This window comes from Vicugna pacos, chromosome 1 (assembly GCF_048564905.1).
Source record: "Vicugna pacos chromosome 1, VicPac4, whole genome shotgun sequence".
NCBI classification, from domain to species: domain Eukaryota; kingdom Metazoa; phylum Chordata; class Mammalia; order Artiodactyla; family Camelidae; genus Vicugna; species Vicugna pacos.
Window position 1 is genome coordinate 106,546,528 of NC_132987.1, and position 72,089 is coordinate 106,618,616.

The window sequence follows — 72,089 nt, forward strand, 5'->3', positions numbered from 1 at the left end:
CAAGCCTAAAGTTTTCTGTCCGAGTGGATATCCTGATTCAGTTTTCAGTAGTAACATAGCATTAACTCACAGAAGAGTAAGATTAAGTGATTACTTTGAAAAAAGAAAATAATGGCACTAATTTGATTTCATTTACACAAGGAAGTCAAAGAAAAATATTTGTCTTATTTTACCTTAACAAAAGGAAAAGGATGCAACAGAGAGGAAAAACAAAACAAAACCACAACGAAACAAAAGGAAAACATAAAGCTACCATCTATATGTTATCCTTCCTATTGGGTAAACCAAGGTAAAAAACCTATAGCAGAAACAGCAATACTGCTTTGAAATGTTATGCTTTTCTCTGTCTTTCTTTCAGACTATCCACATGTGTCCTCATGTATTTGAACAATTGCTTTTGAAACAGTTTGATATATTCAAAACAGAATACAGAACTTGGAAAATAGTTTATATGTCACCTTTTTATTGAAGTGTAGTCAGCTTACAGTATTGTGTTAATTTCTGGTGTGCAACATAGTGATTCAGATATATATATATATATATTCCTTTTCATATTTTTCTTCATTATAGGCTATTACAAGGTATTGGTTGTAGTCCCCTGTGCTATACTGTAGGACCTTGTTGTTTATCTATTTTATAATATAGTAGTTAGTATCTGCAAATCCTGAACTCCCAATTTATCCCTCCCCTTCTTTCCCCCCGATAACCATAAGTTTGTTTTCTGTCTGTGACTCTGTTTCTGTTTTGTACGTAGGTTCATTTGTGTTATTTTTTTAGATTCCACATATAAGTGCAATCATATGTTATCTTTATCTTTCTGGCTTACTTCACTTAGTATGCGTATGTCACTCTTGATTCCGCTAAGCCAAATCAGCTATAGGAAAAATAAGGGCTTAATTTTAATCAAGAGCAGCTTGGCTTGAGTTTTACAGCCCTCTCCCCTGCAACCACAGGGTTACAAGTAAATACAGTACACACATCCCCTGGCAATCTCTATTCCGGGCATTATTTTCCTGTCTATTAACTGCCCACATTCCCTCACCACCACATCCTACTAAGCTAAGGAGAAGACACTTCATTCTCAATTTGGCTTTCCCTAAATATCAAGACATTTGGTACAGAGATCAGCTAATTGATTCCTTCAGCTACTTCCTGACAGCAGTTAGCAGATCCTTGGCTCTCCTGCCTCTTCCTCCATTTCTGAAAATAGGCAATACATCCTCTCTAGCCCTGGCAATATCCAAAGGCTCCAAACACTTCTATCTTCAGAAATTCCACACTAGTGAATAGTGTGAACTCTTTATGTCCCAGATAGATGAAGGCTTTCTCCCAGCTTGAGACCTGTCAGTTGACCATGAATGTGTTACCTTCAATGAACCACAAAGTTTAACTTCCAGAGAATGGACCTTTGGTTTAGTTTCAATAGCTCCTTTGGACTAGAAACATATTTGAAATTCCTCATTATCAAAGAGACTCTTCCTTCTCCATGAAAGAAATGGAGAAGTAACATTTCTAGTAAGTGCTTTGCCCATATTGTTTAAACAGCCTCAGACTCCACGTATTATTTTCCCCATTTAATACTGGAAGAAACTGTGACTTCGAAAGGTTAAATGATCTATCTCAGATCCCATAGTTTAGTGATGAGACCAGGGATGAAGCTATTTCACAGTAGCTTTGGGGTCTTCGTGCACCAAATCTTTCTTCGTGGCTTGAAACAATATGATTTTTTTTGGTTTTGTTTTGAATTGTTTTCTTTTTGCTCTTCTTCCCCATAAACAAGCACTTCAGTTATTTGTTTATATGTCAGAACAGCACATATGTCTGCTTCTTAACTTGTGAGTAAAAATCTTTTGAAACTAAGAATAATTTGAAGTCTTTTTTGTGGGATTTGTGTCTTTTTTGTCTACTCCAAAAGTAAATAGGATCTATGATTGTCTTATTTAGTATTAAACATTTTTCAAAGAAGACAAGCACATTAAACTCTATTATGACACTTATTATCTATAACACAGGTGATAGTGGACTCCTTTTTATTTCATGACCAAAGTTGCATTTTTTTTCAGTTTTTTCAAGGATTTCATTAGTATCAAAGATTGCTGTCAAAATAGACTTAATTGGATAAGCAGTTTAGCTCCATGTTTAAAATTAACTACATGTATGTAAGTAACAACAGTAGGTTGTTTAAGTAAAAATAAAATTCTCAGTTGACAAGGTGATTTAATTCCAGCCAAAAATAAAGGAATTCCTTATTTTATGTAAACCATGCATCTTTTATTTTTTTGAAAAAAAATATAGTTAAAATTTTATTGAGTGAAAAGCTGAAAACATTTTCTGTAAAACTGGGGACAAGAATGCCCATCCTTGACACTTTTATTCAACATAGTATTGGAAGTACTAGCCACAGTATTAGATAAGAAAAATAAATAAAAGGAGTTCAAAATGAAACAAGTAAAATTGTCACTGTTTGCAGATGACATGATATTATACATAGAAAATCCTAAAGACATCATGAAGAAACTGTTAGAGCTCATCAATTAATTTGGTAAAGTTGCAGGATACAAAATTAATATCCAGAAATCTATTGCACTTCTATACACTAAATCAAACTATCAGAAAGAGAAATTAGGGAAACAGTCCTATTTACCATCATATCAAAAAGAACAGAATACCTAGGAGTAAACCTAGCTAAGGAGGTCAAATATTTACATTCTTGGAAAGCTATAAGACACTAATGAAGGCAAATGAAGATAGCACAAGCAGACAGAAAGACATACCATGTTAATGGATTGGAAGAATCAATATGTTAAAATGATCATACTGTTAAAGGCAATCTACAGATTCAATGCAATCTCTATCAAAATGCCAATGATATTTTTCACAGACTCCAAAAAAAATTTTTTTTTAATTTGTATGTAAACACAGAAGACCCTGAATAGCCAAAACAATCTTGAGAAAGAACAAAGTAGGGAGTAACACACTCACTGACTTCAGACTATACTACAAAGCTACAGTAATCAAAACATCATGTTATTGGCCAGAAACAAACACATGGATCAATGGAACATAATAGAGAACCCAGAAATAAGCCCAAGTGCTTATGGTCAATTAATTTACCACAAAGTAGGCAAGAATATACAATATAAAAAAGACATAAGACAAAAGACCTTCAATAAGTGGTGCTGGGGAAACTAGACAGCTACATGTAAAATAATAAGATTAGAACACTTCTGCATCCCATATGCAAAAATAAACTCGAAATGGATTAAAGAACTAAATGTAAGGTTGAAAACTATAAAACTTCTAGAAGAAAGTGTAGACGGGGCACACTTTTTTGTAATTTGTAGCAATAATTTTTTGGATCCGTCTTCTAAGAGAAAGGAAACAAAAGCAAAAATAAAATTCAAACATACAAATAGCTCATACAACTTAATATCAAAAATATAAACAACTTGATTAAAAAATGAGCAGAAAACTTGAATAAACATGTACAGATGGCTGACAGGCACATGAAAAGATCTTCACCATCTCTAATCATCAGAGATATGCAAATCAAACCACAATGAGATATCACCTGTTAAAATGAACAATCTAACTTTACATTTCAAAGAACTATAAAAAGAAGAAGAAACTAAGCCCAAATTTAGCAGAAGGAAGGAAATAATGACTATTAGAAGAGAAATAAATAATATAAAGAATAAAAAAAAAATCAGTGAAACTGAGTTGGTTTTTGAAAAGATAAACAAAATTGGCAAACCTTTAGCAGACTAAGAAAAAAAGATGAAGTGCAAATAAATAAAATCAGAAATGTAAAATATCACAGAAATAAAAAGGATTTTAAGAGACAACAATGAACAATTACATGCTAACAAACTGGAATATCTTGAAGAAATGAATAAATTCCTAGAAGCAAACAACCTACCAAGACTGACTCAAAAAGAAATAATTTAAAGGAACATTTTTTAAAAATCCAAAAAATAATTGAGAGGATAATATTTCATAAAATTCTTGAATAAAGTAATTTGAGAATATTTATTTTAATGAGTTGATCCAGTCCAGACTAGCTCTTTCCTATTTTGACATTTGGTTGCATGCAATAGTCTAATTCAATATAAGGAACTTACAGTTGTGATAACATCTCCTCTCTCATTCCTTATATTGTCTATTTTTTCCTTGAAAGAAACAACACATATAAAAGTTATTCAGTCATTTAAATAATAAACATTTCTGAATAAGAATGAAAACAATAAAACTACTTTAGGCTACAAAGAATTGTTTCTGAAAGTATAGCAGTGAATAGTAAATTATACATTATTAAAATCATGGTGAAAATCATGGTATAGGTATTGAAGTAGAATCCCATTTTTTTTCTCTTCATTCTGAGAATTTGTTTCCTTGGCAATCTGGTAAGGGTGGAATGTGGATTATGTTATTAGGCATAATTGTTTGTGATAAACATGACTCCTGATTTGCATCTTGCAGCTGGGCTTGCGACAAAACGTAATTATTCGATGGGCAAGACATAGTTTGGGTTTCTCACGATTTGGTAAGACTTGTAACTGATTTATTCCTGGTGGAGATGCTGGAAACTCCTCTTATAAAGGCTTACCAAAGGTATAAGATGTCTAAACATAGACACTTCCTCTACCTGTTCCATGTGAGTTTTAGTCCCTTGCACATAACCTCTTTCAGGTAGAACAAAGTAATACCTTCTCTACAACTATCTGGACTGTTTCTATGGAAAATGCCTTATACGTTCCTGCTGGCATATTATGACTCATCCTAAATCCTGAGTATTCTGGTACAGAGTGTTCCTGTGGTAGGTTTCTGAGTCTACATAGTATCAGAGAATCCCATTTATAATTAAATATATTCTTGGTTTATTTACTAAATAAAGTAAAACACAAATATTTGATATGGATTTTAGAAGAGAAAGCCATACCTCTTTTGCCAATGAAATAAAGCTAAAGAAAATCCAAGAGGTTCTAATAAAAATTATTTAATAGAATTAATGAGAGAATTACATAAAATTGCTGGCTATTACATAAATATATTAAAACAACATCATGTCCATATTCTAGCAACAGGAAAAGAATAGAGGAAAATATCCCTTTTCCATTAAGAAAAAAAAACAATTTTAAAATATTTAGGGATTTTTTTTAATGATTTATGATTTATGCATGTAACTTTAAAATCACATTGGAAAAAATAAAACCATTCATTATTTGTCAAATATATATTGAACATCTACTCTAAGAAGGATATTATTCTAGGTTTATGAGATCCAACATTTTTAAAAGAAAAGGAAGATAAGAAATATTCTTGCCTTTGGGGAGCTTATATTTGGACTTGGGCCAAGTCATTCAAGAACTCAAAAATTAAGTTAAAATGGAAAAAAATTGATAAGTGCTATGGAAAAAACAAATTATAGTAAATTAAAGAGAATTGTAAGAACGGCTGTATTTGTATTCTATTGACAAATAACAAATTATCTTAAATGTAGTGGCTAAAATAACATGAATGTATTGACATATAGAGCATGGCTTACCGGAGTTCTCTCATCTAAGTCTCGCAAGGCAACATCCAGAGTGCCAGTTGGACTGCAGTGTCCTTTGAAACTTGGGTTTCTCTTCCAAGCTTATTGATTCTTGGCTTAATTCAGTTTTCTGCACTTTTTAAGACTGAGGGCTCTTGATCCCAGAAGCACCTGTTACTCTCTACCAAATAAATAGCTGGATCAGCAACATGGAAGTTTTCTTCTTCAGTCTCAGCAGAAGATCATTTCTGCTATAAAATCTGTCTCTTCAAAGAAAGATTAGACCTGTTTAAAGAGCTCACATGATTAGATTGGTTCTGTACAAATAATCTCCCCTTTGATTAATCTGATGTTAACTGGATAGAGAATTTAATTACATCTGCAAATTACCTTCACCTTTGCTATTTAATCTATCTTAATCACATCATATTAAAAAGTCTGGCCCACATTCAAGGTGAAGAGATAATGTAGGCAGTGTCCACCAAGGAGTGGGAATTCTAGGAAACATCTTAGAATTCTGCCTATTACAGTTTCTACTTTCTAGTGCTTTTCAAAACTCAATAGCACGATCAGGCTTAGATGTGTGCAAAACATTAGAGTAGCTGAGGAAGCTAACCAAATATTTATCTTGGTGATCATTATTCAAGCATGACAGAATAGTCACGTGTGCCTGCTCTGATTTTCTGGAGCAGAGTGTGTATGAAGGAGTGTGCCAGGAGATGAATTCAGAAATGAAATGGAATTTTGGAGGCTCATTTACTCTAAGGAAACTGGGAGACTTTTTACTCAAGATTGCAAGGACTGTCAGGAGAATAAAGAAGAATATGTTATATGATGACTTGAAAATGTCAAAAACATTCTTGCTGTTCATGCAGGTCATAAAATGTATGCAGAGAACCAACGGTATGGATGTCCCTTTTCCTCTAATACCAGTCAACAGAAGTACAGGGTCCAAGAAAGTGGAGAGGTGGGTGTAGTCAGGCTGGAGGTTATGCCAAGGGGATAATGAAGTAGGATAATGGCAGAGTAGATAGAGGTAGAACAGAAATTAAGTACATTAGAGTGATTGAAGTGATTAGCCCTGGATTTTAAGCTGGATGAACAAATTATGAAAAATGAGATGCAGAAATGAGTGGCAGTAATAGAGTGATCTGATGTGTAAAATTGGAATAAAACAAATAATCAAAAAATATAAGCATATGACATGTTTAGGGATGTAAAAATTTAATATGATAGTACTAATTCTCTGAAATTAATACCTATCTCAGATATAAAAATAATGAAATTTATTTAGAATCACACGAGTATTTTTATTTGCAGAAATGACCTGAAATTTTTTATAGGAAGAGAGATACCTACACCATGTTTAAAAAGAAGGCTACTGATAGGATAATGTTTATATCTAGAACCACTATAAAGACGCTACAATCAAGTCAAAATTTTACTGCAATAGAAATAAGTAATTAGATCAGTGACAGAATAAATTAGTTAGAAATAAAATTTATATGATAGAATGGCATTTCTATAATAATGTTTACATACAATGCCATTTTATACATTGTAAAGATGTTAGTAAGCAACACAATAGAGAAATGGGCAAAGGGTGTGAAAAGACTGTTCAAATATGGAGCAAATTTATGTGTCTAAAATGTTGACTGTATATGAAGATGTTCAGTCTCCTTAGTAGTCATGGAAATGCAAATAAAATCACAGCTAGCTACCAATGTCCTTGACAGGTAGGTTAATTTTTGAATGAGAACATCTATCAGTAGCATTTATTGCTAGTATAGATGCAGATTCCAAAAATATTATTTAAAAATAATCTGTGTGAAAACCCTTATATTATTAAAATAAATATGTATTTACCTTATAGCCCCACTCCTAGGAATATATTCCACATAAAATAAAGCTTCAGTACTTGAAACTATGCATGCACAGATATTTATTGCAGTATTGTTCATAGTCTCAAAGATAAGTAAGCAAAGTCAATGTCCAGTACAAAATGAATAGAAAAATAAACTGGGATAATTAGATGATGGAATGGTATAAAGTCTTTAAAAAAAATTCAAAATATCCACTTGGACTGGAGAGTTTTTATGTTGAGCAAACTCTGAAAAACAAACGAAATAATAAAATAAAATATTTTTGACACATTTTCTAGACCTGCACTGTCCAATACTGTAGCCTACAAAAAACATATGGTGCTTTAAATTTGAATTTTAAATTTTTGAAATTAAAATTTTGAATTTCTGATAATTTTGAAATTAAAATTTTAAATTTAAATGTTTTATTTGAATTTTTAGTTAAAATTAGGTAAGATAAAAAATTCAGCTTCTCAGTTGCTAAAGATGCTAAGCACTTTTCAAGTGGTGGATAGCCACATGTCTAGTGTTATCGTATTGGACACTACAGAAGTTCTATAATCGCACAAAGTCTGTAGGAAAGAGCTGTTGAAATACTGTTTTAGGTTCCAGAGAAAGACTGGAAAACAAAGCTGATAAAATCTCTGACCATATTTAACTTGTATTCTAGACAATGTTGAGAAAAATGTTTAAATGCAATCTAATTTTTGAAAAATAAACATTGAAAATATCCTTAGGTATGAATATGTGTTCATATGTATACCTTTAGATATGCTTACAAATAACTACATACTCATGGAAAAACATCACTTTTAACTTGAATTACATGAGTAGGTGAGGGATTGTTGAGAAAACAAAGTAGAAAGTGGAAATTAACACATAATCAAAAAGAAGAAAAGAAAAAAAGTACATATTTAAAAGTAACATCTTATCCCCAGTTCTTGTCTCCAGAAGTAACCTCTATTAACAATTTCTTTTATAATCTTCAGAAAATTATATTCATATATAAGGAAATATGTAATCTTTATTTTAAATAATTAGGATTATATTATAAAAGAATACATTTACATAACCAAATTTCTGCATTTGTATAATGTTTTATGTAAAATAAAGTGATTTAAAAAGTAAGAAAAAGAACAATGAGATGAGTTCCACTTTAGTATTTTCGTGACAATTTTTGCATGGGAAAGATATAGAAGTTCATTTTTCCTAGACAGATATGAACTGCAAAACAAAAAGCTTAGCTTTGTTATGAATAATACATTTCCCAGAAATTATGGGCATTATGACTTCATTAATATGTGGACTATCTTTTCCACATAGCTGTGAAAAAAATTCAGTTTTCATATCATGATGATGTAGAAATTATAAGCATGAAAAATTTCAATGAAAAGAATTCATAATTCATGATTTTTTAATACTGAATGGATTTTTCTGTCATATGTGTTAACAAAGTAACCATGCAAAGTGGGAAAGCATGGGGCAGGGAAATATTTATTTCCTATGGATAGAAAAAAATGTGATGTCACATATTTCTGCTCAAGAAAAAATAGATAAAATAAAGCCTTAGCAAAAAGAACATAGGAGTAAACTCGAGAGATCTAATTCAGGCTACCTCCTCTGAGAAGGGTCATACCTTCACCAACTCATTCTGAAAACAGCATCTCCCTCTTTTATTGAAGATACTGCATTTTCTTAGGAGATTACAAAAAACTGAGGGGTTTTTTCCCCTAACTAATCCAAATGCTTTCTTTCTAAAGCTTATTTTCTCTAGAGAGTAATCATCTTTCATCTAAGTGTAAGTCTGACTTCTGGTACTGAATATAAAGTGGTAGCGTGGCTCAGAGGAAGCCTCCCTTTGAGAAAAAATATGAAATCTGGTTAACATAAAAATACCAGCTTTTGAAAAGATCAAAGAGCAGCAATCAAGGCAGCTATGATGGACATGGTGTGAGGGATGGGGCGTGAGGCTGAAGAGAAGTGAAAGGACTTACTGACGGATACATGCCTGACATTGTTGGCCAGTTTCCTGCTTCAAGAATTTGCCAGTCTATAAGCTCCAGGAGACACAGATGTTTATCAGATGGTAGTAGCTCAGCTCCTTTGGCATCTCCCCCAAACAGAGAGACGGACTTTGATGTTCACAGCAATTCAAAGCAGTCAAGAATGAAGGGACCAGGATTTCGAAGAAAAGGAACTGCAGAGAAGTGAACCCCAGACTGACACCATTTTTCCCTTTATGCAGATGCTTAAAAGCAAATATCTGGAAAACTAAGAAGAAAGCAACAGATAAGAGACTAAAAATCTAAAAAGTTTTCTGCAGGGTTAAGGTGTTGAGAAAAGGAAAAATGAAGTTCGAATCCTGCCAAGAAAGTTAAGGAGCCTGTTAATCATTTCCAAATGAGACCCTCCCACTGTTATTTTCAAGGGATTGCAGCAAACCAAGTTTAGAGTAGTTCTTAATCAAAACTGATGTGTAGCCTGGAAACATGCCAGATCCTAAAGAATCAAGATGATTTCCTCCTACTCTGTTTACTACACACGTATCTATATCTTTATATCTCTATTAATTTACCTATCTATCTGTGTATCTATGTATCTATCTATCTACCTACCTATTTACCTATCTCTATGTCTCCTTTCTAGTATAAGTGATACACTCCTAGGAAGATTGATTGATAAGCTCTAGACCTGTGGTTTCACCATTGAAGTCTTTTAGAAATTTAAGGATAAAATGGGAGCAATATTTCTAACAAAAGGAAATTATTATTATTGTTGTTATTTAGTAATGATTCATAACTTGAAAGCTATTTTGGAATATTTTAGTGCCTGGGAACAGCCTGATGAAAAACATTTTGTTATGTAATTATTTAATCGATTTTTATTTTGATTATTTCAACATTTTTAAGGGTATAAGTTCCAGAAAATAGCTTGTTGCTTTTGGTATATCTAAGGAAGAAATATTCTTTTAAAATACTTATGTTTAATAATTTGATCGTGGTATAGTTTTGGATCAGTACGTGTTTAATTTGATTTTCAGTGTATTCACTAACTTTAAGTTTTAAAATTATAAATTGATTTCCTATAGTCCTTCATAACTTAAAGGAAAAAAGAGAATTTATGTAAATTATTTGATGAGTCTATGCTTGAGGTATACTATAGAATTGAGAGCTTTGGACAAATGTATATCCATTTGTGCAAATAAATGTTTACTAACTAATTAAGATGTTGAACTTGATGTTATTTTTCTATTCTAAACAGTAATCTTTTAGCTGTATAAAACAAGGGTTTGTCAACTATAATTCAAACATCTATTTTCAGTGGTTTAAAGAAATCTCAGTAGAAAGAAAGCGAGAAAATCAGTCAAATTTTAACAACATATGAGAACATTCTGTTCTTACAGTTTCAATTATATATATTATTTAACTTGAACTTAGGAGACTACTAAATTGGGTAAGTAGTAAATTCTTTTTTCCAATAGATTTCAAAACACAGCAGGTTTATGTGGGGAAGTAAGTGGTACCATTAATCTTTCATCATGAAGTTTACATGATTCATGTTCCATGATTAGTAATCAGACACTCAATTCTAGGCCCATTTACAAAGAAAAAAAGCCAAAAGTTGAATGCTGACTGCTGAGCTACTAAACAGACAAACATCATTTTTTTTCTGTTCTATGTAGAAAAATTTCCTTTTCAATAACAAGACACGGATGTTTATAATCATCACTGAATTTGGGTTGGGGAATCACTCTAGATTTTTGTTTGTTTCTCAGCAAAAATAAATAAATAAATAAATTGAAAGCACCTACTAACATGTTCCACATAACTGAAGCATAATTAGAACAACATACTATGGTTAAAAAAAAAGCATATAAATAAGAATTCCAGAGTAAGTGATTTAGTAGGCATCATGAAAGCATGTGTATTTATACATGTTGTGCAGGTATGTATGTAGCACACAAAGAAGCATGTATAACTGCCCTCATGCATATGTATAAACAGTAATGTACATATGTGGATATATCTATCTGTGTATTTATAATTTATTTATTCACACACACAGCCGCAATTATTGGTTAACTTATCCTGCCTAAATGTCATCTTTTATTTCTCTACTAGCACTAATAGAATGATAGTGCAAATAACAAGTGCAAACAAATCACATCAACAAATTTAATTTTTTTAGTAGTCATATTAAAAGACAAACAGTAAAAGATGAAATTGAAAATTAAGCAAATTCATATTTTTATTTGATGCACTATATCCAAATATTATTCTAATGTGTCATCACTGGAAAAGTTACTAGGACATATTTTACATTCTTTTTTCTTTCATACTAAGTCTTGTGAATCAGCATGTATTTTATACCTATAACATATCAATTAGCAATATTTCAAATATTCATTAGCCATATGTAGCCAGCGGATACTATATTAGATATCACAGTTTTGGAGTGATTTAAGGAAACCACTGTAAATTCCTCTTCAAACAGAACAGACTTTACCTTCAACAAATGGCATATATTATAGGAAAGTATAAAGGAAAATCTATGTATAACCTCTCAGCTGTCTTTATCTAATAAACATTTTGACTTAAACATTTTTAAATACAATATAATGCAATGTATACAGATATAGATATCTCAAGCCAGTGTTTAGGCAAATGAAGGAAGTCTTTTATGTGGAATGAATACATCACTCATGCATTCCAAAATTAGACTGAAAATATTTCAGGTGCTTATTTTGCTTAAAAGACTGACACAGAGCAGGTTGAAATTAATTCAGTTTAAAAAAAAAAAAGAAATGAAAAGAAACAAAGTGAAAAAAAAAAAAAAAGAAAGTGACAGAAAACCCAAGAGGTTTGAAAGCACTGCATGACCGAATCCAGAATCCCTAAATGTTGGAGCAAGGAGACTTTAAAGAGAGGCTTGAGCTGGAGAGACTGAATACCAGGACCTATTAAAGCAACAAAATTTGCAGTTGAAAGCTGTTTATTCCTGAAAGTGAGCGGGGACATCTCATGGCCAAAGGAAAGCAGAACTGAATGAGCCTCTGGCACGTCTTGGGATTAGAGATACAGTTTTTACATTATTTCTTCAAGGTCTAAGATGAAAACATGGGGAGGAAAATACAAGTTTGGTCCAGAGATCCAGAAGGAAGTAGAAGGTAGCAAATTTCTTTTGAAAGGCCAACATTCTAACACTGGGAGTTTGTTTTGATGCATCCTGAGTTTGAATTGTTTTGATTAATGAAAATCTTTGTAAGGCTACAAAATTAGAAGCCAGCTGAAGGAAAAGTTTTTTTTTATCACAAAATTGCCTCCTTTGCTTACCTGCTCACAATGCTTGAAGTACTGCTGAAGCATATTCAGGGTTTTGATGCTTCTGTTTATATTAATACTTTATCATTGGTCAAAGTGAACATTTTTAAAAAGTAATTTTATGAGTTTATTTAGTTCTGGAGAAGTGGCAGAAAAACCAACCCAAAGTAAGGAAGCCAGTGTTTCTTCTTCCACTGATCTGTCCAGAAGCCCTCATTCAGAGCACCCCTTCTCAGTGACAGCCTCTGGCAGGATCCATCCTGAATATAAATTCATTTTATAAGCTGCCCTCTCATAATAAGTGCATTTTAAAATAACAAAAAGAGTAAAGCCAGATTAATTTTTAATAAAATTGAAAACTTTTTTTGAAATCTTGAGAAAGAGGAATATTGAGGTTTCTCCTACCACTCTTCTATTTTTTTTTCAAATAGATGATCCATGGATCATTCACGTGTCATCTTACTTTATTTTTTCATAGTTCTGTATGTTATACACTGATTTTCTTTTTATTTTACAGAGAAAAAAAATTACTATAAAGCAAAATTCTCCAAAACTATGCTGAGGATAACTAGCAAAGTGAGGGCTTAAACCTAGGACTTCTGTCTCTGAATATTTTGTTTTCTATGCTTTAAAATGCTGGGGGTTATGTGTGAACTTGACAGAGACATCCTACATGCAGGTCCACAAATGATCAACCGTTCGCCATGTCAAAGTCACTTAGCTAAGATCAGAGTGCAATTCTACAAAAATGAAGAGGCAGTTTAACTCTTTTCATGCAAAGATAGCTCACCACTATAGGATTTTTTAATTTTGTTTGTTTGGCTTTATTCATAGCACATTCCTTTTCACTTGGTTAAACTGCTCAGCCATTCTTCTTAAATACCTTATATTAGAAACCCCTCATGGAGAAATCCTTTCTAAAAACTGCTTATCCCATATGCAGTGCCGTCCTTGTTAAGATATCTTCCTGTAATTTCACTCTTTAAATAATGATAACAATACATAAATCTTACCATGTTTTTTCTGTATAGACAAGCATATTACTTGTTTTTCCAGATACACACATTTGGTAATACATACATTCCAAACGTGATTTATTGTTACTACTTTCAACTACTTTTATTACTAAAGAACATAGAGGTATAATACATAACCTATGTTAAATAATCTAAGTTAACACATCTAGTAATTATTCTAGTATATTTTTCAGTACTTTCCTTGGAGAATGTCTATAGGTCTTTCTGTTAGAATAAAATTAAAATATTTTGACAAGCGATCAAACTTGAATATATTTTCAGTACATGTAGAGAATAAATGACCCAAAAGCATAAATCAAAGGAATAACATAATATATGAGATTTTCTGCAGGTGAAGAAGGCTCTTTGGGAGGAGAAACTTAAAATTAGATATTTAGTGAGCTGAGAGTGGAGGGAAGTGTGGAAATCAGTTAAAAGTCAAGAGCATACTATTTACTCTCTAGCAAACCATACTAATAAAAAAACTGTGTACTATTTACTTCCATAAAATATCTAAAAGAAATAGATTTCCCATCATGTTACAGTGTCTCACACATATCTAGGTAAGTATCTAGATACTCCAAAGATGATATATGATAAATAGCTTGTTCTAACTTATGGCAAAGAAAATTTCCTTACAGATTAATCTCACCACAAATTTTAAAGTCTGAAAGCAGAAATCTTAAATCCTCTTATACCTGATTTTCGTCTTCATAAGGAGCAGATTGATTGGGTCTCTATCAACTCCAGCAATTTTCTTTCCTACTTTATTAATAGGTTGCTGCCTTAGATCAATAGAAGAAGAAGTAATAAATGGAGTAGCTTAAACAGGTCCGGGTAGCCTGTCGCTGCTTATTCTCTTCAGTTCTTAACTTATGTTCTCTTCTAGAACTGAATGCATGGCTTTATAAATTTCAGGGAGCCTCAGTTATAAATTTCACTAATAATGGCCAACCTACATACAGCTTGTTACTAATTCTTTTTGCATATGTTTTCTAATTTAAATTAAACACTCTTGAGATTTTGGTTATTGATTCTTAATTGATTATAGATTCATCAAGGGCCTGCTATGTGATAATCCTTATGCTTGATGCTGGGGAAATAAAGGTCAGCAACAACATAAAAGCCAAACTCTTAATACTTAACAGAGCTTAGAACTGGTAGCAGAAACAGGTATTTAATAAACAATCAAATAAATTTAAAAAAATCACCCAGGCAAGCGTTCTGAAGGGAAATTAATAATTATATGAAAGGTTATGGTAAGGGATCTGACCTAATCAGGTAGGTCTTAGAAGGGGCCTGGGAGGTTTGATGGACTGGAGATCTAAGTCTGATGGAAAGGAGAGAATGGGGCAGGAAGAGTGCTTCAAGCACAGTTTGAGTAGCTGTAGCACCTGGCCTGGTGCATGGAGTGACGTCAACAAGATTAGTGTGGTTGATACTGATAGAGTTGGAAGGAACATGGTAGGAAATGAATGTGGAGATGTAGGGAATGTCTTTATTGGCTATGCTAACAGTAATTTGAAATTAGCTCAGATAGCTAAATGTGAACGTGGGAAATATTACCGTGGATTCAGTGTTTGAAATACTTGTGTATATTGTGTACATGGGTATCAGGTGGAGAAAGGAGGTGTGGGAATACCAGTCATTAAATGCTGCATCACGTAAGTCTTAGATGAAGTGACCTGGGCTAACAAACAACTGAGGAGAGAGGAGAGACTTAAGATACAGTGAAGGATTTGCATTTCTCTGATATTTAGTGATATTGAGCATTTTTTTTTATGTGCCTATTGGCCATTTGTGTATCTTCATTGGAAAATTGCTTGCTTAGGTCTTCTGTGTGTTTTTGGATTGGGTTATTTGTTTGTTTGTTTGTTTGTTTTGTTATTAAGTTATATGAGCTATTTATATATTCTGAAAATTAAGACTTTGTCAGTTTCATCTTCTGCAAATATTTTCTCCCATTGGGTAGGTTGTCTTTTTTGTCTTGCTTGTGGTTTCCTTCACTGTGCAAAAGCTTGTAAGTTTAACTAGGTCCCATTTGTTTATTTTTGCTCTTGTTTCTATTGCCTGGGTAGACTGCCCTATAGACTACGCCTCTATGGACCGCCCTAGGGGAACATTGTTAAGATTTATGTCAGAAAATGTTACATTGAGCATATAATGAGGCTCACTGTTCACTGAAAGTCAGATCCTCCACCATCCTGGGCTGAGTTGGTTCTGACCAGTTTATGTCCTATTGATGTGTCATTCTTTTTATGGTTGTGTCCTGCCCCCTTCCCTCCTCTCTCATTATAAATAAGCTAATAAATTATTTCATTTAATTAATCATTAATTTATTCTTTAGTAGTTATTAAATCCCTGCATTATGCTAAATGCAAAGAACTAATTAGACATAATACCTGGCATTGAAAAGATAGTTATTGATAAAATACAAAGGAAAACATTTAATGTAAAAAGAATGGAAAGCTGAGATAAATTGGGGGTAAGCATGGTAGATTGCAAAAGAATGAGCGCATATTCTTTCCATCTCTGATGGTAGATTTTCTTTTGTAATGGGAAATGGCCCCATGCCCTGGGGTCACATCTCTTACCTTCTGAGATGGCCTGTATTCTGTCTCTAGAATGTGTATTTGGCTCACTCTTGAATTTTATCCTGCATGAGAATAAGAACCTATTCTCTGGGAACAACCATAATAAATGGGAATTTGGAAGACTTGGCAAAAAGCAAAATATAAAATATTTTATGTATTAATCTTTATGGGAATCCATAATGCTGTGTACAATTCTTATAAGGCTTCTAGGCTTTTGTCTTTCAGTTATATGATTTTTCTTTTATTTTCATTGTAATAAATGGTTCACTTTGGCTATACTTAAATTTTTGCTCTTTTGTACGTGAATGAAAAATGTTGACTGCCATATCAGTGACCAAAGGATGTTACATCCATCAAGCCACTCCAGTCACCCCCAACTATGAGCCCTGAGGGAACCCAAGGTGGAGACAAATGGGCTGCCTCCTGCCAAGTCCTCAGGCTCTACAGCAGCCCCCAAAGGTATATTCTGAGAGAACGCAGGATGGGAAGGAACAGGATGCTGGCCCTGGATAGCTAAGGTGCACATCAAAGGAATGATTTTGATGGGCCCAGACTTTTACACCTTTTCTTACATAGAAAAGTGCTAAGTTCATTAACCTGAGATATCTGGTTTTCTTCAACTAACAGTAATCTTTTGATGTTCTGACTACCTGGTCTTTCTTGCAAAAACTCTTATATATCCTTGCTCTTCCCTTACCTCTTTGGAGCAATTCCTCAGAGCTATCTGAGAGGCTGTCTCCAGGCTTGAAGTTCTCAGAAAATTTGTCAAATAAAACATAATTCTCAACCTCTGGGTTGTGCATTTGATTTTCAGAGAGAACTATATTTATTAAATTTATTGTTTGTTTATTGACTTACTGATTTTTATTAATATGACTCTTTACTTTCAAAGATATTTGTTGAATTCTTACTATGGGACAAGAAAAATGTGTGATTATTTTCAAAATGGTACTTCCCAGAATTTTTAACAACCAATGTCTTGTTCAGGTTTTATATGAGCAGTTTTGCTTTACTTTAAAAAATCAAATGCCTTGAATTTTATCATTGTTTGATATCACCTCCGTCATCAATAACAAAACTAAAATTGATGAATTATTTCAAATTTGAATAATGAATACTTAATAAACAAACTGTAGAGAATACAGTTCACAGATAAGAATTATTAAGATTTATATTAAAATTAAACTAAGCCACTTAAGGTTTATTTGATAAAGAAACATGGCCATATGAATATTAATAATTTTTAAACCTGGAGTACTTAAAAAGTTTATTTTTAGTGATTTGAGGAAAACATCTGATTTTGTTTATTGTTTTACATTCAGCACCCATTTCAATGACTGATAAATTATAAACAAACAAAAAAATCCAGTTAGAGCCATAAAGTATTAAGTGACCGTGGCTGGTATTGTCAACAGAATAGGTATGTTGCCGAGTCCAAACTCGCTCTGCTCGCTGCATCACAGGCCAATAAATCGGGAGACGAGGTGTTGGGGCAAGGAATAGTGACTTTATTTGGAAAGCCGGCAGACCGAGAGGATGGCAGACTAATGTCTTGGAGAACCATCCTGCTCTAGTCAGAATACAGGCTCCTTTTATACAAAGAAAGATTAAAAAAAAAAAAAACAAGGGAGGGGATGTGGTTGGTTGTTGCAAACTTCTTGCTTCAGGCATTCTTTGTTCTTACAGCCCTCCACCTGGGCCAGGTCATGGTGTCCCTGTAAACTTCCAACAAAACAAAGGTTATTCTCTATTACAGGTATATCCCTCAGAAATTCATCCCTTAACTGTTTACCCCTTTCACTCACACTAAACTATTAAAAAACTAATTCTTTATCAAATGTCTGTTAGTCATGAGGAACTTTGCCTAACCGTCTTTTACGTGGAAGAAAAAACAAATTGCATACTGCTAGAATATTAAAATGAATGAATTTTCTTTTAATTTACTACCTCTCTTATAGTCCCTTTTATGATCATGGCTTATATATTTTTCTTATACTTTTTGAAAAGCATTAGAGGAGCACTCACTTCAGAGAGCTGTAATTTTAGCATCTCTTTGAGAGAGTAAAACATTGTATGCTAATAGCTACCTGTAGTCCCCCATTTCTTTGGATTCGCCACATATTTCTTATAAAGAAAATCCCTAAGGAGAGCAGTTACTTCTTAGCACTTTGTTTCTACAGACAATAAGAACATAATTCTTTTACTCTACCTTACTAATGCACAAGGACTTTAAATAAATAAAAACATCCTAAGCTTAAAGGAAAATATGAGGAAAAGAAGGAGGAAAAAGAAATCTAATTTACTTTCCTTTTATCACTCTGTTTTCTCTCTTCATTTATTTTCTACAACAAATCTATTCCTCAACAATTGATAATAACACTTGAATTAACTGTCTCTCTCCAATCAAGGTGAGAAAATAATAGAATGCTCAGTTGTTTTTTATTTTCCGTTCCTAGAATCATCAACATTCTCTTCCTGAGAGAAGCAAGCAAGTCATTAATTAGTACAAACAGTGGTTACCCTGAAAATCAACAAGCTTCAAATGCGCAATCAAAGCCAGTCATCTACTGAGGCTACACCTATAATCAGGACAGAGCCATTGTGCATAGCAAGAAAGGAGTAAGTACAGCAGAAATTTGTCAGCCCGCAATAATCTAAGATTGCAGAGAAAAAACTCTTTTTTTAATCAAACCAACCCAGTCAGAGCAGCAAAATCAAAGCTACTGTATTATTTCAGTGATAAACAATCTGTAGAGTAATGTAGGGAAAGAGAGCTCAACCATTTCCCAAGATTCCCGTGTCCTGTGGATCCAGCCCAGGGTGTTTCAAAACAGCAGGAAGCATATTTGAGAAACGGTTCATCCCTTCGCTTTGCAGCACTAACCAATATAAAGCAGTACTCAAAACTATGTGTTTCTGTTCTGAAGCTTATTGCCTCCTATATTTTCCTTCTACAATTTGATTTTACCTGCATGGTAGATTTGTTTTATATTGAAACAGATCTGAAAAATTATAGAGGACTAAAAGCATCAAGTTTATGAACTGTCTTGGATGGATTTGCCCTTGCTTCTTTTGAATAATAATAACAAGAGAACAGAAGATTCAGCTCAATAAAATAAAGCCTGCTAAGTTATATGAACCCTCTCACCATTCGTATATCACCTGTATTTTATAAGCACAATATGACATCTGATTTTTTTTATTTATATAACAATCTTTTAAAATAATTTTGAAGTGTTATCTGTGACAAGCAACATGATAGTCAATACTAGTTTAAGTTGGGAAAAAGCCATATGACCCATATATTCTTAAAATTATAATAGTAAAACTTGTGTGGAATATGGGATAAAATGACAAAGAGGTTGGTTGTCTTTAGACCAAAAAAAAAAAAAAGTAGTTAAAATATAGAAATCTGCGCTAAATATTTTAGTATCTCTTGAACAAATTACAAGGGTTTTCGGAAATGGGCAGAAATTTTTGTTTCCTTTACCTTCTGTCCTGTTTCTATTTTATAGCATGACCATCCACACTGACGTTGTAGCTGGTGTCCACCTTATGCTCCTTGTTGTTGAGAAACCCAATGGCTTCAGTCTCTCTTACATTCTCAGGAGATGTTCCTGGGAACATGGAGTAAACTTTGCAATGACTCTGACTCCTCCAGCATTTTACTCCATAATTACCAAAATGCTCTATGTCTTCAGTCTCTTCTCTGACCTTTAACTTTTTTTTTTTCAATCAGACTCTCCCCCAAGGATACTGATTTCCCTGCAGTCCTGTTACAAGTGGCTAATTTTTTTTTTTTTTCCCACAGCCCTCTTCCCACGGGGCCTGGAGCTAGAAGCATCATCACTCCTCATTACCTCTTTTCAAATCATTCCCCTCCTGCCTCCCTACACTCAGCTTTAAATCTCATGTTATTAGACTACGTTACAATGATACTTCATTGCCACAGTCATTTACTGACACTGGATTGTTTTCCTTAATTTATGGCAACTTCAGACCTCCAATTTATACTCTTACCATTATAACTGGTTTTAATGATGATCATTACAAAATGCACCTATAAAATATTTCCAAGTACTCTGGAGTCTCTTGATTTTTCTCCAAGAATTAATTTAATCTCAAAATTATGTCAGCTGTTCGCACCTCTGGTCATTCATTAGTTTTGTTGTCAGTGACAGTACGTATTTATATTAAAATTACCAATTCTACAATTCTTCTATGCTCCTAATTATGGGAATTCACTGTTCATCAATTTTATATTCATCTAGAACACTGATTCCAGTAATTCTGCAACTCTATTTGGACCTCCAGTTTCTTGTCTTTGTCCCTCACCCTCTAAATACTTTTACTCCATTCCCTGGACCTCCTTTCTTTGCCTTGTTTTATTTTATTAGCTTGGGCAAAAAAACCACTTAGTATTTCTTTTGAACCTGCACACATGCCAGCAAAGCTGAAGGAGAAACCACAACCATGCTAATTCTGTTTAAAACAATTTAAAATGTGATATATAGTGGGTGACAAATTTCATTTTCTCAGTGGGACAAATTTTTATTAAAAATTACTTCAAATATTCAGGCCCCTTATGTACACACACACACAAGATTTCAAATTATACTTGTGTTAATTCATGACTAGGTTTGCAGAACCCTGAAAATGGCGCAGCTTCTGTGGTACAGCATGAAGAGTAAGCCACCCATAGACTTCTGGATCAGGGGCACTTTCCAGGGCTCCATTTCCATCAGAAAGGATTCTTAATACCTTTCTATTTTCCATTGTAATCTGCTTAAATGCCTCAATTTAATTCTGAATATAATTTTTTTAAAATTTCTTAACATGTACTTAATTCTCTAAGTAGTCTTTCTCAATCACCCCTCTCTCAGTTAAATCCTCCACCTTTTTACCCTCAATTTACTTCATTTCCCCCAATTTATGAATTTTATATATATATACACACACACACATATACATACACACACACACACACACACACACACATATAAATTTATTATGTATGTGTGTGTGGCGTGGGGGTGTGTGTGTGTGTGTTAGATGTGTGGACATAATTCCACATTGCCTAGATTTTGAATTACTTAACCAAACTGGTACTTGGTCTTTGCATCCCTGTGCCTTGTAACTATTTAAATCAACGCTTCAATATATTGAATAAAAAATTATAAGGCTAGACCCCCAAAATTTCATTTCCACTTTTGTGGTTTTACTTTTGCTCATTTGCATGGAAATATCACTGTTGCCTAGTCTATCAAGTTTATTCTCTATGACACTTTTCCTGTCAATTCTAATCCGTTCTGATTTCTTTTCTTTCTGAAATATTGCAATACTTAATCTACATGAAAACTTAGCATAAATAATAGAAAACAGACAATATTATCTGTCAGAGGATATTATCCTTTTTTCAACATGGATGCTGGCGACTGATAAGAGCTCTCCCTACATCCTTTCAAGATGTTTCCTCATCCCAATATATGTTTAAAAATGGAGAAAAATGACCATGCAACAAATTGTGTAGGCTATCCTAATTGGGTATGAATTCACAACCTCGGTTCAAAACTTCCTCTTACTCTTAAGAACAGATTGGTTAGAAGAAAATATTTTGTTGCAGTATTATTTCAGAAGCACCCAATCTTTTTCAAGTCCAGTGTAGTTTACTTCATTATTTCCTCAACACTTGGATGCTATTTAATCTTGTATCTCTTCCACCCTCACAAAGGCATAAAAAAAAGACAGGATGTATTTCATTGCTTAGGACAATTATCTAATTTTCTTTACTCCTATCTTGACTTTTAAACCTTTAAAAATAGGATTTCTGTAATTTTGGAGGGGTGTCTATTGCTTTTAATCCCATAAGAACCTATTTTATTTATTTTTCTGTGTTTATTCCAAAATTATAGTCTTCCTTCCACACTCATAGGATATTTATTTGTTTTGCCTTTTGATAAGAGAAGCAACACTCCAATCAGATGTTATTTTTAACAAGAAAGCCTAGAATTTCTCACTATAACAAGACCCTAAATAACAAAGTATAATGGCTATTTCAAAATAATTTTCCAGTAATTTATAGTTGAAAAACTCAGCCTTTCTCTTCCCACAGATTTCTCCTCTGTCTCCAGATTTTGTCTAATATCTAAAGCACAGTGGGAAAAAACAGCCCTCTGATCATTTCAGAGGCCATAATCACTTGCAGAAGAACTGATCCCTGAACTCAGGCCTTAGCAGGTAAAGAGAAAAGGCAATCTGTTCATTTTTAAAGGCAAAAATATAATCATAATTTTTATGTGCTTTTCCCCCTTTACTGCAATTTCGCATGTAATATGCTAGTAATATCAGTGGGACGGGTACACTTTATGGAGTGGAAGATCTTATTTTATTTTTTTATTTTCCCATAATGTTCCTTCTGTTACTAACCTCTGATGTTATTAAATCCCACTGTGATATTTTTCTTGCAATAGAGCCTCTGAAAAGTACAATTCTTCAGAAATTTCATTAAGGCAGCCCGTGAACTGCCTCCTGACTTACTCCTGCGTGAGCGGTGTTACTCTCCGCCTCTCTCCTGGCGTTCACCCGCTGTAATGTCTGAGGAAAGAAATCAGATCGGCAATTTTCTGGGCAGTGAGAAGGGGATTTCTATTTTCCAAGAGCCTAAAATCCTAAGTATTATTTACACAGTTTGAATTAATATAGGTTACCAGCAGATAAGATTTCAAAGGTTTTTATGACTGTGGGGAGTAATGGACAATTTTTTAGACTTAAAAAAAAAAAGACCTGTCATGACTGCTGTGTTCCACAATGGAACTGAGAAATAAACGATGTCTTTGCTTTATCTACCCACTTTTGGGGAAAAAAGGATTTGATGTGTTGTTTTTGAAAGACCATCTTTACAAAATAAACGTATGAGTCACTGCTGATTTTACTTTATAAAAGAAATACACCTCCAGGGTTAAAATATTATGTTTCCCTTCTTCTTAGCTACTCCCCAATTTTTCTGTTCTCTGAAGTCAAAAGTCTAAGTCCAAGGATATCCAACGAGTCTGCTTAATTGCTTACTTCAAAATGAACTTTTTAATTTTTTTCCCTCACGTGTCCTTTTGGTTATTGTTTGTTTTCTAAGGTTATGGTTTGTGACTATTCCAACATCCAGTTTCCCTTTGACCATTCTACTAGCCTAATTAGTTGGCACTCGACCCTGCTCACAGACCCCTTGTTCTCCACTGCTAACTGGATAATGGGATCTGTGAGATCCCCCCTTATGGGTGGCTTGTGTCTGTCTTCTCTCGGTGGCTTCGCATGGTTTTCCCTGGGTACCTCCAGATTTTCTCTTCTTATGAGGACATCAGTCATATTGGATTGGAGCCCACCCTAATGACCTCATTTTAACTTAATCACCTCTTTAAAATCCTGTGTCTGAATACAGTCACAATCTGTGGTACTAGGACTAGGGCTAGGACTTTATCATACGAATTTTAGGAGGATACAATGCTTTCCGTAAGTGTCCAACACCGTCCTGCTTTGGCTTTTCTACAGAAATGTTTATCTGCTATTGTATTCATGACACACCCTCCAGGTTCCTAATATTCCAGTTTTCCCATATCTGATTTCCCCATTTATGCTATCATTACCACCTCTTAGTAAATAAATTGTAAAAAATTGGTGCACTGGGGAAGGGACAGGTAAGGTTTACCTAATAACGTATAGCTTAGAACTTTTCAAATGATTCAACTTTATATCTTTATGATTTTATCATTAACAAAAATCTACAGTGAACATGTTATACATATTATGAAATATTATATTTTTCACATTTAAACACTGAAGAGTATGTAAATTGCCCCATTATATGACATTTTATGATTAATTTATTTGATTGAAAGCAAAAATTTGTCGTCAGACAGGACCTATAGTATGAGAAATTTTATGAGCTATGCAGATTCCAACAAGAGATAGAATAAATCAATTGTTTAATCAGCTTCTAATAAACTCAGAAAGAATACTAAATATGACTTCCTTTAATATAAGCAATTTGACAATAGGACAATGCCATTAAAATGAAAAAAGGTATAAAACAACAGCACAGAGCTAATGAAGGCCCAGTGTGATACAAACTGCCAGTTTAGAAGGCACTGAGAACAGTCAAAATATGAAATCAGAGCAGAGGTAAGAAAAGCAAAACCACATTGTTTATTAGCTTCTTATTGACACTAACAAATTGCCAGCAACTTGCCTTACATAAGGCAAATTTATTTTCTTTAGTTCTGGGGGTGAGAAGTCCGAAAAAAGTATAAATAGACCAGATCTGGTCCTCACTGGAGGCTCCAGGGGAGAACCCATCCCTTGCTGGCTTTTAGAGGCAGCTGGCATCCCTTAGTTTGTGGCCACATCACTCCCATTCCTGCTGCTTGCTTCTCATTGCCTTCTTCCTCTTCTCTGGTCCCGTATTTCTCTGCTTCTCTCTTATAAGAACACTTGTAATTATATTTAGGGCCCATGGGATAATCCAGGATAATCTCCTCCTCTCGAAATCCTTAACTTTATTCCATCAGCAAATCTCCTTCTGCCACATAAGGCAACATTCACAGGCTCCAGGACTGGGAGTGGGAAATCTTTGGGGACCATTATTACTACAACCTACAATGCCCTTCAATTTCTTGAGTGTGACTTCTGGAATACTTAACATGTATCAACCTGCAGTACCTAAAACAGCATTTTGGGAGCAGTGTTAGCGTGTCAAATTAAGGACTGTAACTAAGTTTATGTAGAAAGCTCTGGACTTTCTGAAGAATACAAAGAAGGGTTGCAAGTATGGCTATTTCTCACCCAGATTAGTTCTTTTTCACACTTTAATTGTCTAATGTCTATATAGAGAGCCATAGGCCTTGCTGGTTATTCATGAACATATTTAAAAGTCTTATAGATCCCAAAACATAAATAGCTTCCATTGAATTTGCAAATCTTTTTGAGATTAAATTTGCTTCTGTATAATTAGTCCTATCTTGTGGGTGATCTTATTAGGTATGTATCTGGGCAGTATACTATCTTGTCATGTGCTTAGATACGCCAATTTAAAACAATTTTCTGGTTCTTTTAGATATATTCACCTCGTTACTATAGCTAGATTGAAAACTCCTTAAGGAAATTGGGCCACTTCAAATGTGTTCTGTGGGTGCAGTACCCTCTAGTCATTCTTAAAGATGTCCTTGAGGATCAACCCCTGCCCCTGCAGAGCTGAGAGAGCTTTCTCCTCTATTTGAATTTAATTTGTGTTTCAGTGACACACAGAATTCACCTACCCCCTTTTTATGATGCCAACTTAGGGGTTCAGACCATTGAAGGATATTTTAAATCAGCATTCCCCAACTTTTTCCCTAAGGACACTCACTCACATATAACAAACATTTTTTATCATCCAAGACAACATAAGGACAGTATAATAATATGCTTATGAAATAAAATATATTTAATGCGTAATTTTGTTTTGTTTTCATTTTAACATGTCCATCCAAGTATGAATTTAGTATAAACCTATAATTCATATCAGCCAAGTCTGTTCTGACTAGTCAGTTGCCTGCACTAGACCCATATGTATGATGAGCACCATTCCTAGTGTTCATTTAATTTTGGGAGGTCATTAAAAGTTCCTCCTTTTGTTTTCCCTAAAAAGTTGGTAATATTAGGATTTTGGGTGTTTTATGTAGTTTTGTAATACAGCCATACTCATCGCAATAAACATTTGACAACTTTAGGTTAATGTTAGTCTCTCTAAATATTAGTCTATCTATTTATTTGCTTATTCTATATTTATGCAATTATTATTACTTATTAAAATTTTATAGCTCAGAAAATCCAAAAACCAGCTGACAGATGAGTTGATTCTTTGTAGACAGATCCTCCTCAACAAAAGTTTAAACTGAGGTTTTCATTCACTAGATAAAGCAGTTAATTTTATTTTATCAATGAAGGACTTCTGAAAGGATGATTTTACCAGAGACCAAAATATTATTAATATATTGTTTTTTAATTGTATGTTGCTTTAGGTAGTAAATGAGACAAAAAACATTTTATCTCAATTCCTTTGTAAAATCTATAATGTACAGAATTTGAAGAAGGAAATAAGCCAAGGAACAAGATTAAAATAAACTCATAAAACTGAAAGAAGCTCGAGATAAAACCTGAAATACTCTGCACACGTTTATAAACACATTGCTTTAAAAGGTGATGGCAAATGTGTTAAATGTGATAGACAGTGAAGGATGATGAACAGTGTGTTAAACTCAGCCTTCAGATACTTACAAGAATAGCTATGCTAGAGGAGTTTAAGATATAGTTTTTGGTGTGTTAAAATATAAACTTTAGAATCCTGAGATCTTACAGTTAGTAAAAATCCCAAAAGCCCTTTAGCCAAATTCTATTACCTGTATAAATAGCTCCACATGTCCCTGACCACTTGTCATCATATTCTGTTTGGAACTTGCAGGATCAGAATGCTGTCTACCTCATCCTGTTGTTACTGTGAGAAGCCTCCAGTGTTCTGGTCTCCCTAAAACGGAACACGGTTCCTCATCTGTTAATTTTACTTCTTGCTCTTGGCCAGTAAGACTGCCTAACCTCTTTTTTCAAAATAAAATAAAAATTTAAATACCTTAAACATCATCAGGTCTCATGTTAGTTCTCTCCACGCAGTGACAATATTCACTTTATCCTGCTTTGAGTCTTGAAGGTTAATCTCTTACCTTCAGACACACAAAGAACGGAGAGAAATATTTTCTTAAATCTCTTTTAATAATTAATCTTAGGGTTTTTGTAATTGAAAAAAATTTATATACAAAAAATGCCCAGATCTTAAATATAGAGTTCGCTAAGTTGTGACTTACGTGCATCATGGAAATGTTACAGAAACGACAGGCCAGTCAAGAAACAAGCACCACACGGAGGGTTGGAGTACTCAGATGTATTACGCCGGCGGGCTCAGAGGGGCTTCTGCTCCGAAGCTCTGAGCACCTCCAAGACGTGCCCATGAGGGTGAAGTACAAGCTTGGGGTATTCGGCCAATAGGCATGGAACAGCTTTAGCAGCATTATCATCACAAAAGTGGAGGCGGGGAGGCAGCAAACCAACATTCCTAAGCCAGGTATGTATCTTTGAAAATCCAGCTGGCTAGCAAAAAACATGAACAGCAAACCAACACTAATTAACCTAGATTTACAAGTTAGTCTAGCAGAACTCAGATCAGTATTCCAATATTTAGATTTGTGAGTTATCTTGCTAGCCCAGCCCAGCCTCTCCTTCACATTCCTAGACTTGTGAGTTATCTTGTTAGCCCAGCCCGGCTTTTCCTTCACATAACCACCAACCCCAAACAAGATGTGGAATATTTGCTTTGCTCTGCAAAGTTCCTTCGTGTATCACTTTCCAGCTGCTTCGTATACCTAAGAGGCAAACTTTCATCTGTTCTCTGTCATCAGGAATTAGATTAAAGAGGTAATAATTTGGCATCTGACAGGAAGAGAGGAAAAACAAAAAAATTTGTGATTGATGAAGATATGTCATTGTGAAAATTCCACAGAAAATATCAAAAGGTGATGTGAACGAAAAACACTGCAAACCCTATCAGCAAACAAAGAATGCTGAAGCCATCAAGTCATCAGTGGCTGCCGCCACCCGCCACTGAAGACAAGCCTGCAGCCCGGCCTCTGTAGCCACTCACAATGGTGCACCCCGAGGGGACTCAGAATAAGAAAGGACAAGATACTGGCCCTAGATAGCTAGGTGCTTGTCAAAGGGATGAATTCAGTGAGCCCAAATGTTTGCTTCCTCCCTACATAGAAAAGCGCTAAATTCTTTAACTTGAGATGCCTGGTTTTGTTTAGTTAACAAGTAATCTTTAATGTTCTGACTACCTGGTCTTTGTTGTTAAACTCCTATATATTCTAGCTCCTCCCCTACCTCTTTGGAGCAGGCCTTCAGAGCGACCTGAGAGGCTGTCATCCTGGGCTGAGTCCTCAGAATTGTCCGCATAGGTTGTGCATTTATTTCAGTCAATAATGGTTTCAGAAATAAAAAGCAAACAAACACCACCTCCTCTGGGTTTTTCTTACGAAGAGTAAGCCACATCGATGGAACAATTAATTTTTCCTAAGATGGATTTGTGATTTTTGATTGCCATGCCATTAAAAAAAAAAGGAGTTCGACAGGAGTGCCTGATTTTGCTTTCCTGTTAGCACTAACCATTGCTTCATGTCAACTTTTTCTTTCTTCACAGCTTTAATCACAAGATGACTGGTGCCTTGGTCACTGTCTTTGTGCAATGCCTTTGTTTATCTGTCACTGTACATATATATTAAGGTATTTACCCTAAATTTAGTGAAGATTTTACCCTGTATGTTGCATTTCCAAAGTGCTTGTGGTATATTTCTAGATGGCTCAGTCAGGAGGCTGAGCTATGATGGTGATAAAAGGGCAAGGGAACAATGTCCCTCCATGATGCTTCCCTCAGTAAAGTGTCTCCTGTGAACTAAAACTCTAGTCGATTTTCATTTCCTGTCTCTCAAATCCTCTAACTGTAGTTCATCTGGACCAACATCATCCTCATTTGAACCTTCTCACTTGAAATATTGCAACTGAGAATGAAAAATACTGCATAAGTAAGCAAACAATGCTGAAACCATCAAGTCATCAGGGGCTGCCACCACCCCCCAGTGAAGACAAGCCTGCGGCCTGGCCTCTGCAGCCACTCACAATGGTGCACCCTGAGGGGGACTCAGAATAAGAAAGGACAGTACTCTGGCCCTAGATAGCTAGTGCTTGTCAAAGGAATGAATTCAATGAGCCCAAATGTTTGCTTCCTCCCATACATAGAAAAGCACTAAATTCTTTAACTTGAGATGCCTGGTTTTCTTTAGATAACAAGTAATCTTTTAATGTTCCAACTACCTGGTCTTTGTTGTAAAGCTCTTGTATATCCTAGCTCCTCCCCTACCTCTTCAGAGCAGTTCCTTGGAGCGATCTCGAGGCTGTCATCCCGGCTTGAGTCCTCCCACCAAATAAAACATAACTCTGAACATTTAAGCTGCCCATTTATTTCATTCGACACAACAGTCTCCCAGCAACCAATGTCCCCAATGGATGATGACTTTTCTCTAATCTAAACATGGCACTTCTGTTTAAAATCCTTTAGTGACATCTTTTTAGTAAAATGATGATCACATTCCTAGCCCCCTGCTTTCTCTGATTGCACAATCTTTATCCTTCTCTTCATCCCAATCCTTTGACCAAATTACAATCCCTCCTATCATAGGGTTTCTGCACATGCTTTTCCTTCTTCCTTTCCCATGCCATCATGTTAATCCTATACTTCTTTCAGATAAGAGCTTAATAAATTAATACTTCCAAGTTTTCTCTAAGTCAAGTATCCTTATTTCAAGACCCATCTGTAGAACCCTCTTTGTTATACCAATGGTTGCAGTTGGTATTTTATTGTCATTTAATCACTTGATGCGTAGCCATCCCCCATCCACCTAAAGAAAGAGACCAAATTGTATGATTCATTTATCCCACTACCTGGCACAAGATCCAGTATGTAGTAGGAAGTTAATCAATGTTTATTGAATTAATTAATAAGCCTGTTCATGATTAAAAATAAAAGCCAGAAATAAGCCAGTGGTTATGGTGGTTTCTGATCAATTGATAAGTTGACCAAGAAAAGGATGACTATATAAACAATGTATAAGATTTGATTGAAACTGGTCAAAAATTTAGTTGAAACAACTAGAGTAAAATGTCTTCCCATTGCTTCACTTAGTAAAGCAGTTTATTGACTATCAATCAGAAATTTACTTTCAATAAAAAAGTTGATCAAAATATTTTAAATGTTTTACTCTTCCAAAGAGTATTGAAATACCAATTATTGGCTAACATATATTATTACCTGAACTTAAATAATATATACAATAACTGAATATCATCAACCACACAAGAGTTTTTAAAGAATAGTATACAATGAGCATAGATAAACATTGAAAGTCAAAATCATACTATGTAGACTAATCGCAGAATATGTGTATTTCTAGGAATAAAATGAGAATACTGATGGGGAATCAAATTATAAACATTGTTTTCCTGTTAAGATAATTTAATCACTTAAATGATGTTTAGAAGAGCCAAAGGAATGAAGCATTCAGCTAATATAAGGTAGACATAAGATGCAACTCTTCCTCCAAGAATACAGAATTCTACAACAGCAAAATATGGATCCAAGGAGTTGCCATAATAAATTTCTAAGTATTGAAGGACCCACAAAAAAAGTAAAAAAGAAGACGAAAAATAAACTGATTAGGAAGACTCTCTAAAACCTAAGTCATGTGATATAGATGCCATTCGATATAGATAAGGAATTCTCATCAAGGAACAGATTTAGTGGCATTTTAAAGATGTTTAACCTCTTAAAATAATGAGCTAAATTTTGTTGTTGCATGGGAGATTTAAACATCTTTATATCATTCGTAGTGTATAGAAGGAATATTAGTGTTGTCTTATTCTGTAGAATACCAAGAAAAGTAGGAATTTCAAAACATAAAAAAAACCCTAAATTCTCTGTGGCAGTGATGACCAGATGACTAGCAGTCTTCGTATTTAAGGACCAATATGAAAATCTCTGTACTCAAAGAGCTTTGCAGTCTCATACAGGAAACTGAACTTGTACACCAAAAAGTACAACAAAGAAATATAGACATTTCATAAGAGGTCTTCGGGCAAAGAACTATAAGAATTCAAGTGAAATTCATGTTCAAGTGCAGAATGTGAACATTTGGTTGAGCATTTCTATACAAACACAGACTTTGTTACTCAGATTTTTGGTGGAATGTCCTTATCATTGGAGATTTCCTCCATTAAAATAGTATCATCAAATGCCCAGGATATTTCTCAGAATTCTCAGGCAGCTCAGTTCTCTTCTGATGAATGATTAATCTCACCTGGGTTTTATCACTTGTAGCTGTTTTCATTAGCTCCTTTCTGTTGAAGAATTCACACATATTCTCAAATGCACATACCCTCGAGGTGGGAAAGTTAGACTCCCAAAGTTGAGTAGCTACTTGAGATAAAAATAAATGAATTATTGGTGTTTTTAATTATTTTGAGTATTTAAAAAGCATTGACAAAATGTGTATAACCATCAAAATGTTGACTGTGTTTATGTGTTTTAACATAAGTGGAAATAACACTCAAGAAACACCCAATGACCCCTCTATGTTTTATGGACATAAAATGATACCAACATTTAAGTCAACTAAACACTTTAATTTGTCTCAATTCTGCTTTTAGAGACTTTTCAAATGACAAAGACCAGACCAAACACTGAACTCTGTTTCTAGCCTTTGACACTCCTGATATATGAGTCATGCCCTGACAAGAAAAAGAAATCTACTCCTGTTCAATTTAAGAGAATGTGAACAGGATCCAGGGGAGCAGCTGGGCAGTTGTTACAGTCAATCACCCTTAGATATAAAGGAGTAAGTGGAGGAGACAATGTCAACAGAGCCTGGTGGGGGTTGGAATTATGAAGAAGGGTCACCAGGTTAGACCTGCAGATGTAGAAAGAAGAAGCTATTCCAGAACCTTAGCTGTCAAACAGAAGGGAAAATGGAAGAAATGCCCTGACTTACTTCTCCTCCTGTCCTCTGATTCCTTGCAAGTATCTTCTTTTAGTGGGACTAGCTGCAAGCCAGAGGCCAAGGGAGCCTGCTGTTGTACTCTGCAAGGGTCAGAATCCTACAGCACAGAGCCAAGATGAAGAACATGAAGAGAATGGAGGTGGGATGGGGAGGGGAGGGACAGATGCAGAATAACCAGCTTCCCGTTCCACAAAAATCCCAACTTACATAATATGTTTACGTACAGTAAATGTTATTCAAGGTTGTCCTCTCATTCCAGAGACTGCATCTCTCTTCCATTCCATTCCTACAACTCACTTTCACTCTTTTTTATTGTGCAAAATATTTTGTTTTCTACCTACTGTTTGCTCTTGATCTCCCTGCCTTTGCTCACTAGCCCAGACTTGTTCATACGTTCTGCTGCGGATCATCCACTCCAGGTCTACTCTTCGGCAATAAACAATCAGCAGTGACTTGGGACTTTGTAACACTTGCTTCTGTTCTACTTTCTTGCTTTTCCTAATTTTCTGTGGTGAAAGGGAATAGCCGTATAGGTATTTTTTTCCCACTGAGATGGATGATGCCATCCCCTACACCTACCCCACCACATGCACAGGTGCAGAAGTTCATATCAATTTTACTTCAAGTAGCATTTCTCTACGCTTGTTCCTTTCATTCTCATTGGTACTGGAAATTAACCAAACTTGAAAGATGAGCTTCTCAGACAGAGAGATGATAAAAACAGAGACAGTTCTGTAAAATAATATAAAAATCTACCAGTATATGGGCTATAATTTTGTACTATTAATTTAAGAATATCAATATTTTAATAAAAAGCATATACTTATTGTATATAATTGCTAATCTGCTGAATGAACAAAGAGTGGTCTCCCTTCCTGATAAGGTTGTTAGGAGTCAAATAAAGAGACTTTATTCCAGCTTAGTGAGGATCAGAGAAAAGCAAACAATATGATGAGAGTTTTTTTTTCAGCCAAAAAGCACCTTACTTAGGGAGTGAAGACAGTAAAAAGCAGGGATAGGTTAACTAACAATTTGATGATTCACACAAAGTGGTAAAGAAAGAGCTAAGGAACAGTCAGTTTGAAATACTCTCTGGTGTCATATCACTGTTTCCTTCTGTGTTAGTTTGGCTAATGTGAACTTCTAGGAAGAAAAAAAAAGCAGACTGATAATTCTCAAACACAATAGAGGTTTATTTCTCACTCACTAGTATAAATTAGATTTTCTGGGTTCATGGGTGAATTACCACCATGATCCAGGAAACTGCTTTTTTTTTTGTTTGTTTTTCCTTCATGTAGTTTTCCATTCCTTTTGGTCTTTTGAAATCTACAGCTTGCTAGTGAAGAATGAGGAAAGTTTTGCAGTGGCAATTCTAATAGTGTCAGTGATTAAACATTCTCCCTTCCATCACTGGGTGGAGCTCAACCACCACTCTGCCGCCAGTACCCATGAGGGGGCCTGTCCATTCCTAAAACACTGTCAGGTGACAATAGCACATAGGATGTTGATTCACATTCCATTGTGCATGTGCACTCGGTCACAAGGCCAAACCTAACTGCAAAGGAGACTGGGAAATACAAGCTAGCTATACTCAAGAAAAAGAAAAAATATTTTTTTCCCTCTAAATACTAGCAATTTCTATTATGTGGGGATTATAAGAATGAATATTTAAATATGTAACTTTCTAAACATGTATTTACCATTTTTGTTTCTCCGGTTTCAGTTTGCTCTGGAGTTAAATCATAAGATAAAAAAGTAAGCTGATTATTTTTACTTGTGATGATTTTAAATGTAGAAGTTTAATCAGGGTAGATTAAATTCAAGTAACTTGTCTTGCCTATAAATTTGGGTAATCCCACAGAGACAAAATTTTCTTCTTTGTTTTATTTTCAGACACACTTATCTATTTATATGTAATAGTGTTAAGAGCTACAATTATACAAAGGAAAAAAAGTAAATGTCTTTCTGCCTCTTAGAAAACTTGTTTTTATATGCTTACTGCTTCTGAAAACTTGAGCATCATTTTAACAGTCCCTCTTTGGAAAGCCATTTAAAGCCAATAAACTATTAATTGAAGTCTGGTTATTTCTACTAACCTCAGACACAGGGCTACACGTTGATAATATATTGGTAAGAAGCACATTTTTTTCTTTGCCCCACACAATGTTTATATTCTAGTATGATAAAACAGTGACTATCAATTGAGTACTTCCTACATTTTCACTTAATCCTCAAAAATAGAATAGGTACTATTACCTCATTTACAGAAACGAGGTCATTTAGATTCGAAGAGAAGTAACTTTCCAGTATCTCATGAGTTAAGAAAATAAAGATGGAACATAAACTCTAAAGTGAGAGCTGGTACCCCTCGAATCTCTTTATATCACATACAGCATGTGATAATTTTCATATGTAACTAACCACTGTGTTAAAAAATGATCTGTTCATGCAGTTTCCGTAGGAAGTAAGTGTACTTTAAGATTTAGTTTTGCATGTTTAATTTTCAATTATATCCTATATTAATTTTCAAATAAATTGTATTTTATGTCATGCATCTCACCTCCATATTCTAATAAAACTGTCTCTTTTCCTTGGAGGTAGCTTTTAAAATTTCTTTTTTGTTCAAAGTGGATACATTATTTACTGGCATTTTTTAAAACAATGAATAAACAGTGCCATCTTCTGTTGATGTTTTATTCAACAATTGGAAAGAAAGAATTGAAAGATTGGTTTAATACAGATCAGCAAAAAAAGAAGCAAATAATCTGAAGATTTTACAATCTTGGCATAATGTCCTACATCTTTGAACACTTCCAAAGAGGCTAATTATTCGAGAGGCCTCTTGGGGTAAAGACATGTTTAAAACAGTTCTGTGTGATTAATTATTCCACAGCTTTTGAATATCCATTCAAACAATGGAGGGAAGGGGAAGGATACAGAGTGAGACAAGTGACAGTGAGAGAATCACGCGGCAAATGTTTGTAGCAATTTCATGTCAGTGCTGTCCTACAAATAAAGGTAAGTAATTTTCTGTTTTTTTTAATACCGTTAGTTAACTTCCACATTTATCCATATCTTTGCAGATATATGTTTGATTGTGGAAAATTCTCCAATGAATTATTCATCAGAAGAAATGGTAGAAAATAGGGATTTAAAAAAAAATAACCTTTTAAGGTTCAGTGTGACCAAATACGTTTTATCTTCATGTGGTTCATAGATGTCAAATTTAAGGCAAGAGATGTAACATATCTTAAGTAACAATTAGTTTTTGATTTATTACTTGGCTAAGAAAACATATTTTTAAACACCTTGATATTTGTAAAAATGTATTTTCAAGTCCAACTTAATTTTCATCCATTACTCCCTTCTCAAAGGAGAAAAATAAACAAAATATTAAAAGAATTCTGTATCTCTAACTGTTGCCAGTTTGTGACCCAGGGCCATGCCTTGAACACATCTGCAGCTTTAGAAAATAACATTGATGTCAACTTGACAGATGGAGTGATCTCTGATGGAAAAAAACTAATTGCACAGTCAGGAAGTTATGAATACCTATCCCAATAATGCTACCGTCAATGGCATGGAAGTAATGGATGCAAGTGAGGAAGAATCTCTGTGCTTTTAGATAAACTAATTATGATATTAATTACAATTGCAACCTTAATTCTCCCTTGGGGTACTCCACGACATATTCAAAAGTTCCAGGGATTAGGACGTGGATGCTATTGCAAGGGGCTCTATTTTTCTGCCTACCACAGGCAAGTTATAACGCCATCAATGAAGGGTAGCAGAAAAGAGAGCCAAGATTTCAAATGTACTGATTCTAAGGCCTTGGCTCCATATCTAGATAGAAATATTTAGGAAGCAATAAGAAATTTAGATAAATTCATTGTTAGAGTTTTCTCCAAACTCTTCCCCATGTATAAGTATTGCTGCAATGACATAAATGCCCAGCTTTTAAGGACCGGCCTTCTTTACTCTCTGGTCTATGTGCATTAGATTTTTATCATTGCATAAAAATTTACCATAAAATTAGCACCTTAGAACAATAGCTATTTATTTATTTATTTATTTAGGGAAATTTTTTAAACACTTTTTTATTGAGTTATAGTCATTTTACAATGTTGTATCAAATTCCAATGTAGAGCACAATTTTTCAGTTATACATGAACATACATATATTCATTGTCAGTTTTTTTTCGCTGTGAGCTACCACAAGATCTTTTATATATTCCCCTGTGCTATACAGTATAATCTTGTTTATCTATTCTGCATATGCCTGTCAGTATCTACAAATTTTAATAGCCATTTATTAGTTTATGGCAGGTCAGAAGTCTAGCACTGTGAGGATTTGCTTTCTGCTCAAGATGTCATGAGATTGAAATCAAAGAGTCAGCTAAACTGAGTTCTCATTTATAGGCTACATGGAAAAAAAAAAAAAAGGACATTCCAAAGTCACTCCTGTTAGCAGAGTACAGTCCCTTGCCAGTTATAGGACTGTGTTGTCCATATTCATGCTTGCTGCAAACTGCATGCTACCCTCAGCTCCTAGCCGTGTGGTCACCTTCATCTTCAAACCAGCAGCAACATGTTGAATCCTTCTCTTCTTTGCTTTCAGTCTGTGACTTCTCTTCTGCAGCCAGCGGCAGAAAATGCTACGATTTTAAAGGGCTATATGCTTAAGTCAGATTCACCTGGATAATCTTCTCTTATGGTTAACGTCGCCCTACGATATAGGTTAATATAGAATAATCATGCAAGTACATTTCATCATAGTGAGTTTAAAGGATTATACAGATGTCTACATCAGAAGAGTGGACATCTTAGAGACCATCTTAGAATTCTGCCTACCTCACTAATCATTATTATTACTTCTGTCAGCTTGTCCTATAGCTCTCTCTAAACTTTGCACCTGAAATCTTGATTTTCATCCCCACTTCGATCCATGACTTTTTCTCATAAGACAATATCAGTATCTTCCTTCCAACTCTATCAGCCACATCTGTGAGCAAGAAGTTCTCTTGCCTTCTGCTGTGTCCCCCCATAGCACAGAGTGCTTGGCCAACCCTCACCCTCTCTTCCCGGGCACAGAAAGATTGCACATTATAGTTAGAGTCTTGGGTTATAGCCCCAAGTTTGGTGTTGTTGGTACGGTGTTGTTGGAACCTATAATTAAAAAAAAAAAAAAAGAATGAAAGAGAGCTGAGATTCTCTTTGGACCACGTTAGAGAGAAAATGGAGAAAAAGTGGAAGGAGAGATGGTAGGTTTAGAAGCAGAAGGATGAGGAAAAGGCAGGGGGAGAGAGGTAAAGGGAGGTAAGAGAGGCAGATACAACAATGTACCATCATAAAAAAGGATTTTAAAAATTAAAATTGCTTAGAGAGTCTGCTACTCTGAAACAAAAAAGTAAAATAAAAAAATCTGAACGCACATCTGCTAGTGCGGTAATGCACTGACACTCATTCGAGAGCATATGGTCATGTTCTCAGAGTTAGGCTGCTTGGAGTGGGTAACTCAAGGAGGCATTTTTCTAAAGGTGGCAGGGTGGGTGGGGCAGGGCAGAGGTGTTTGTTCTGAAAATGATGATAACTATCTGCACAAGTTATTTCGAGTTTTATGGAAAAGCAAGTCACACAGAGACAAAATATGAAGATGGAAGTGAGTAAACGAGTGACAGAGGGTGGAAAAAAATGAATGAACAAATCGCCAGCTCTCTCTCCCTCATGACAGTAACTTGCTAAGATGTGAGGGTTTTATTTTCTCCTTCGGAATCCGGACACCGTTTCCTTCCTTGATGAGAGGGCTTGTCAGAGTCAGGCTGGATAACAGTTTTAATTAGACAAAAAGGAAAAAAGAAAATCACAAATGCTGTGGAGAACACAGTTGCCGTCAGGTGTTCATGAATGGGAGACTTCCAGTTGTTCTCAATACGTGCACATGTAATAGAATCACTCCAAACCAGGACAGAGGCTACGTACCCAAATGCCTTGACTGTGCTAGGTGAAGAAAAATGCAAATGATGGAAATAATAACAGATAATTTTTAAAACGTTACTGAATTAGACTTTCATTTTGTTAATTTGAATATTTAATTGTCTAAGTGACAGGAAGCTGGCGGTAGATTCATAGCCATCCACTTAGCTTTATTTGTGAAAAGAATACGGTTATTTTACTCTGCAATTCTTGAACTGGAGAAGGGCAGGGGCAAGTAATGAGAAAATGGGGAGAACACAGGACTTCGATGTCCGGTTGAAACAAAAGCAAAGCTTGTCTCCTGATAGCACCACGTTTTTGTGTCTCAGGTGCGCAGTGCCGTGGCGTGGGTTATTTAATGAAATCGGGGAAGGAAGAGGGGCCTGGGTGACTCCAAACTGAGGAAGCAGATAAGAGGCCATGATGAGAAGGAGAGATTTGATGATATGGGTCATAAACATGTTCATTACTGATCTCCCAGTTAGGAGAAATGTGCCTCACTTTCCAGAGGGACTGAGTAAAGTGAAAGGCCAGCTCTTCAGAACAAGGAGGGTGTTATGACTCAGGCAGAAACCTCAGAAGGGCTGCCGTGAGACCCGCCTGGGACTGATGGACAGGGATCCTCATCAGAGAAGGTCTGCAAAGCCCAGCATCAATTGCCCACGGTAGCCTGAAAGACAATTTATAACATCTCTGAAAAGGAAATTTCCAGAACCCTGGAAGAAGAAAGTTCCCTTGTTTTAATAGTTTTTAATTAACTGCACGTATCCATGAGTCCTTTCCGAGTGGAGCCGAAAAGGGTTGTTTGAGCAGAGATGGTATTTGGTTTGCAACCTCCTTGAGAGACTGCATTGCTCTCCTATTAGAATTATTTTTCTGGAATGAAAGATCATTTTTTTTGAAAAATCCCTGTGGGTATTTTTCCTCACTCACCAAGAAATGTCATTTGTTAGAGCTACAGGAACTTATTTTGTAGTGTTTATGTGCAGTCATGTATGTTAAAAAAATAGACATTAGTTGCTCTGTGAAGTGTGACTTGACCAAGCTTCGGGGTCTCATCTTTACATTTGCAACAACATTCTGAGCAGAGGAAAGAGATGAACGAAGTAAAACCAGTTATCTTGCCTCGTTACATATTACTCTGTAGCCCCTAAACCTGATTAACTTGCTGTCAACTGTATTGGTAGAAAGAAATGTTTCAAAAAGAGAAATCATGTAGACACTGATGGATGGAATAAAGAATACATGATCATATTGTTTCCAGTAAAGAAAACTTGTGGCTTTGGATAGTACAGATATAAAAATTTTCTTTTACCTTTATTTCTCGCCAAGCACTACCCCATCAACCAGAAAGCAGAGCTTCTGCAGCAAGCTCTGGTGGCATACTGCCCTTCGAATAGTCCTCCTGTGGTACGTGAGTTGCATATTTTAAAATTACAAACCAGGCTTGCTTAGGAAATTGCCTTTACATATGATGAAAACCTATGAAAGCAAATTGAAAAAAAAATTTGTTTTTCTCATCTTCTGAGGAAAATTAGCAGAACATTTAAAGCCTTTATTTGTGAATCTCATCACACCATTCTGATTGAGCACGTCTGTGAAGCTAAAATCATGGCCTCATGGGTAAAATCTTATGTTACCAATGAAAGAAAATTACAATTCTTTATTTATGAACTGATCCATTCTCACATGAACCCTACTGAGTATAGCACGAGTTTTTAAATTTATACATTTATAACACTTGCTTTATTCTTGATTTGAACATTTTCTACAGATTGCAAAAATTCATAGCTTTCAAATCTTTAATAATGAAAGTGTTTTGAAATGCTGGCATTAGGTGTAGACAAACTTTTTGCCAGTGTGGGAAGTGCTGATGTTTCTATAAAGTAAAATTAAAACATATGCACTTATAAAGTTTTTTAAGGAAAGAAGTACGCATTCTGACATTTATATCATCAAAAGTCACTTGCAATAAATTAGTCATCAGGTATTAGAGTAAGAAAAATAAAGTAGTTTTGCTTCAAACTGAGAAATAAAAAATAATTTAACAAGCATATTAAAAATTAAAAGCCACAATCATAAAAAATAAATGGCTCTGACTTCACATTTCCAAAACTAAACATGCAGTGAGGTCTACCTTGACGTTTTTAAGCTACTAAAATCAGGAACAAATATTTACTGGGCACCCTGCCAGGCATCTGAGAATCTAAGTCCTCTTAGAAGCAGAAGTCAATATGAGACCAATTGTGTAAAGGTTCTATTAGGAAAATAACTGCGAAAGAAAATAGAGACTCAAGGAAAGCTGGGGGAAGCATCAGACCCCAAGGCAAGTCTGGTTCCAAGTGGAGAAGAGAGGAAGAGACAGTCTGACATGCAGTCTAATGAATGTTTGACAAACAGGTCAAAGATTTTTTGAGTCAAGATCAGCTGACAGTGGAATCCCATGTTTCTCAGGAAAGGGTCTGCCTTTGTTTCCTTGCTTCACTCAGTTATAAACAAGGACCACCTTGTGGAAGGAAATTCCTTGGCACACTTGCAGGAATGAATTTCAGAGCAAAGCAGCTGGGGCTCTGTGTCAGTTTTGCTTCTGTAGCAGGAGCTCTGAGAAACTCCTTCTCATTGGCCATCAGGAGAATATTCCAGGCGTGACACAGCAAAACAAACGAGTCAGCAACAGAATACGTTGCCTCTCTGCAGGAGCCTAGAATTGACTTTGAAGCCTGCTCTGATATTTCCCACTAAAAAATAAATAAATAAATACAAATCTTTCTTGAGCTTTTATTCCTACCCTATTCCCATCCGATTTCTCTGCTCACCTTCCAAAATATACATCATACTTCAGTCTTTCAATGCCAGGAATTCCATCTTTCTTCTTGGGACTGTCAGTGAGAGCAGAGCATCTCCCAACTTCCATTATTCCCCGTTAATTCATATTTTTGGTGGTAGACACGATGCTACATAGCACAGGCGTTTGGATGGGAAGAGGCTGTGAAGGAGAGTTGGGGAACATGACAGAAGCACGTGTCCTCATGCTGCTGAATATCCAGCAGATCAGTGAGAGGAGTGGACAAAAGTTGGGAAGCATTAGAGTAGACAAGGAGTGACAGAATGGAAAAAAGTACTTAGTATCAAGAAAAAGTCATAAGTAGACATTGAAACATCTGGGCTCTAATCCACCTTGGCTATTTACTAGCTGTGTGATTGTGATCAAAAGCTAAACTAGTTAATACTTGTGTTAAATAGTTCAGAAAGTAATTGCGACCTAGAATGAACAAATATTTGTAAAATAACAGGAAACTACAAGTGCTATGCAAATTAAACAAATGTATTATATAGTATCTTACAATAATAAGTATTTACACATATTATTATTAACTACAAATTTATATTCCCACAAATGGTACAACTTAATTATTTGGTAAACAATGTAAATGTTTTGGGTAAACTCATTCACTCATATTTATTACAGAAGTGCAACTCTAACTTGAAATTGTTAGTTCATGTAAAAAGAGGTTTGTTTCAGGTATAGATAGATGCAGGATTAAAGTAACATTGTCACGACTCTGCCTCCTTTTCTCAGTTCATCTTATTATGATCTGTGCTGCTTTTTTCATATTGGACTTTCTATTCCTGTTGCAGATAAACTTTCTGCACAACCAAGAAGGATGACTCCTGGAAATTTTACCCTATTTGTTTATAGCTAATGATGCAAAATGAAGACAGTATCCCCATCATTCCCAGCAGGAAAGTTCACAGGATGATTTTTATTGGTCTACCTGGATCCTAGTGCCCATCTTTGCATCAGTGACTCTTCCCACAGGGAGGCAGTGTTATAATTGGCCTCACCTGGCTTAAATGCTCAACTTGGATGCCTCGCACAACAAAATACAAAGAATGACCATCTTGCAGGAACACAGATGAGATAAAGTCCAATGAACCAGTGAAAGAAGGCTGAGGAATTGATAGCTTAGTTTCAATTGCTGAAAATGAAAAAAAAAAGCCACTTACGCTATTTATAGTGTTGGAATTAGAAGAGAATTGGAAATTTGGCTTGACAGAGCAAATTCTGACAGTTTCAAACCTGCACAAGCACTGGGAATCTGGGAGAAAAGTGAAAGGAAAGGAAATTGGGAGGGTGTCGTGGCACAGGAAGGTGCACGTTGATATTGTGTCTCCAATTTTTGTACTAGTTGATATCTGATGTTTCCCTGAAAATGTCTTTATTAATTAAGGATGCTATAAAATTCATCCGGGTTTTCCCAGCTCAGGCAAGTCCTACATCTCCAGGCCAGGTGGTATACTTATCAAATTCCTCTCCTATGTGGGAGGAAATAAAGAGGAACAAAGAAAAATCAAGAAGAAATACAGTTGTACTCATGTTGAACCCCGTATTCTATCACTATCCTGTGTCCTCTCTATTTTTCCAAAAATTTTCTAAATCTGATATAATTGAAAGAGCATGGATGTTTTCAATGCTTAGTTTTCGTGAAACATATAAATAAGCCAATAAAAATGAGTACCCAACTGCTTAAAAAATAGACCACTTTGAGTACTTTCTGAAGCGTGATGGCAGGTAGAACTTCTTCTTTTTGACAAATTCTTATACTTTGTCCCTTCTTTTCCTTACATAGTCCAGTGTTCATTTCTATAGTGATGAATATATTATATTCCTCAAAGCAGTTTTAACTCTAATCAAAGAAGTGGGAGTGTTCCAAGCAAGAAATTACAGTAAATCTTAAGTACATGTTGGTCTTTACAGCATGCTCACTCATCCATTCAGGGGACTAACTACTCATTTTGTTGTATTTTCCAAATTTTCCCTCTGAAGGCCACTGAATTACAATGATTTGACACACATTTCCTTTCTAATGTTCTCATTAACTTAGCTGGAAATGAAATACTTGTAGACCTCAGGATAAAGAGAGTCATGTATTTTAAATGTAAGTAATTATCAAAGTTTGAAATAGAAATACTTCACCTTTTTAACCACTTCATTTACTGACTAATTACTAGGGAACTTGAGTAGTGTCAGACCACAGAGAAAAGCAGTATTTGTTAAAAGAAAAAAAAAAAAAAAAGAAGAAAGAAAGAAAGAAAGAAATTTCTTTTCAGCTTTTAAAACTTTTTTTCCTGAGATTTTGAGTTTTTTTCTGGAAAAAGAAGTAATGTTTAATGTTAGGGCAGAATGAACCAAAATCTTTATTCAGATTTACTGTCAAAGGCAACTTAATAAAGGGGAAAACACATTAAATGATTTTAATGAGATGTACACTGAGGGAGGGATGGATGAAGGAACCCATGGGTCAATGAGATAAAGCTTGCTGCTCCAGGGTCCCTTCATCTGTTCCACCTGGGGCTGCTTGCACCCTCTTTCACAATCAAATGGCAGGTTATTGAGACCCTCTCCCGACCCGTTATCTCTGCATCGTGGGCCCAGCTCTCATTCTTCTCTGCAGAGGGACTGCACATCTCACTCTGCCCTGACTTTCAAGACAGCACAAAGGACAGATGCTGGAGGCTGTCACATGGAAGTCTGACAGTCCTTAACCCCTACTGATGTGTACTGAGGAAGGTCCCTGGGTTGAATTTTAAACTTCATTGAGCCACTGACATCAAAGCAAGTTAATCAATCATTATCATGTCTGGTGTAATTAGCATAGTAAGTATACAAAACTCACTTGTCTGTCCTATATGTATTAAAAGTTAGGTATAATCCAAATTGTAGATAAAACCAAAATTTGAACTAGCTTACAATTTGGTAATTCCTCAGAAGATATATTTTTATTATAGTCTTCCGGGGCTAATAGAATAGCCACACAGAATGGTATATTTTGACCTGATTTTTAAGGAGGTAGACTGATTTTGAGCAAATGTGGTGTCAGCTAATGAGAACAGAACATGCTTTAGCCGTTATTTAGTATTTAATTCATGTTGCTGTATATCCAAATTAAGATAGGTAAAAGACAATGTTAACAATATTCAATAAAAAGGTTATACTGGAGAATTGCTATTGGATATATAACTGTGCAAAGACAGTATTTATTACAGCCAATTGATACTCTGATTGGTGTTACATAGTTGCAGAATAGTCTTCACTCAATTTAAGTTATACTGTTTTATATATATATATATATATATATATATATAACAGTATATATATATAACAGTATGTATATATATATATATATATACTGTTATATACAGTAAAAAAAATTATTCCAGAAGACAGTTATATCAATATTTGTTACAAATGATACATAAAATGAGAAGCATAAATAAGCTGACTGCACACAACTGTACCTTAGAAATCATCATTATCATCCTCACCATTGTCACCAACAGCAGCAGCACATCACAGTCATGATGCCCGAGCTCACCACGTACACTCACTGCATACACTAAATACACATGCAGTACAAGTGTTTCATTAATATCATCAGTAACTCTTTGACTTGTGTTTCATTAATTTCACTCTAAATATAAGAAAACAGGAATTGGAGGGATTAAGGAACTCATCTCAAGACACAGCTAGAAAATTCCAGGCACTAAGATTTGACTATAGGTCTCTTTTATTCTAGAATTCTTGTTATCGACCTCTACCAGCCATTCTACAGCTTCTTTTAGGAACTCACTTGACAATCAAGACATTCACTTGATTTTACTGGCATTTTTACGTGACCCTGTTGTTTTCCTTGCTTGGACAGCCTTCCGTGGAAATGCTCTAACTCCTCACTTCTACAGTCTACTGATTTTCTCAACTGTGTATGAAATTTAGATTCTGAATTCCTCACTTAGGAATTAGGTCAATTTAGCTGAAATGGGATAGTAGAGTCTTGGCACATGAGTTTTACTTTTTCTGTTTTTTCAGAGTATTATTCCTGCCACATCATAAGTGGATTTCATTCCTCACTTTATGCAAATCATCATCACCCAAATCCAACATATTGGAAGACTTGAAAGTTAAATACTGCCTGAGACTTTGAGACATGAAAGTCAGTTAGGTTTGTCCTACAAAGAACCCATTCTCTAGGGGCCACATCATTTCCAGATAACTTAGATCCTGTTACTAAAATATATGAACCGAAAGCGAGGGAAATCAGGAAATAGCTGGCTCAAGATGTACAAAGGGCAAATCTCATTAGAAGGATTTACAGTCCAATTACATAAGTTCTAAGAGACTAGCCAAATTATTGAGGCTATTCATATTATTTTACTAGAGCAGAATGTCACTGTATTGGATAAAAGAATTATTAGCAAGACCTTGAAAGAACAGTTAGAGATCTTTGTTCTAATATGATTTGATTTGTTGGTAAAGTATTTCCTAAAGCCAGTAACAATTGTCATGGTTTATGATAATGTTCTCTTTTTTTCCTTTAAATTCAAATCTTAAACTAGACTTTTGAATAAATACAAGTGGGATTAATACTAATGCACTTACTAAGTGAGGATAACATGCGTTTTTATTTTTAATTGTTTTAATGATTCACATTTTATAAAGAAGTACAACTCTCCAGAATATTCTTTTACAACTAGATATTACTTTTCTGCATAAAGCATGAAATAATGAAGCACTCAAATGATAACATTTTACTGCAAATCATCAACCAACTAAGCTCTTTTCATTGCTGTTCTGACTGAAATTTATATATAGCAGAGAGTAAAACTGAGAAAGCAACATAGGAAAAAATCTTTACTTCGGAGATTACAAATAGCATTTTTCATTTTAAACTTAAACCTTTCTCTTGCATTTGAGCTAACAGTCTTCCAGTTTAGCAAAAATAATGGGGGTGGAGGAATTGATGAGACAGGATAGTTAAATCTCTTAGGCTATGTAGACATGTCTCTTGAGAAATTAGAGCATATTATATATGGAAATGTTTGACTGTTAATTAGGACTGCTGCAGAGTTCTGAAATAAAGCCTAGATAAGGTGTCTGAAACTCCAGCTTCTATTCTCAGTCAACTTCTGACTCACTATGCAAATTTTAGGATCCTCCTTAATGCTTTCTTATGCTTCTTTTCTCTAATTTCATCCACAAAGAAGAATTAGCTCTTTTAATTATATGCTTTTTTTTTTAAAAGTAGGAATGATAATCAGTTCATATGCACACTGATTCATTCATTCAAAAGTGCTTTTAACTAAAAGCCCATGAGAATCAGTTCCTTCTTCCAAGTGCTAATAGAGCATGTGAGTCAAGACTCCCTTCCAGGGGAGGCTCGGGGGAGGCAGAGAGATAGACAACACATGAGTTAAAAAAAATACAGACTTGTGGTTACCGGGCGGGGGCGGGGGGGTAGAGGGTGGGAAGGGATAGACTGGGATTTCAAAATTGTAGAATAGATAAACAAGATTACACTGTATAGCACAGGGAAATATACACAAAATGTCATGATAAATCACAGAGAAAAAAATGTGACAATGAGTGTGTATATGTCCATGAATGACTGAAAAATTGTGCTGAACAATGGAATTTGACACAACACTGTAAAATGATTATGAATCAATAAAAAATGTAAAATAAATAAATAAATAAATAAATAAATAAATGCATATGATGTTTCTGCATTTTGCAGTAAGATTGGATTGTAGCAAGATTGGAATAAATCAGGGCTTTGAAATAGAATGACTGGAAATTGTTGTATTCTTTTGTTAGGAAAGGTCTTTCTGAGAAATTGAAAATTGTGAAAAGACATGAATTTTAGAGGATTCAGCATGTCCTAAATAGAAGACAAAGCCAAACAGAAGAGGTAGGGATGAACGTAAATGTTCAAGAAACACATCACTCCCACTTCAAGCCTGACCAACAAGAATTCTTACAGACGACCCTCTGTTTTCTTTTTCCGGGCTAGATTTAATCAAGCAACGGCACCTCTGAAAGTTGCCTGTTGAAGCTGGAAGATTCAGGTTTTCGAAGTGCTTGGGCTATTTAATCACCACTAGAAGCAAACTACCATATAACCACGAAGATTGGTTTTAGATTTTATATGAGGAAGAAATAAGCATTTCCTGCACTGCTGCAGTTTTGAGACGTATCCCTCACATGGGCCAGAATCACCTAAACTGATAGAATCAAGCCTTTGGGTTTTGTTTTAAATGAGGAGAGGAGGTACTGATTTCAAACAGGTACAATGAGTGATTTGGTTTGGGTTGTCAAATTACCACTCTGCTGTTTGGGAAGTGATTTGTGAAGGAACCAAGGCAAGAAACCATCAGGAGGAGAACAATCAAGATCTGATGGTGGCTTGTGTCAGGGCGGTGGTCCTAGAAATGGAAGCAAGTGAACACAGTACAGGTGTATTTGAAGGTAAATACGAAGGGCCTGGAAGATGGGCAGGATGTGGAGGTGACATATAACAAAGTAGTAAAGGATCCCTTGACTCTCATTTTTATGTTTAGAGCAATGAGATGGATGTTGGCTTTAATTTTTAAATGGGAAGACAGCAGAAGAAGCCAGTAAAAACTTATTATCTGAGGGCTTTTGTGGCATGTGGGGCCAGGAAGTGAGAGCAGATCAATACATCTCTGTGCTGTGCTCCATCCGCAGATATTTCCTTGAACTCTGTGCTCTGGGGCTTGGGGTGAGGGGAAAGAAAAAATGAATTGTTGAGAAAGAAACTGCAAAATTTTAAGTGAAATGACACCTAATGCTTTTCTTAACTTAGTGAAAATATGTTGTTTTTTTCTTGTTTAGTTGCTCTTCTGTGAGACAAGTCTCACTCAAGAATAATTTAAAGTGGTAGATCGATACAGAGAGACATTTTTTAAATGTTGTATTTGAGTTTTCTATCTGAGAGTATTCCTTTATGTATTCACTAAAAACTGTTCGAATGCTGACTATATGATCACCGTTATGCAAAAAGCTCTTGAAAAGGAGTGAATCTCTTTCATTCTCAAATTGTCGAGGCAAGAAGAGGTTGACTGCAGTGTTCATTCCGTGATGCTTCAGGGATAAGAATAAATATTTTGGAATGTAAACCATAGTGAAGCTAAGATGTTTCTTCAGTAGGGAGGGTGTCTGAACAGATCCAGCTTCCTAAGAGTAAAGAGGAGAGGGAGAAAAACTGCAGATATGCAGGAAAGACGCTGGCTCTTACCCACGCCAGAAGCTTCTTCCCAGCAATTACAAGAGCACAGCTCGAGACTCAGAGAGCTTGAACCAGAGGATTGATCTGAGCACCTGGACCACCGGAGAGCCAACTGCGCTCCTACCAAAACCTGGAAGCTATGCCTTCAGAAGAGTTCAACAAGGCAAGATGACTTCTTATCCCCATGACAATTCTGAATCATGAAATTGGATATTTGAAAGATTATTTTTTCTTGCAGCATTGGCAGTTTCCCTATCTACTCTACAGATTAAATTATAATGACTTTTCCCCCGAACTTTAAGTTTGAGAGTTTACACAAGTAAGGAGCGTTTGGATGTCCGAAGTACATTTTCTGAGATGCAATTATTGTGAAGATGGCTAAGGGGAGTGTTTCTTGATAACTTATTATTTGTGAACTGACAAAGCCATGTTTTAGTGGTTCTATTTTTAGAGGTGATAATTACTTCTCAGTCTTTCTCTCTCTCCTTCAGTTTATCTGGAATCTGGCTTACTTTAAAAGAAATATCATGTTAAGTTAAAGAGAAAAGAGTGTGAAGTCACTTTTTAGAAAATACATTTATACATTTTCTGAATTTATAAATTTTAAGTGCCTCCATCTATATTGAGGTAACATATTTTCCTAATTATTATTCAATTTTTCTAAGCAGAAGTAACCTTAAAATAAGGGAAACATTTATTCCCCATGCCCTGTTTTGATGCTCTTTTCCCTTGAATAGTCTTTCGATGTGTCTGATAACGTCAAGTTGGTGGGAATCCATGTGTGGATGCTTCTAGACTTACCGTAAGTGTCCCAAACATTATGCTATTAGGAATAAGAGATACCCAGGACGTTTTATCTGCTTAGTCCCATGTCTTGAATTTCTTCTCTACCCTGCCCTAAAATACGCATTCCTGACTTCATTCCATGACTCTTTTGATCCCTGGATGACTGATGTCTTTTTACTGCTTTGGATTCGTCTTATGTCTAGAGTTATTCATCCTGGCTTGAACAGATCAGTGACTGCTTGTTTAATCTTAGCTTAACCCATTTTGGCTTCTTGCTTCTGTGGCTGGCCTGTGTCCCGTATTAGAAAGCCTCTTGGCTAGACGTTATCTGCCAAGTCCAAGTCTATCATATCTTACCATTCCCAAGTTCTGAAATGCTTGTCTCCTGAATATATAGGGCTTTCTTTCAATTCTGCATTTTAACAGAGACAGCCCTTGCCAAGAGGAGTATCAGTTTATCCAGGGTTCTATTCCTTCACAGCCCTAGTTGTTCCCAAGGGATAGAATTCTTAGTTTAGCTGCTAATGATTGCATGTAGGATCAGAGCGTTTGGGAGTCTGAATGGACCTTAGAGTTCCCGAAGTTCAGCTTGTTCCTTCCAGAGAATTAGAGTTATCCTCAGTCATACATCTTATTAGGACTAGAAGTAGGTCCAAAAAGTAGGATGTATGAGTTCAGTCTCTTTCTGTTTTTCTACAATTATTCCACTGAAGGATTATGTTCATTTACTTTGATAGTCACATTTAGTCTCCAAAGTGGTGAATATAAATCAAGACACATAGGAATTTCTCACATAGCAGTGGTTGAGTGGAGCCTTCCTCCTGTCTTCCAGACATGTGGCAGCCTGCTTCCTCTACTCATATTCTCCCAAGTATCTGTGACGTGGATCAGCCCTCAGCAAAACGCCAAAGTCCACAAGAGTTATCGTGGCTGTCCTATCACTTTTGTGTGCTCAGTTCCTCTTTGTCCTCTGGTCGTTCCCTTGAATAAAACTATTATCAGGCAAAGGTCTGATCTCAATCGTGAACATCCTGAGAAAGGATATAAAGCACCTCCTGACTGTTGTCAGATTGAAGCAAATCTAATAGGCTGTTAACAGGATCGTATGTGCTCCTGTTGAACATAAACAGTATCACAGAGGACCAGTGTCAGACAAAGCCGTTGTGTGTTGGTGACGATCAAGACACAAAGACCACTCCGTAATTATATTTAATCTCACACGAACTGAACGCTCCAGAACAGTCTCAACCACCAAAGTGACTGACTGTCTCCCTCTGCTGGCTAGCCTGAGGGACTGCTCCTTGTTGACCAAATAAAGCTTGAACCTTGGCCCCATTCCATTTCCTTTTCCTCCTAGATAATAGTTGACACAAAATCACTTAATTGCTTCCATTTTCAGACAGCAGCAAATACAGGAAAAACTATAGTTCTTTGAAATAGTCTCAAAATATCCTTTCACACGCTGAAATCCTCTAACAAGCCATTCCTAACATCAGCTACTGAGATGTTAAGCATGAGGTATTCATAGCAGGTTGGATTCTGCAGGAACAGAGGTTGAAAAGAAATATTTGTTAGAGATTAACAACAACAATGAAAAAGAGATCATTAAAAAAAAAAAGGAAAAAATGAAGGATGTAGGATTAGCCAAAAAAGAAATTGAATTACGTTGCAGGATGACCAAGTTTTGGCCAATTGGTGGGTAGCTCTGGAACAAATAATGTCCATTAGAGTGCCCAGCATTAGCCAGAAAAAGTTTATTCTTTAGACTGTACTTCTCCCAGCTACTAGATACAGGATGCTCTAGTGTCATCTCAGACAAGGTGACTGAAAGAAGGTGTACCACACCTGAAAGGATATGACAACCAGATGATGGGCACACTTTCTGCAACTGGACAGCAACTCCTTCTTTGAAGAAGGAATTGAGTGACTCAACCTCTGTAATTATACTATAGCATATGAATTATCTATTCAAAATGGACATAGAACTAGATAGCAATTAAGAAAATATTGAAAAGTAATAAGAAATACCAAATACAAGCTGGTGAATCAACATAGAAATACATTTTTAAATTACATTTGTTTTACCTATTTATTTGTTAAGGACTCCAGGCAGCCCTATGTATCCACTGCTCCCGTGTCCCCAGATACAGTGGCTGACTGAACTAGATCATTTTATAGAAAGGATTTGAGCATCCTTGCATTTTGGTATCCATGAGGAGCCCTGGGACCAATTCTCCCAAGAGACTGAGAGAGGAGTGTACTAAGGTGGTAGGGATTTCTTTGTGTTTCTGTGCAGAGCTACAGTCGTCTGATAGCTAACTACTCGGTCTCCACTCACTTCTGTTTTTTTTTTTCCAGACAGTCATTGTTCATTTGTTAATTCTTCTCTTTGTCACACTTAACCCCATTGTGATTAAGCATCCCACAAATTCATGGACAATTTTCATAGTTTCCTTGCCTCAGAATTAAATTATCCCAGATACTAAAATCCATGACACAAGTAATCAAAAGTAAGAGAGTCGAGATCACCGACAAGAAAATAGGCAAATAAAATCTGTGACAGGACTTTAACATTTACAAAGCGCTGGGAAACTATGTATCAGAATTTGCGTAAGTATCTCAATGACTTGTCATTGGCTTTTCTCTGCAGCTTGTATTATTCGTTCACGGCATTATGGCAAAAGGAGATCTTTTAGTCTTTTCTTTAAAACAGCAACAAAAAAATTTGTTACATTGAAACACAAAGGTTCACACAAATATTCACATAAATACATACTAATACACAATCTCACCTAAAATATTGTGCCAACAGGTAGTGGGACTATAGATACAAAGTAATTGTATAGGAAGAATGTAAAGAAAAGTGTATGTTGGGTGCCCAGTGGTCCAAGAGAGAAGAGAAATGGGTAAGGAAGCTGGATAATGGGGATGTATTTACTGAGTACCTGACATTGTATTTGGCACTATGTATAGATCCTTTCTTTTCTTTTTTCCAGCTTTATTGTGGCATCCTTAATGCACCAAAATGTTCATATTTAATGTATACATTTTTATGATTTTGGACATATGTGTACACCCATGATATCATCATGGCAATTAATGTAATAAACACATCCAACACTTCCAAAAGATTTCATATATCCATTCCTTTTTTGTTTATTTTTGAAGAACATTCAGCATGAGCTCTACCTCCCAGCAAGTTTTTAAGTGCACAGCATGGTGGGGTTAACTATAGTTACTATGTCGCTCAAAAGAGCTCTCAAATTCATTCATCTTCTGTAACTGTACCTTTATACCCCTTGAACAACACCCCAGTTCCCTCTGTCCCCAACCCCTGGCAACCACCATCCTATGGGTTCGGCTGTTTTAGACACATCATGTAAGTGGAATCATGCACTACTTGTTCTTCTATGACTGGCTGATTTCACTTAATTTATGTCTTTCAGGGAGAAATGGATAAATTCTAGAAGCAGATAACCAACCAACCAAGAAGGAATCATGAAGAAATACAAAACCTGAACAGCCATGTAAGCGGTAAGCGCATTGAACCAGTAATCAAAAACCTCCCAATAAAGAAAAGCCCAGGACCAAATGGGTCGTTTCATTGGTTCTGCAAACATAAGTTTATTAAGCATTCATTATTATTTGTGTTTACAGATGAGAAAGATGTCTACTAGGGATATCAAATAGCACAGTCAGGGTACCACAAGCACAGATGGCCTGATTCCAGAAACATTCTTCCCACTACCGTATTGATCCTAAAGTCTACAATGGGGTTATATGCTGTCGAACTGACTAAGCTTCAAACGAAAATTTTCAAATTTGAAATGTATTAAAAGATGTATGAATAGCGCCTCATCACTACATTAGTTCAAATTTACCTTCGTACCTTTCTCTGAGAGTCTGTTACTAAGTGTCCCCAAAATTTTATCTGTGACCTTCTTCTATTCGCATTCATTCGCTCTCCATCAGAGGCTTCCTCACCTCGGTGGGGCTGCCGGTCTTTTAAAACATAGCTTCAGATTATTTTAAAATTCTCATCCTGATTGGTTAAAGGTCTGCTATGTCTTACAAATGACTCAATTTGATGTGTCCAAGTTTGTGCTCATAGACACTTCAACCAAACCAAGTTTTTGCCTGTGACTGTTTCTGTTTCTGGTTGCCACATCACCATTCTTCTGCAGAGAAAGATTTGGACCCTCCTCAATCTTGACGTCTTCTCCTCTCTTCCTTCTTTACGAAATTAGTTGGCATTAAAAGAGAAATACATTGAAAGTATAAGTTAAATTTTCCCTTTGTTTCCGTCCCTCAAACATCATCAAACTTAATCCATTATTGTATGTTAACAAGACTATTGAAATAAACCTGTCTTTTTCTAGTCATTCTAGAAAGTCTGCTCCCACAGCACCGTCCAGCACTGACATGATGACTGAGGCCCATGGCCATGGCTCTGCACCCCCAATTCATTCTACTCAACATGGTCTGGTTGGTCTACATGTCTGAGATATAAGTAGGATCTTCCTCTTCAAAGGCAATCTGAGATTCCTTGTTCCCAAGATAATTCCAGATCTTTTATCCTGGCATCAGAGACATTCCTCTGAAATGCATTCTGAAAATTCCTTCTACCCAGAATGCAGTGCTCCCTCATTACCATCAACACTTCTCATTTGTCCACATGCATTTGAAACCTCATCTCTTCCCTTTCTCACCCAGTCAAGAATGATTTGCTTTTATTCTGCTCTAACATTGAACTTTGTTTACTCCTGCCTTAAATATTTATCTAGTGCTTCCTTCGAGAGTGGATGCTGACTTCTACTTTGCTACCTACCAAAGGGCAGGAATGACAGCCTTGAAATGTGATGTATTGAGGAAATTCTTTCAGGTAAGGAGAGTAAGATGGGGTGGGGTGGATATTAAACATGAATGTTATTTCAACTAAAGATTAGATTCCATCAGCTCTTACAAGGAAACACAGGAATACAAATCACATCACAGAGTTCTTCCCACCTATGGCAGGGAAGATGGACTTTGATAACCTCTGTCAGTTCATTGTTGGCCTGAAGCTCCCTCTTCCTCCTGGAGACAGGAGTGTGTAATCTCCTGGATGAGGCAGTTCTTACTGGGATGCAGTCCGCCTCCACAGAAGACGGCAGCTGAGTCATCAGTAGCAGCTAGAGGGCATGTGGATAAACCTCACAAGGTAATCTGGCCAGGGTACCAGCAATGTCAGCTGCAAACATCTTCTCTATCATTCAGATTAGCCTTCTTCTCTCATTGTATTTCAACTTATTTCTTCCATTAAGTTGACTTCACACAGGCACTGCTCCTTCGGGATTTTAATTAATCACAATTTCTAGGGAAACTTACAAGACTAGAGTTAGTGAGACAAAATAAATTCCCTGCTGCAGCACTTAATTTTGAATTTGTAAGTGAGTCTCATCACCCCCTCCTCCCCTACACATTCTAGATTCCCTTCCTCTTGGCTAGTACTTCTCTGATCTTCTGGCATGAAGGACCCAAGGTGCTCCAGCGGTAGTCATAGATTTAGGCCTAATGGAAATCTCACTGTGCCCCCTGGTGGAAAAGTCTCCTTCTGACAGCCAGGGCCTTAGATCTACGGAGCCTAAATTCACTGGAATAAGAAGCACAAATACTACATAATACTATATACAGGTGAATCACTGAGAGTCACGATGAATCAAAGGGTTCGACCTCTATCCCTTGATTTCCAGAGCTGTGTACTCTGCCTCTTGGAGAAAGTGCATGATGGAATGATCACTGTTAAGGCACTGTCTTCAAGTAAGCAGCACAGAAGTGCCTTCAACATGCCATTCCACTTTTCTATAAGGCTGAAAGTTTGTAGATAAACTCAAGAATGACAGCTCTGTCCCTCCAGTGGCTTGGACCAGACGCAATCATCTTTGAGTCCTGAATTTTTTTACACACTCCACATGTTCCATCATCACATCCTGCTGATTTTTTAATCAAAATGCATTCAAAGTCTGATTACTTCTCACTGGCTCCGTTGCTAACACCATAATCCAAACCACAATGATCTCTCACTTCTGGGCCATCAGATTGGATCCTCTATATTGTACCTTTGTCCTACTACAAAATTACACACCTGATAACAGGTTTGATCTTTTCTAAAATATGTCAGTCCATGTTAATCTTCTGCTCAAAACCTGCCAGTGGCTTGCTTTCTTGCTCAGAATAAAATTCAGAATTTCTTATGAAAATCTACAAGGCATGCTTTGTAACCAAACAACACGCACTGCAATCAAAGGTCTACATCATATTATTTGGGTTAAAGAGACAAGCGAATAGAATTATTTGTGCCTCAGTGTAGTTTTGAGAGAAGCATGAGTTTGTGTTTGGTGATATAGTTATAGCAGTGCCCGGTCTGAAAATAACACCACAGGAAGATTAGCTAAGGTGTTTGCTCTTTCTGTTCTTATTAAAGCTGGTGTGTTTCTTGTCTTTTTCAAAAAACTTATTATTTAAACACAAATGCTTTTCATGTCGTATAATTTTCAAAGACATGATATTTAATAGCTATGTAGTATTTTACCCTATATCATGCCATTTTTATTTCTTTCATCTATTCATTCAGTTATCTGCTCCAGTCTAGGTATTACAGCAGCTGCTTGGAGCACTTTGATGAAAATAAGTTTATCTGCGGCAGAAAGCAGTAACACAAAACAAGGAATGTGTGCATAAAATATATGATTGGATATGTCCCTTCTCTCTGACAATCTCACCAAAGGATATACTTTTTACCCCTGAATTAATGCTTAAATACTTATTGCTGTAGTAAAAATATTCTAATGAGAGACTTCTGTAAATATGGGGAACACTAAGAAGAAAGTCTTATTCATTCTTTTCTTTCATGGAGTCTGCTGATCTTAAGGGAAAAATAGGATCCAAGTAGAGGTTAAATTTTAGTTCCTCCTATACAACTTTTACATGTGTCCAGGGTGCCATGTGCCAGAGAAATCCTGCTGCCCAATCATTTCCAAGCTACCAGTAATCATGATTAAAGAGTAAATTGCATGAACCTCACATGACTTCAGAGACTAATATATATGAAGGGTATCTATATCATATATTCCACTGATCAGCTCCTGACAGAAAAGCTTTCCAGAATGAAACATTCAGTAAATCATAGCAAAATGCATGCATATTTATTTTTAACATCTTAAAATACATTGTCCTTTTAAATAATTTTATTTCTTTTAATGACTGCCTAGTTTTTCTAAGATCAGAGTAAAATTAATTGAATTCTCTCTTCATCACCATCTTCCCATCCATGCCAACAGTTTACTTCTTTGTTGATTGGTCACTGAAAGATGCTCCCCATGTTAAGTGCTTGACTCCAGGCAAGTAGTTGCAGACGTGATAATTTTAAAACATCCTAATATTCAAAATATGTAAAATAAGATGTTCTTTGTTGATCTTACTATCTAAAAATTTCATTACTACTCACCCCTCCCTTAAATTAAGAAGATGAGGGGAAAAGCTCTTCTATCTTTGCATAGGCATTAAGTTATATTAATTTTCAGTACAATATTTTCTTTAAAATAATTATATATGTTTACATATGTAAATTATTTATTCATTTGAAAACTAGGAAATGGAGCTGAAAAGAAGATATATTCTGTACATCTTTTCACTTAAGGTATGACTTTCTTCTGAGCCTAGAGAAAACGAGCATCCTGTAGAGAGCCAGCCACATGGAGCACTCTCTCCTTCAGGAAAGGATTTATAAATGAGATTAATAAGTGGCCGGAGAACAGTGCGTGGAGACGTTCTTGCTCCATTCTTGCTCTTTTTGATCTTCCATGCCACTGTCTGTGACTAGGACTGGAACCTTGAGTTGGGTAACTTACCATTACAAGAAAAAAAAAAAAGATTTGTCTCCACCAAGCTCTCCCATCCACTTGTGTCCAACTTCCAGTGAGTGCACACACGCACACACACAGACACACACACACACACACACACTTTTACCTAAACCTTCTGAAACACATGCACACACACACACACACACACACACTCACTTTTACCTGGACCTTCTGAAACGTGGTCTCTGGGAAACCGTATTTCAAACAGATAGTCTTCACCACTTCTCTATCCACATGCATTTGGGAGAAGTTTTAATATTTTTATTCTCATAATGAGATCCACATATCTGATTAATTTTACTTGGGATATAGGTTATTAGAGTCCCCAGTCCCATCAGACTAAGGAAAGAATTTCTATTTCATTACGTCTCACCCTCCTCCTTGAGGAGGTGACAGACTTCTAGGAATGTCTACCAACTGAGCTCTGTGGTCTTCTAAGAGTAAATCTTCCCCACTCAGTAATTCCGATGTGAAAAATGGAATTTAAGTGAAGGAAATGTGGGCATAACAGTAAAAATGAGGACAATTTTAATTTAGCGTGCATGTGAAATTTTTAAAAAAAATCAGCCATCGTCCTTCCATGGATAAAACTGTGTCTGGAATAACAGTATCTTCTTTCTGATTGTTCCTTTCTTGTGGGAATTTCACTCAATCAGCTTTTTTTTTTCTTTTACATTTTAAGAATTAGTTTCAAACTTTAATTGAAGTTTTTAGCTGTTATATTGTGCATATGTTATTATAACAATAAATAAAGCTCATTTCTAGGGGATAAAGAATAGTATAATAGCTCTGAGGACATCTTGAACAACAGGAGACTCTTGGAAAACTAATTTGTTGATGAAAGGAATATAAACAGAGGGACCTCAAAGCCAATAAATTGGGTAAGAGTTTTACAACTAAGCCTCTGAACTCTCAGAAGAGGTATGAAATTAAATTTTTTAAATCTGTGATGTATTTAATAGACAATTTTTTTCTGTTTTGATTTTTAATATTTTAACAATGCTAGCTTCATAGACAGAGACATCTTCTCAGGATATAGACAGATGTGTTACAGCCAAGGGTGCTAAGGCACATTGCAACTTTAGAGGAGGGTGGAGAGCTCAGCAAACTGCTTGTTCTGTAACCCAAATTCAAAGAGCCTTACAACAAGCATGGGTTCTTTTATCACCTTAGTAAGTTCTTGGCAGTTTTCCCAGATATATGCTTTATGTAGATGATTCTCTTCACCTTGCTCATAGTTTTTTATTATATAAATTATTTTAAGGTATTAATTTTCCATTAAGCACATGAATACGGTTCACTAAATATATTGAAGTCTCAATATATTATCTACTTCTGAGGAAAATAAAACATGCTGCTGACTTTGCAGGGTTTAGGTATTAATGCGTTATGGACCCCTATGTAGATCCACCTCCTAAAGTGGTTCCAACACCTATAGCCTTGCATTCAACCTCCATGATGATTTGGCCGAATCACGTCTGTAGTCTTACTCAATACTGATGCTGTTCACATGGTCAATGATTTAAGCCAATTGGATTCTTTCTGTTCCCTTACATGCCTTCTGCATTTTCCATCCTTCTTGACTTTGTATCTTCCATTCTCAATAATTTTGCTCTCAGGGGTACATATTTCCTCTTAAAAATCATTGAGGTACCCCATAATATTTTATGTAAGATGAATCTACTAGCACCATGTTTAAAATTAAAACAAAAAGTTTTTTAGTATTTCTTTTAAGTGTACCAGTGATAAATCTGTTAAAAATTTTACATAACATACATTTATGAAAATCATATTTTCAAAAACAATGATCAGAGAAGCATTATTTTACATTTTTGCAAGTCTCTTTAATGTCTAGTTTAACAGAAGACAGCTGCATGTTTATAGCTCCTTCTGCATTCAGTCTGTTGTAATACGTTGTTTTGGTGGAAGCATGTGATAAAAAGGAGGCATCACACAGAGAAGTATTGGAAAAAGGAGAAGCATTTACATTTTTTTCAGATGATTGTGAATATTAGTCTTTGATGCTACACCAAAACTTCACAATTTACAATGAAAAACCTGGAACAATATTGGTATTTAGCTTCGTTATACTGAATCTATTGGTTTCTCTCGTACTTTGCATCATTTGCCCACACATTATTTTGTGCCATTGTTCATTTGGAAAATATGAGTTTGATAAGCTATGAATAGCCTGAAAATTTTGGTATATTTCTTCTTAAATATCCAAAAGACTCATGTTTATTAATAGTATCACCAGTGTTACCAAAATTATCTTTAAGTGTTTGGAAGCTGTCAAACTCATGGTGGCAAGTACAAGTTTCCTAAAATTTGAGTTTTTGTTTTGAAGTATGAATTGTATTATTTGCAACAAATAGTGTTCAGGTTTCTTTGAAGTGACACTGAGTATTCAGTCTTGGAGAGCCTTACAAGTTGGTTTTTGACCTCTCTTCTTCTCTCTTCTCACTCTTGAAGTAGTAACACCGACTCCACTGTTTTAAGTGCATCTATAAGCTGAACACTTTTAAATGCGTATTTTCAGACAACCTCATTCATTTTGAGAAAATATATTACAATTACTCAGACCATAGTTTGTGTATCTGTCATTCTTCCAAATAAAAATGATTTATTCTAAACAAAGTGTCTAGTTCAGCTCACAACTCAACCAACCATTATAAGTGCTTTCACACTAAAAAAAAGGAAAATCCAGCCACTTTATTCTTTTTGGTAGAACTGCTTTCTATGTGCTTTTCATTGTGTCAAACAAAATAGTAAAATGATATTACTCAGGGCTATAGACTTAATGATTTTTAATTTTTTAACCTTTTTACTTTGTTAATTTTTAAAGTTCAACTTTGTTGTGTTCCATCTTGGCACTGAAGAGTGCGTTTTGTACCAGCGATGAGTGCATTTGGGTGCCCCCCCAACCCTGGCTTTTTGCTGGGCCACTGGCTGTTTTACCCACCACTGCTTTAGCGCCATCACATCAAATGTCAACATGGTGAAGAGAGCGTATAAGAGCTTAGCATTATTATGAAAATAATTCTTGCCTTGCAAATTCCCTGGAAGAATCTTGGGGAAGGAACCAGGGTCCATGGAACACACTAATGAGAAAATGGCTTACACTATTTTCTCTGCCTGGAATCCCCTTGCATCTCATCTTTTCCAATTCAAATTCTTCTCATCCTTAAATTTTAAGGTCAGTTCAAATACTACTTCCAGCATGAAATCTTTCCAGATCCTTCAAGTTAATAGTGATGTCATTGTTTTTTTCTTTGTATCCAAATGCATAAACATTTATACTGATCTTGGGAACAAGAAGATGAAGTGAAAAGATATATTCTCTACCCTGATAATGTCACATTCTATTATAGGATATTTGAGCATTTGAGCATTTGAGTTGCTACCAATTTCCTGATTTGCCATAGACAGAGAGTACTGGGGACAATTTTTGATTTCTGGTGAGGTGGAACATGGCATCTGAACATTGCAATTGTAAAATGATATTTGTATAAAATATAAAAGTGTGTTTAATTGTTCCATTGTTCTAAGAAGCCAAAAAAGAATACTTTTTGTTTGCTTGCTTGGATGGTGGGTTAGTTCTAAGGGCTTGGATTTCCTAGAAATCTGTGTGTGTGTGTGAGAGAGAGAGAGGGAATTTATTTTAATGCTTCATTGAGGTACAATGACATTCAATAAACTGATGGTGATATAATATCTTGAAAAAGAGACTCCCTCTTAAGAAATATATCCCAATGTTCTTTTTCTTCTCTTCTTTCTATATATCTTATATCTTAATTCTTGCATAATATATCAGAGTAACTACTTTTATGGTCTTTGGATAGTAAAAGATGTCATAGCACATTATCTTATCCACAGAATTAAATACTCAATATTACTCTTTTCTAAACTGCTTTCTCTTACACAGGCTTAACTTAGACTTTTGGCTTCGTCCATCTTATAAAGAGTGTAATCTCCGAACACTGCATTTATGACCTTCTTTGACATGAATTTGAACATAGTGGTAACTTTAACTTGGGTTAATTTATTACTCAGCAGGAAAATGTGTAATATAATACCTTTGTGTAAAATGGCACTTTACTGTTTAAACATATTATGCAAATGTTACACAGAAAAGCTGCATAGTTAAGAATCCAAAGAAATATCTCAGTTTTATAGTCTGACATCTTCTTATATATTTTACCAAAGGATCATTCCTTACCCATAACTTTGAATATTCACAAATAGATAAGTGGATTGCATGTGGCATTCAGTATCTACGTTTTGATGAAGATAAAGTGTATCTTAATATTAATTTAATTTTGTACATCTGGACCATGTATTTTGGGGTTTCTGTTTGTTTAATTCTTTCTTATGAAACTAAATGTGGAAAGACTTTTCGGCAGTGTCTTGTTCTGATGATTTAAGACGTATTTTTTTAGATGAAGGTGCATTGCAGTAATAGGGCAAAGTAAATCATACAGAGACTTAACCAGCAAACTGTTTCAACTTTTGGCTGTGTTACTTATTTCAATTTTGTCCTTCGCAGTTCTGCTTATGTTACTGAGATGTTGTCACAAATGTTTGCCATGGAGAATACCTTTGACATACTATTTAGAGAGCTCATCTATAAATCAAGGTAGAAACCTTGGCTCTCTCTGCTCTACAGGTCTATATAGATGATCTCTCCTTGATCTCAACTCCCTAGACTTCCGCCGAGGCTTACGTGTCTATTCACAAAGGCTGAGTTCCTGTTCTCACACTGAAAGATACCACATTCGTGTCTAACTGGTTACTTACAATGTGATTAAAATATATGCCTTAAGACTGTCCGTTTACTATGAAGATATTAGATAGAAAAGAATGAAATTATTCCAAAGAAAATGAAAAGAAATACATCAATATATGCTTAACTAGTTGCCATGGTTAGCCATTATACTTAGTTAATTGCGTTCCAGAAGCCTGAATAAAAATGGAAACATGATAGATCATGTAACTCTCATTATCTGATAAAAGGAGCTTATACTAATTATTTAAGGGAGCTCATTTTTCCTGGTACTAAAAGAGAAAGGCAATGTATCAAACTAATGGACACTTTACTATTCAACTGAGTGGTTGAGACACGCTATGATGGTGTTTTTGAGGGGATCTATCATGTGGAAATTAAACTATGGAATTGAGGTCACATCACAGTGGGTTAGTTACTAAAAACTTAGCCCATTTGGAGACACAAGAACAGGCCTTATGGTTCAAGAAAACTCATTTTGAAACTCATTTAATTAAAAAAAATAAGTGCTTCATATTGGGGGAAAAAATGGAACTGTAAGGCATGAATTAGCCTCCTTCAAGAGTATAATCTAAATTCCCAACAGTAGGACTTTTCCATTCTTTTTTTGGACAAATCGCAACATTCAGTTTACTAGATCTTCCATCATTTTGTTCACAGTTTAATTCAGGAAACATTCATAAACATCGACTTGGTTCACAAGACGCTTTGCTGGGACCTGAAGACACAGAGTTTGTGCACTGTTCATTTTAATCAAAGTTAGGAAGCTGGTCTTGGGTTGCCCTGTGTGGTGACACTACCATGCTGTGAATGTGTCATTTTCTGCCAAACACAGTGTCTGTTGAAAGACTCGCTGTGCAGTGTAACCGCCAAATGGGAGATTTAAAAATAAATTTCACGAATGGACAAAGTAGTGAGTGCTTTCGATACATGTAGACACAGTCTAAGAGAAGAAGCTGTAATGTATATTTCTTCCTTTTTCATTTTATTTCCATGTCAGAAGTATATTCATAAAAATGCCAAATTGACATTCCAAATGTGACATTTACTACAGACTTCACGTAACTTTTCTCTTTCCTGGGTGATTCAAGTATGTAGGAAATCTATCAGAATGAACATTTCTAAACCCGGAACACTGTATCATCAGCATTTCCCCAGTGCTCAGGTGCACAGCTGGATACATCCCTCATCCCTCTGCCTCAAGAATCGCTTCATCTAAACTAGTTGTTTTGGTGTCTCGGCATCAGTCATCCTTAATCCACTGAGGATAACACTGGGAAGAATGAAATAAATCAGAGACTCTAATCCCTCTTTCTTTCAAATCTCTATTTTGAGAGAAGGAAGATCATATAATTCCACATGTACTACTTGGAGCATCACTGAGTAGATGTGGCTGGAAAATACATGTTTTCTGATCTGTAAACTGTACCAACTGAACCCGTGTTCCCATGAATTTCCTGCCACAGCACAGAGTGTTCTCTTCATCATGCAGCCAGTTTATTCTGATTCTCTTTCAACACAGGTTCCAAAAATATGGATTTGTCATTTGGCGCTAAACAACACGAAGTTTCACTACCGTTCTGGACAGTTGGATCTCGGTAACATTGCTGCATTGGATTGAATCTGAATTGGATGCCAATAAATTAACTTTAAATGACTTCAAACTGTCTGATTGGCTTCTGCTCACTTAGAGGTATGCCTTTATGCTATAACTGAGTGTTTCCCTTAAGACTTAAATTGGCAGCCAGAGTACATGCGTTTGATAGAGATAAGGCACTTGGTTTCTAATGCTGGGTTTTGACAACATTACACCATGATACCTAGGTTAGCCAGAGATACTTATATTTTCTTAATTGTTTGTAAACAATATTTAGCAAATAATGGTAGACAAAGACAGAATCCTCCCCTGGCTGTCAAAAATAAATTGTTATATATATCTATAACCTGATTGATCTCCAATAAGAAAAATCTACCTAACTAGTTATCATTTCAGTCTAATTATGTTGATTTCAGCTCTGCATATCCAGATGTCTAATGTGTCAGTTCATTTAATTGGCCAAATGTCTTTGGAAGTAAAATTTTCTATCATCACAACCAAATCAGGGAAAAAAGAGTCTTTAGTCATTCAGATTCACACACACATTGTAAAATATTTGTCAGCCATCGCTGTATGTCAAGCACTGTGCTTCTTATCTCCCCTGTATTCAAAAATGAATTAAATGAGTTTCCTATCACCCAGTATTTTACAGTTTAGTGGGGGAAATGGATCTGGAAGCCAATACATCAAAGAATAGGCTCTACAGTAGAGGTATGTGCCAGGACAATGTTGAAGCACACAAGGAAGTACCCCTTCTTTAGAATGCATAGAGGTCTTCCTGGAGGAGATGACATGGATTTCAAAATACATTATTTATTTATCCCTTTATTTATAATGCAAGTTATTGTCCAGTGCAGTTCAGTATTTAATTGCACTTCTTCCCAATGTCCTATTTCTGAGGTTGAGGCTTGAGATTTATTTTTCTCCAGATGAGAGGAGAAGGATGGTCTGACTCAAAATATGTCATAGGTCAGCTTGGAGCCTCAAAGAAGACAGTCCTGACTTTTTCAGCAAGTTGGTGATATTGAAAGTCAAGTTTTATGGAGGGAGGAAAGGAGGGAGATTTACTTGAGTAATGTCAACAGCAAGCTCAAGAAACTAGGGAATAATACTACTACATACCCGGGATAGAGAAAGAAAGAAGAATGATTTGGGGTAGAAATAAGAAGAAACATCATCATGGGGTCTCCTCTCACAGCAGTACTCGGTGTTAAGTTTCAAGAGATAAGTCATTTGAAATGTCCAGGTAAGTGTGTGTGGAGGAAGCTGAGTCAAAGAAAAGTAGGGAGGGCACAACTGGAGTCATGCTTCATGGGTATTCAAAGGAAAAAGCCAGCAGACTTTGATGTGTGTACAAGGCACAGTAGAATGATAGAGCAGCAGCTATTGGAGGCAGAAAGGAAGAGTGACCTGGGGTCCCTGGGGATTTCAGAAAACTTAGACATACCTGAGCATTCCAGTGAAGGTACTCTGAGGTCTCTGAGAAGACTGGTACAATGTCAGAAGCCTAGGAACATGACAAAGGGGACATCATTACCAAGGCCTTTAAACTAGATGCAAACAGCTGAGACCGTGGACTTCCGCTGTGGGAGCAAACATATCAATTCTCAAGATCATTTAGGACAAACCCTATACATGTCTGCCAGCACAGGAGATGGGTCAGATCAATCACTCTTCTGAGAAGGATGGGAACCCAAGGTCACCATTATCGTCTGGAAGACCAGCTTTTCTCAAGGATTTATGAGGACTGAAACTCTTTATACACTTGGCCACCATTGAGGAAGGAGATGGTAAATGTGATGCGTATGAAATAAAGACATGGAGTCATTTGAAAAGCCGTATTCAAACCACTCCTGATCGGGCACTGGATACTAAACAGATTGAGGACTTAACTTCAAAAATGATTGAGAAACTCTTCAAATCCACACTTGCATCTGGCCGCCAACTAGTGGAACAGTAGCTCTTGAAGGACATCAGATCAGTCATAAAGAGTAAAGACGTCACACTTTCCTTATTGATGAATGAATCTGTGATACCATTTAAAATTTATTGAATACATACAGGCACAGTTGTGACAACTGGAAATGCAACTGATGGATAAGATAAATAAATCCCTGTTTCTCAGAGACCTCATCATATCAATGCAGGCAGGAAATGTAGACATTTATAAACATGGTATTCAAATGAAGATCTCTTATATTAGAAGGAGAGTGTCTTATGGGAGTGCGTAGGTGGGGCACTTAACCAAATCTTTTGAGTATGGATTTAGGGTAGGAAAGACTCCCAGAAAAATTTATTTCTGAGAGGAGACATGGAGGATGGGTCAAAACCATCAGTCAGGCTAGCCTCAGAATTTTGAGAATGTACATAGATTACTGTCTCACGTGTGGTCCCGTCAAAGGCACTGACTCTATCTAGAAATGCTCTCAGGCATCTGAGGATCCTGAGCCATCTTTCCAGGCCATGCAACTTCCCTCCTTTCTCTGACCGGTGCCTGGATGAAAGCAGGTCTGACACACTGGATTGAACTGTCTAATTTATTATTCTGTCACAGAGCAAGATGCCAGCTAGCTGGAGGTCTTGCGTGCAAGGACACAAGGGTCTCTCCTTGGACCTGTCCAGTTCAATGTGTTCATCAGTAATCACAAGGAAGATATAAAGGGCATGTGACTCAATTGATGACAAGCACAAGGTAAAGGGGATAGTGAATATAGTAAAAGACAGAGTTAAGATCCAAACAGTTTTAATAGCCTTGAGCCATCTTATAGCCATAAATAGTTCCTGAACTTTGGTCCCATAACATACAATTATGCAAGTATAAGTATCACAAGATAAGTATTAGCAATATCAGACATGAGAAAAGAATAAGAACTAAAATAGAACTTAAAGATTTAATCAAGAGAAATGAAAGCCAACAGAGTGGCACTTTTCTAATTTAACAGAATCCCTTAGCCATTTTTAATAAAAAATATAATATTCTGCAAGAAAAGAACTTAAGCCCTTTATGCACTTTTTTTTTGGGTCATATTTGGAATATTCAGTGGGTGTGAGCTCTAGGATTCATTTATAAAATTGGAATATATCTTTCATCAATTCGTTATTGGTGGGTGCTTAATAAGCCTTTGTATGCTGATTCAGAATATGCAGTCTTTAGGAGAACAAGTTAGTAATCTTTATTGATGTATAATAGAGAAACTCAACTAGATTGCGCTGATGGAAGAACAGTTGGGCACAAGACGAAGGTCTGTGAAATATTAGAGTTCAATGAAAGATGCCTACAGTTTGGAAATAAAGTAGAACTTGAGATTAAGTAATGGAAGAGCAATAGGAAGGAATTTAAGAGTTTACACACTGGACTAGCATATTTACTGTTTAAAAATTAACCTGATTATAAATGTAATATTTTCATTTCTTTCATGTACAAAGTTCTTTCTATCAGAACTGTTTCTTTAATATTAGAAAATTTATTCAGTAGAGCATTGAACAGACTTTTTAAAAAAAATTTGACCACAGTTCCAAATTAACTAGTGTGATTTGACTTTAATACTGTGAAGTCAAATAACAGAGACAATCTATCAATGAAGATACTTGTGAATTATGCATATTTTAAAAATGCAAAAAATTTCAAAGGCTCAGTTTATTTTCTTCAAGCGTTGGTAAGTTGACAAAACTCACTCGGTGACCTGTAGATCCTAGATGACGTTCCGCCAATACCACTTGGCATGGCAGAACTTCAAATTTTAAAAGATGCTACATGGGTCTCCTTTTAATGTTGAAAATGTGATTACACTTTTCTGATATAATGTTCCTAACATTATTTTAATGACATTTATCAAACAAAATTACAAAGTCAGTAACTTTGGGAGCTACTTTGGATACAAAAATAATGAACTGGTTTCTACCCTTGAAGATCACATCTTGGTGTTCGGATACCCTCATGACCTCAAATGATTACAACATAGCATGATAAATGTCCATTGAGAGCTATACAGGAGGTATTGGCATACTGTCAAAGAGGACAGATTATTCTTTCAGCTTGAAAGATTTGAGGAAATTTCACAGAATGGGTGAGAGCTTCACATAAAAATATAAGAAGTGAGAGCCTCTGGAGAGACTCAGAAAATATCTATCTAGAGTAGGGTTTCAGTCCAGGATCTATAGCACACATTTAAAATTCTCATCAAAGGGACATTATATATTCTGTCCAATTCAACAAATACATATTTAATGCTGATCAGCTCTGAGGCACTGTTGTAGAAAGGTGAATAAACAAGTTAAAGTCAGTTATACTACCTTTTAGTGCTACTTATGATCAACTAGACTTGCTCTAGTTGTTTGACATGCATTATGCATTTACTCTCCACAAGAACAAACTTAATAATAGATGATTTTCTTTAGCCCATGGAACATATAGAGTCTACTGATGGGAGGAGATTATGTGTGAATATAATTTCAATAATGTCTTAGTTCAATAATGTCTAGTTACACTGGGTGATTTAGGCAACAAGCTTTTTTTTCTCACAGGCCTGGAGATCCAAGATCAAGACACTGGCAGACTCAGCATCTGCTGGGGACCCTGCTTCATGGACACTCTTCTTGCTGTGTCCTCACATGGCAGAGGAAGTGCAAGAGAGCTCTCCTAGGTCTCCTTTATAAGGGCACTAATCTATTTCAGGGGGGTTCCACCCTTATGACCTAATTCCCTCCCAGAGGCTCCACCTCCTACTACCATCAACATATAAATTTTGAAGATACATGAACAATCACTAACAAATACCATGTAGTTAGTGCAGTGATGGGTAACAGTATACAAATGCCAAGGAGATGATTTTTGCCCAATCTCATCAGGAAAATGAGCATAGAGAGCTGTAAGAAATTGTTGACATTAGTCTTCAAAAAGGAAATGACACACAAGCTCTCCTCCATAATGGATAATATACTGGATAGAAGTCAAGGGGAGTACAGAAATTGACAAGGAGAGAGAATTCTGGGAAAAGCATGAGATGATCCCAGACAGAGAAGCAAAGAAACACACTTACAGCCACATGGCTAACACATGGTGGAACAAGGTTGTCTGAGACAAGAAGTAACTATTTTCAATTCTATAACTGGGTCATAACTAATAACACAAACGAGTTGATGTCTATGTGATCAAAATATTTCTGTTTAATCAAGGAGAAATACTAACTAGTGTGCCAACCTCTGCCTCCTCTTTGTGCATAGTCTATTGCAAACCATCTTCTGCCTTGAGCCCAGGAGTGTACATCCTTCTCAAACTTATATGGGGACAGTCATGTAGAACTTTGCAATGGGGAGATTCTGTAGACAGATTGAGTTAATTGCTTCTTGGGTAATAGGACCTAAATCGTTCTTCTTATCATTTAATCAGGGAATCCAACAACAGAATAGGTAAAATGCCTCGATAGATAATAATGGCATGGCTATTCTTGATTAGCTGTCATTTATCTTATTGGATTGTTCCATAAGAGAGAAAGAGCAGAGAGATTTCATGGTCCCGTTCTGTGCATGAGAAAATGAAGTCACAAAAAGCAGACTTGAGAATAATTATTATGCTTGAGAATGCTGGCACGTGGTCTCTTAATCCACAACTCTAAACAACAGACCCAGACTTCTTCTTCATCTCCCCTATATTGATTTTGGGTTGAGTATGCAAGACCACTTTATAAGATATTTATAGTCTATCCAATTTTATCATTTCTATTACAAAAATAGCTATTTGAAATGGGACCCTGGTTATTTTGGCTACTTACAATGGGTTGTTTTTGTCATGAATTAAATGAGAGATTCTTTGGTAATGTATTTCTCCAAAAATAACAAATCAATGAGTTAAGATATAAATAAAAGTCAGTGTGAAAGAAGACATCACTGCAGCCATTAAGAATAATGGGTTTATACAACCAAAGAATAGAGGTTACTTTTTTTGACTCTTTGAGGCAACACAGTTTATAGGGAGAAACATTTTTCTTGGTTTCTCTTATTTAATAAACCACCCCTCAATTGTAATTATTAACTTTTTACTACTGAGAAATCACAAAGAAGGAAAAACTTTACCTGGGAGCTGAAATTCAGTGTATAGAAAAGTGTCTTAGAAGATTTTAAACTCAAATTGCCCTGAAGGAGAGGGAATCTAGCACAGTGATCTCTGATGCATTTCTTTCAGACCTTCTCATGCTTTTCTTAAAAAAAAAGTCACATGACTAGGGAAAGACAAGGTGAAGAATGCCTTTAAACTCTGCAGGGCATTCTTCACTCTCCATCTCCCTTTATTGAATCTGCAGAGAATTTCATCAACTGTGCATTCATATTTTCAACAGACATTCTTAAGCTTCTACAGTGTACGAACACTTTCCTAGATATTGGAGATACAAAGACGAATACAGTGGTCCTTATCTTTAGATATTTCACATATTTCTATTCAGGGAAATAAACTGTTATGATATAAACTCCATAGCACAAGTGTATACAATCCATAACACAAGCAAGTATTGAAGATAGGAGATCAGAGAAGGACAATTAACTCCATCAGAAGAATGATCAAGGACTACTTGCTAGAGAATTTGACGTGACCCGAATCTGGAAGTGTGGGTGTTCTCCAGGAGGAACTGGTGAAGGAAGTTCCTGCTAATAGCACAGAAAGTCCAAAAATCACAGATGCAGATGAGATGGCTAACCACTATTTCTCAGGGTAGGTCCTGTGGACTCACAAAATTCATCTCAGTCAAATCAAGACTGAGTGTAGAGACCAGAATGTGGCTGATGCTACAAGGGGAGGGCAAGTATCAGAGGTGCAAAGAAAGGAAGGATGCACCTACTGGAATTCCTTTTATACTAGAAAAATTTCAGACGGAAACTGAAGCTGTCACTATTACAATCACTGTTGTTGTTGTTTTTTAATTTTTGTAGTTGATTTTTACATAATTTAAATACTCCAGAACAGACATTCGAAGTGGCAGGAATTACTGAGCAAAAAGTGATCTATATATTTTTAAAAAAAAAAAAAAGGTTAAAATTTCTCTAATGCAAAAGAAGAGGAAATAATGGTAGAATTTATCCTCATATAAAGGAACAATACTGCTCATACCAATACGTCATTTTTCGATTACCAGGGTTGTTTCTGCCTTTTCCTTTTTATTTATGTAAAAAGAAAGACAGAGACTACAGTAGTGGGGTAGGAAAACCTTGTTAAACTTTTTCAGCAATCCCTGTTATAATGTTCAAAGCAATTACTTTTGCTGTCAGCAGGAATAAAATTTACTACCGTTGGAGAGTGCAAAGAGTCAAATGTACTGCTGAGAATTACAACAGAAGCTGCATGCAAATAACCCCACGAGTTCTAAGGGCTTGTCTCCCCCTATTTGTACAGCTGAGGCTTCAGTCATAAGTTGCTTAGGCTTTTTTTTTTTTTTAATTCACTAGAAGCTGGAGTAGAATTTTCCCATCAATTTCAGTGAAAAACAAAGTCTGCTAACGTCTACCATCTTGAGGGGAAAAATTATTGGTGTGCTTTTATGAAAAGAAAGATTTCTTTCTAAACAAACCATGTAGTAAAGACATTGTGCTATCAAAAGTAATAGAAATTACACAAACAATAATCTTTTGTTTAGACAAATAATTGGACTTGACCTTCATAGGCCAGCTGGAGTACACTCTACGACTGAAAGTCATGCCAGTCTTTCCATGAAAACTGTTAACATTACACAGAGCTCATTTCTGGAGGAGGATGTTGTATGATCCTGAAATAATGGACTTGGCTCCCTGACATGACTCTCTCTGCAGCTGTAACCCCTTAGCCCCCAGCCCCAAAGTCTTATCCACATCAAAGCTCAGCCATCCTTTTAAAGTCAATAGTGGTGATAATGATGCATTCATACAGCTTAAGGAGTCAAATAACCCTTTAATAGTTATTAAACAATAGTGATCTTTCAGAAGGAAAGATTCTTTCTTCCCCAAATATAATTCTTCTACTAATTTCTCATCAAGTTTTTGTCAGTCTCACATACATATATATGTGTGTGTGTGTGTGTGTGTGTGTGTATGTATATATATATATATATATATATATATATATCTCGCATTTGGTCCAGAAAAAAGAATCAATATATATATTCCATATGAATAATTTGATACAAGGAATCAGAGGCTTACATAATTATTAGCCTGGAGATCAACAGTTTGGAAAGTGGACCCAAAATACTTTGTTCCACGACAGGGAAGTAAGTCGTTTTCAAGGGCTCTTTGTAAGGCCGCGGGGAATCTCAAGTACTTCTGGAAAGTTGTCATCAGATAGAAACAGCATGTAAAACACTGACCAGCTTAAACTAATTTTGCTCCTTTAAAATAGACTGCTGATGAATCAGACTTGGAGTTATTTTACAGAGACAGCCCTGCTCATGAGCAGGACAGGGACCCATGTCTCCAGGATGACCCCAGAACCAAGAATCTTCAATCTACGGAACTCAAAGAGTAGAAATGTTGCCACTGAGCCCTTGACAAAGCCAGAAGTCCTTCAAGAAGGAAAATGTAGCTTTCTAGCAGCATGAGTAGCTTGATTACTTTATACCAACTGGTTTGAGACTAGCCAGTCAGCTTCCAAGTTTGAAGTTCCCCTAATCCCTTAAATTTCACCCTGAACTCTGGATCAAGGAGACATACGGGATTTTGCCTCTGGTCTCCTTGCCTGTCGACCTTGCAATAAAGCTCTTTCTTCTCTTAAAAGCCGATCCCACAAGCTGTTGGGCAGCAAGCCATTGCTCGGTCACGTGACTACTTCGGTCTGCAGAAGGAGGACTGGTAATTCACTAGCACCTCACTTGAAAGTTGGTAGACTTCAATTGTGTGCTGATATTAAAGCCTCTACTGTATCTTAATTGGGTAAGAAGATTCTATAAAGTGTATTTCTAGGCTTCTGTGCAAAACAGACCTTAGAATAAA

At 35.7% G+C, this 72,089-nt stretch overlaps 1 long non-coding RNA gene across 1 annotated transcript; it reads left to right on the forward strand.

The window, feature by feature from the left end:
* The first annotated feature begins 26,843 nt into the window (after positions 1 to 26,843).
* Positions 26,844 to 46,729, forward strand: LOC140699855 (uncharacterized). Its single transcript, XR_012078146.1, has 4 exons — positions 26,844 to 26,931; positions 27,235 to 27,469; positions 34,903 to 35,027; positions 46,636 to 46,729. It is a non-coding gene; the product is annotated as an uncharacterized lncRNA (long non-coding RNA).
* Positions 46,730 to 72,089: the final 25,360 nt, after the last annotated feature.